Genomic DNA, 61961 nt, shown 5'->3' on the forward strand with positions numbered 1-61961 from the left:
GTACGGGTACGGGTATCTGTTTTGGGCCAAAAAAGCAGGCGGTACCCGGAAACGCGGCGGGTACCCGGGTACCAATTGCCATCTCTAAATTGAATTATGCTTTGATTGTAGCCATTGTGTCTTAGTGGTTTAAACCGTATTCCAGTTGTGTTCCAGTTGACTTCTGCATGACTTCTGGATGGTTTATGCATGAATCCAGGATCAGTTTCAGATCATTTGTGGATTAGTTCCAGAATTTTTCATTAATCCTTACACTAATTTCATCAAAGGCATCCAGCACAGTTACAGAAAAAGGGTACAGTATGGCACTCTCTGGAGAGTGCGTCAAAATCTCCCCTGGTGTAATTTTGTTTGAAGATATCAAAAAGTCAGGAAGCAAAATTTTCAACAAGCACCTCTTCAAACCTCACTTGGATCAAGATGAAGGAATTTTCAACTAAATTACCCCTCAAAAATCAGAACCTGAAGACAATGAAGAGGGTGCTATCAGTCAAGACAGTTCAAATAATACTACTATAGATCTCAAACCAAACAACTCACAAAATCCAAATCCAATTTGTCTGCCTGCTCAAGAAAAATATTCAACATCCCTCCAGCACCGGTTCCACCAGATATCAACTCACAACCAGCTTCTCCAGGTAACAAATTATCAAAACCCAAACAAGAATTGGAAGGATCAATCAACAATCTTTCTCCACCCAAATTAAAAATAAATAAATTTCATCTTCTATTTTACTTACTTATGAAGCTCCTTTTGCATCCACGCCTGAAGATTCTGCCTGACTGCTTAGGACAGCTATACACAAAACTCAACCGCCAAAGGATCCTAGTTGGAATTGGTTAAATCCCATTTGAAAAATTTCTTCTACCTCCTGAGAATGAGACTAAACTGTTTGCAAACAACATAAAGAAAAAGAAAAAAAGACTTTGTATCATTAGCTCATATCCAAACATTTTACAATTTAGTTGATTTTTTGAGGAACCTGGAAATCATTGCTTTACACTTTACCTCCTTCATTACCATGCTCTTCAATTCACTATCTGCAGATATTACCTTACGGAATGCCTCACTCAGATTAGAAAACTTCTTTTCTCCTCTGCCTGGTGTCATTTAATCTCAATTAGCTCATGATTTACAGACGGTTGAGGACAACCTGCTAAGTTAGGGGAGGGGGTTTATTAATATAACTTCACTTCATATTTTTACATTTCACATTTTTTTAGCATTTTTTCTACCTTGGATCCATATGAAACAACAGACATCAGTAGGGGGAGAAGGTTAACTATCTCAAACAGAATGGGTCAATCTTGATTTTTCTCCGCTGGGGTATCACTTGGACACTCGAATCAAAACAAACATAAACTTATCCAGAATTGCCTCAGCAAACTAAAATGGGCTACGCTTATCCCTTTCAAAGTCATACTGAAGATGACTGTTCAAGTTTATGAAACATCTAAAACAAATCAAACGATGGCACGGATTACATTGCAAGAACGATCAACTAGGAAATTATTTACAGTTGAGCTATCGAGGCGGTCTGGTTGGTTATGCAACAGACAGTAAGAAGGAAGAGCTCGATGGCAATGAATTATTGGACTCACCAATGGTAGGATGTGGAGGATCGAGACTGATGGGAGCTGGAGGGAAAGAAGTTCGAAGCGAGCGATTGACCGGCTTATATAGGCGAGACCCTACACCCCAAAATTAGAGGAGCCGGGTTACACCCAAAGTTTACAAGCACTGCCTGCAACACCAGCTCACCTCATATCTACGACGCCATTGGGTTCCCAGCTTTTTTCTTGGCTCAAGATCGACGATGTCACACCTAACAGCAATAAATGAGGGAAACAAACAGAATCAGTTGCTTAAATTAAAACCTTTTCTTCCTGATAAGTCTTTGCGGATCCATAGAACTTGACGGTCAAGACTCACCAGAGAAGGCTACACTTCAGTTTCCCTGGACTCGATGATCGCGGCGGTTGGAGGAAGGAGCAATAGACCTGAGAAAAAGAGAAACGAATAATAAGCTCAACGATACATATTAGAACAGTTCATGACCAAGGATATCGAGAAATCTGACGTGCTTACCTATACCGTAATTGGAGGAATACTTGGCGGAGTCGCGATGGACCGTTCGCATGTAGCCTGAAGTCCGGCCGAGTCGAATTCCGATTCGGAGTGGATGTCATGTCTGTGACAGAGCCAGGAAGTCGCGGCGAGTCGGGCGGGGATCGAACCACTGCGAGGGAGGGAGTTCGATGTAAGAATATCACGGTTAAGGTTTCCTCGTTTGGAGCATACCTCGACCCTTCCTTACTGCCCCGCTGCTTGTGCACTGACCAATCAAAACTGAGCTGAACCAACGAAGACCTCGAACAACTCAACCATCATGAACCTTGCCGGAACAGCATCAAGTACAATCATCAGCAGCGTCTGTGGCCGATTTGCGAAGAACTGCCTACCCTCCCTTCGCGCTGGTTCCCTCTCCAAATCAACCAATGTAGTACCGTCGGTTTACAATCGAAGGCCGTGGTCTAGTGCAGCCATCCAACGATCCGATAGGTATGTCTGTTTGTCATCTGTTCCTATTTTCCACACTTATCAAGCAGTAGAAAGACAAGAGTCTGACATTTCTGGCTTTTTTTGGTGTGGCTAGTCTGTTCGTCCATCGAGACACGTCGTACAACAATCCACAAATACCTTTCGAATTCACTCCAGAATACATGGAGAAAGCACAAAGATGCATCGAGTTGAGTGGAATAGAGAATTAATAAGAAATTGCGCGAAAACCACCCGTCATCTCTGACTTGCTACTTTTTATCGGTAGTAACTTTCCTCCGCAGTACAAAAAAGCGGCTGTTATTCCAGTCTTAGACTTGGCTCAACGACAGAATAACGGTTGGACTTCGATCAGCGTGATGAATTATGTAGCCAAGTTGTTGGAAATGCCTCCGATGAGAGTCTATGAAGTAGCCACGTTCTACACAATGTTTAACCGGTCAGTTCCGATATCTCACATTCGTCTTTTTCTGAATCGGAATATCCGCAACGCAATGGTGACGAACTGACTCGAGTACATGCAACAAAACGGCGGTTGATCGAAGTGAACCGGTCGGAGAACACTTTGTGCAGATCTGTACGACAACTCCATGCATGCTTGGTGGATGCGGGTCAGGCGTGATTGTAGACGCGATCAAAAACCATCTAGGGGTAGAACTAGGCCAGACTACGAAGGATAAGAAATTCACGGTCATCGAGGTGGAATGTCTTGGCGCTTGCAGTAATGCGCCGATGGTCCAGATCAACGACGATTTCTATGTGAGTTTGACCCAAATCGCTGAAGATCCAGGTTAACCTGACTTTGATTGGTTTGTCGCATTTTCGTTTTCTCAAGGAGGATCTTACTCCTGAATCTATAGTCAAGGTTTTGAACGAACTGGCCGCCGGACGCAAGCCTAAACCAGGGCCTCAATCATCACGACAAAGTAGCGAGCCAGTAGGCAAGCTCACATCACTCACTGAAAAAGTAAGCCATTTACATTCATCCCTAGTGACAAATCTTGATTCATTTTATGAACGGGCCTTTCTTTTTTTCCCTCCAAATAACGTAAAGCCTTATGGTCCTGGGGAACATTGCGTTGATGAATTCCGATAGGAGCGAAACATTGTGATTGCTGCTGATTTCCATTCAACATCCCTTTTGTAATGCATAATACTTAAAGAAATGGAGCAACTGAAAGTTATATTTCTCCATTAGATGCTAAGTACAATAAACGAGATAAAGAAAAATAATATAAATCTTTTCTTTATGTACCTGAAAGCAGGCTAAGAAATGCCTGTGGCTAAGATGGGTTTAGAGAGAATGAGTGAGAGGTGATAGTCATTGTAGATTGTTAACTGGTGGTGAATGGATCAGTGCACTGGGCCACGATCTCCTTGACATTATTACACCATGGAAGCTTTGAGGGCACTCCCCAGGGAGTGCCACAACTTAATTTGGTGTCAGATTTTGTCTGAACTGGGGCAGAAGTGCTTACAATATGATGTCAAATTGTTCAATTACTGGGCAAGAACTATAGACCAATCTAATTTGGAGTGATATTTAACTATTCAACATGAACTATCATTCAAATATGTTGCAGTCATCTTGAAGTCAATTTCATGTCAATCATAACCTAAGTTCTACATTTGAAAATCAGGTAGCTCTTGCATCTCCAATTTTTTTACATTGGGGAAAGCTGCCCTCATCAGGTATATATCATGCCTAAAAAACAACTGCCTAGATTTTGAGAAAGAAAATATCAGAAGTGCAGACATGTTTAGTACACCATGTGGCAGGTTTCTGGGAAACCACCCCATCAAATGGACACTAGGGGGCAAAAGCATCACTTGGATGGTTTCAAAAAGCATCCAAGTGCCGCTTTGCTGGCCAAAGCATCATTTGGATGCCCAAAAAATAGCATCAATCAGAAACTCTCCTCCAGGAGTGTCCGATGGACGCTTTTCACGCAAATGTGCGCTCCGACAATTGGACACTCCAGCCGGAGTGTCCAATGGACACCAAACAAGTTGCCCAGCGGACACTCTCGGTTGGGAGTGTCCAATGAACACAAGGAACACTGTGCATCAGACACCCTTGATTCATGAGGGTGTCCAATGGACACTGTTGAGTTTTTGCTGTGACAGCCTTGTGAAAGGGCTGAGTAGAATTTGAAATCACTACGCTCACTTGATCCCGCGGTCCAACCTCACTCCTCCTTCCCTTTCCTGATCTCTATCCATCACCTTCAACCTTTCCCTCCATCTCGACCTTGCTCAAGACATTCATCAATCGATCTTGACTTCACTCAAGATTTTAAACTCCTCAACTCCTTCGACTTCGCTCAAACACCAATACTCCTTCTTGACTTCGCTTGGGCTAATTTTCAATCCTCAGATTGGCTCCTCTCTCCAATTTGGTGAGAAAAGAAGGAGATTCTCTCGGTCCTCCTTCTCCCTCGACTAATCTCTTTCTTTGTTCTTTTCCTTTATGATCTATAGTGTCCTTGTTCCCCATTTGTCCTGTCCTGTCTTCTGTTCTCTGGTTGTTTCGGCATTGTATGAAACTTGTGGTGGTAATTTTTATTTCATATTTTTTCTTGTTCTCTGTTCTGTTTCTCCTCATCTTCTAATCTTGTTTCTTTCAGTCTGGTTCTTAATTTCACAGCAATACAGATCAAATCTTCACACAATTAACAGTCAAACAACGCCGACTCTTGCGCTCAGGATTGTATGTTGTTGAACTCCGAAGAATCTCAAAAGAAACCAGTTGTGAACCAGCCACCACGCCAGCAACCAACTACCTCTACATCAAAGATGACGGACTCCATTATCTCCGCTGAAAAACTGAAGGCGCTGGCCATCAAAACCGCCATCAAGTCTATTCCTGCACTGAATCAGGAGAACTTTTCAAGCTGGAAAGAACAAATGCTCAATCTGTTTGAAAATCTTAATGTCAGAGAGATCTTCACTCTCAATAAAGGTATCATTTCATCTGACAACAAACTATTCATTCGAACCATCATGACTTCCAAACTGGATGTGGAAATTCAATCTAACGTCGTGAACAAGGACAACCGTGGAGACGCTTTGAAAATCTGGAATGCGATCATTGACTACTTCGCATCCAAACACAGCGCAAACCAAGCCAGGGTCTGGAATCACTTCTCTTATCTGACATTCGATGAGACTGATATAAAGACCTTTATTACTAAAATTAAGAAACTCATTAACGAGATGCATGAAGTCGGTATTCAGATTGACTCCGATATCGTCGGGTACGAAATCTTGAAAAAACTGCCGAAAACGACCGAGATGGATAGCATGAAGACCACAATAACTCAAAATGGTCTCACTAAACCTGAGGAAATTCTTGATCACATGAGAATTCATGCTCACAATCTTGCTATAAATTGATCCTCTAAGACTTCTAATTCTCAAGTTTCTCTCTACACCGGTCCTCCCAAGGATGGATGCACCAAAGACTATCATAATCCATTGGCGACTCATCCAAAGGAAAGATTTTGGTCGCTCTATCCCAAGCTTTGACCACCTCCAAAGTCTGACGAGTCTAAGCCTCAAGCTAAGAACTCTCAATCGGAGAACAGTGTTAGCAGCTTTCTTTCCTCAATTTCCTCCCCATCCACAAATTTTATCCTTGATTCCGGTTCATCTGCTCACATGACTTCCGATTTGAACTTATTCATCTCCGTCTCCCTCAAAGAAGAAGGAATCGTGAAGACTAGCTCCGGTACCGAATCTCTGAAAATCAAGGGTGTTGGAACTATCAAGCTATTGAACGAGGATGGTGATCTCTTTTTACATAACGTTCTCTTTGTACCAGAAATAGTTGTCAATCTTCTGTCTGCTTGATGCCTCGCTCTCAAGGGCTATAAAATTCTCTTTGAAATGAACTCCTTTTCAATTCTGAGAAACAAATCGATCATTCTGAGAGGACTTTACAAGAACAATCTCCCAACTCTTCACTTCAAAAACTTGAGTCAACAGAGTCTCTTCTCTTCGAGCAAGCTGCTGCATAAATCACTCGGTCATGTGAGCTATCGAAGAATCCGCCAAAGACTAGGCCTACAGCTGAAGAATTATGGTGCCTGCGAAGCCTGTGCTGTTGCAAAAATCACCAAAGGCTCCTTTCACTCTCGACACTCTGTTGCCTCAAAACCTTTTGAAGAAATACATTTGGATGTTGTTGGACCAATTACTCCCTCCTCCTGTGAAGGACATCGCTATTTCCTTACAGTTGTCAATAGTTGCACTCGATTTTGTGCAGCCATTCCACTAAGAAATAAGAGCGACGTTGCAGAAGTGTTTGAGCAAGCCATTGATCTGGAAGCTCGACGTTTTGGATATTATCCTGCGGTTATTCACTCTGACAGAGGCACCGAATTTATTAATTGACATCTCCTTAATTTTTGCAATAAACATCTCATCAAAGCGCAATATTCGGATGCCTACACTCCTCAACAGAATGGCTTGGCGGAACGCTTTAATCGAACAATCTTAGAATCAACCCAAGCCATCTTTAAAGACTCTGGGCTAAACAAACGTCTTTGGAACGAGGTTTTCAAGGCCAGCACTCTTACTCTTAATCAAATACCATCTCATCGGAGCGGAAAATCTCCATTCAAACTCTTCAAGAATCAATCTCTTCCTCTAAGTTTCTTTAAACCTATTGGCAATCGAGTCTCCTACCTATTTTTACCCAAAAAATCTGGCTCTAAATTGGCTGAAAAAGGAGGTTTGGGAACATTAGTGGGATTCAATGAGGAACTTAGGTCCTACAAGGTTCTCACCGATGAAGGAAGATTGCTCAATACTAAACACTTGTCATTTCTCGACTTTCCTCGGAATGATTCCTCTATAGATGACTCAGAATTCACTGTTGAACTGTTCGACAATGAAGATAAACCTCCCAATGTCTCCCATCCCAATGAATCCGGCTGCTCAAACAAAGAAGACTCTCTAGCCAAAACTAATGAAGAGGAATCTGAAAATGATGAAGATGATGTGGCTGACAGCTTGATTCCTCACCAGAGATCTCTCCGCGATCAAACCAATAAAGTAAAACCAGCAAAATACTCCTACTTGACAGGCGACCCTGAAACATTTCAGCAAGCGATGAAGTCAACCAACCTTTCAGAGTGGATTGCGGCTACGGACGATGAGCTAGGTAATATCAAAGCTCATCAAGTGTGGGATGACGAGTGGGGCCATCCTGATTCTTTTCTGCACACATTATGGATCTTTAAGACTAAACCAGCAACTCTATCATCCGCTGAGAGAAAAAAGGCGCGACTGTGCATTCAAGGTTTCCAACAAGTCGAAGGGCGCGATTATGGGAACACATTTGCACCTACGGGAAAATTTACGACCTTGCTCATTGTACTTATGTTTGCATTGGACAGAAAACTTCCCATTCGGCAATTCGACGTCAAAAGCGCATTCTTGTTTGCGCCTCTCAAAGAAGAAATCTATATTAAAACTCCAGAAGGCTCTAAGAGAAAAGCACCTTTCCTTCGTTTAAACAAGTCTTTGTATGGACTGAAACAAGCACCCGCTAACTGTTACAATACTCTAACAGCATGGTTCAAGGAAATTCAATTTGAACAGTCAACCGTAGATCCTTGCCTGTTTCTTCATGAAGACCGTCACTCAGTCATATTTTTCCACGTAGACGACCTTGTTGTAGTTGGCAACGTGGAGGCCTTTGAATCTCTTTTCTTGCTTCGATTCCCTAATTCCTCCGCGCACAATCCTGATACACTTCTGGGAATGGATGTCTTGATCAATGACGGGACTATCAAACTGTCACAGCAAAAGTTAATCAAGAAAGGACTCAAGCTAGCCGGTCTAAAGGAATGTCAACCGGTAAAAACCCCTCTCTCAGTGGGAGTGCAACTCATGCCGGCTTCTGAAAATGAAAAAGCTGAATTTGAAAAGCTTAAAATCAATTATCGGACTCATACAGGTATTCTAAACTACTTGTCGTGCAGAACTAGACCGGACCTGGCTCCCGCTGTCTTGATTCTCTCTAGTTTCAATAATGATCCAGGCATTTTGCACTGGAGGCAGATAATACATTGTTGGAAATATGTTGCCGGCACCGCTGACCTGGCACTCACTCTCCGGCCCGACTCCAAAGACACATTGAATTCATTGCAACATTACACGGACGCCATGTGGGCTGATGACCTCGAAAATTGACTCTCTCGCAGCGGATCTATCTGTTTCTGGAAAGCTTGCCCAATCACTTGGAACAGCAAAAAGCAGCGCAATATAACCATGTCCTCCACAGAGGCTGAATTGAATGCTCTCTCGGACGGTGTGCAAGAAAACGAATGGATCAAATACGTGATTAAAGAATTGTGGAATGAAAAAATGAATCCGTCTCAATTTCATATTGATAATCAAGGGCTACTAGAAAAACTGAAAAACTTTGGATCGAATTCAAAAACTAAGCACCTCGACATCAAGATAAAACATCTCAGAAAAATGAAAGAAGATAATGAAATTCTAGTCAAATTGATTCCAACAGAAGAAATGATTGCCGACGCTCTAACAAAACCAAGCAATACGGAATCTCTGAACCGCCTTAAGGAAAGATGCTTCATGGTTGAAGTTCTTTTCTCATCAAATTGCGGGGGGTGTTGAGTTTTCGCCGTGACAGCCTTGTGAAAGGGCTGAGTAGAATTTGAAATCATTACGCTCACTCGATCCCGCGGTCCAACCTCACTCCTCCTTCCCTTTCCTGATCTCTATCCATCACCTTCGACCTTTCCCTCCGTCTTGACCTTGCTCAAGACATTCATCAATCAATCTCGACTTCACTCAAGATTTTAAACTCCTCAACTCCTTCGACTTCGCTTGAACACCGATACTCCTTCTTGACTTCGCTTGGGCTAATTGTCAATCCTCAGATTGGCTCCTCTCTCCAATTTGGTGAGAAAAGAAGGAGATTCTCTCGGTCCTCCTTCTCCCTCGACTAATCTCTTTCTTTGTTCTTTTCCTTTGTGATCTATAGTGTCCTTGTTCCCCATTTGTCCTGTCTTGTCTTCTGTTCTCTGGTTGTCTTGGCATTGTATGAAACTTGTGGTGGTAATTTTTATTTCATATTTTTTCTTGTTCTCTGTTCTGTTTCTCCTCATCTTCTAATCTTGTTTCTTTCAGTCTGGTTCTTAATTTCACAGCAATACAGATCAAATCTTCACAGACACCAAAAAAAACCCTTGGACACCCTTGATCAAGAGTGTCCAATAGACTGTTGGAAAGTGAAGGGGTGTTTTTGTGATGAATATGGAAATCCTTGCAGGTGTTGTCTACGTGACGCAGTTGGGAGAGTGAGGGTCCCTAGGCTGGTGTGCTGCAGGTTGCATATTTGACCCCTTCTACAGGCAATGACGTATGCAGGCTAGCTGGGATGAATCATTTTTTCAGTCCCGCTGAAGTGTGGAGCCATCCAGCGGATGGTCCTTCAATAATCTGCTAAACGTTCCCTGGTCCGTCAGTGGGATGGTCTGTTAAAACCATCTGACACAAGGGAAGACTAATGTTTGTCCAAAGGATGGACCCGCCCGCACCAGAGCCAGACAGCCAAGGGTGCAACCATTGGTCCAACCAATGGATTTCCTGGATTTCCTGTGGTGTATTTTCACAAGTGCAGGAGAACTTTATGCTGTCTGGGTACATGAGGGTGACACAGTTCATAAATCACTCAGCCTCAAATGCCCCTCTGGTCTGAAGAATGTGTGATTTTTCACCCTATTGTACGCGCATAGAGTGACAAATCACACACAAGTTACACACTTTCCAGACCAGAGAGTCATGTCCTGCTGAATTGTTTCCAAACTGTGACACCCTCATTTACTCGGGAAACATTCACCTCTGGTCTGAAAACTGTTTGATTTTTCACCCTATTTTATGCACGTACAATAGGGTGACAAATTAGACACCTTTCATCCCAGAGGGGAATTTCTGCTGAGTAAATGAGGTTAAAATTTAAGAAAGATTTATCTGTAACTACCCTGATGGACTATGATTTGTTGCCCTATTGTACACACATACAATAGGGTGACAAATCACACACCAATCACATTCTGTTGAGGCAACAGCAACAGGTACATGAGGGTGAGATTTTTCCAACACCATTCAGATTGATGTCATCATCTGGTACAAACAGTGTGTGAGTGGTGCTTTAAACTTTGCTTAAACTTTGGTTACAGACACTTTGTGTTCTGTGGTCCAGTTTAGTTACTACTGAGTTACAGATGAGTTCCAGCTGAGTTATGGATACTTCATATATAGTTGTATATCATTTCATGTTTGATTATACATAATACATATGATGTAGTAGACATTGTACCCAGTTATAAAAAAAAATCAAGGTAAGGCACTCCCTGGGGATTGCCCCCCAATCTTCCTCCTGTCAATTATCTATGGCTTCAGAGGTCTTGAATTAAAAGAGTGTGTTTGCTATTGCAGCAGCTTTTTCTTGTCTTGGAATAAGGTATCCACTATTACTTTGGCTGCACAGCAAACAAGGTTCAGATGTGAGTTGGCTAGGCTCTTTGTCTTTCTGTTTTCTTAGGTGGATCTACTCTAGTACTTATGGTTTGCTGTAGCAGCTTCAGTGATCCTATATGGCAGTTCTGTTTGGGTCTTATGTCTGAGGTGTTCCGCAAGAGTGCTGTAGCAGAACCGGAATTCTGTCAGCCTTAAGGTTAAGTCTACATTAGTCCAGTCTTTAGTACTCACAGAGTTCTTGATTCCGTCTGTCTCTTTGGGTTTATGTTGGCCAATAAGGTTGTGGCTGGGGATTTTTCCTCTGTGATCAACGTGGCAATACACATTAGCTGTTTTCCTGGGTTAGGTTTTTGGTCTTTGGGCTGAGAAAGGGGAGGCTTACCTTTCTGAGCAGCTGGGTCTGGGTTATTTTCTAACTGCGCAAGCTTCTGTGGAGGTTGCTGTGGGTCTGGGTCTGGTTCTGTATTCCTATAAATACCACATGTGAGGGCACGTGTGTATTTGAAGTCTCCAAGGGCAGTAACTTACTCAGTTCATAGCGCTCACTCACAGACAGATTTCAGTCAAACTCTCAAACAATTTCCACCACATTTTATTCAAGCATATCCACCAGTTGAAAGATATGAAACAACATGGCGATGAGTTCATATATGAGAAAAAATTTAGGTTTGGGTGACACTGTCAGAGAGGATTGGTCGCCTATTGAGATGGCACTTGGCACCTGCCGGCGGGTACCCGCCACACTTCAGCACATAATTCCATGCGCTTGCAGGTACCCATTGCGCGCGTGCAGCTCCCTGCATGTATTTTTACTAAAATGGAACCCTGGCACCCGCCATGGGCACCTGCAGGCGCATAGAATTATGTGCTGAAGTGTGACGGGTACCCACCGGCGGGTGCCAAGTGCCATCTCTAGACTCGCCTATGTTCATTGTGAATGTAATGCCTAAGATGAGGGATCCTCTGTATATTGATTGAGTTGGGATTGATGTCAATATTGGCTAGACCAATGCTGGTTAATCCCAAACTTAAGTTAGCAGCCGCGGTGTATACACGGCGGGGGTACTTCCTGCCCCGCCCGTTTGTGGAACCAACAAGAGGAGGGTAATCCGTGGAGCCGACGAGGATCGGCTCGGTAACCCCTTGGTAAGCTCGTCGGTTCCACAAAACGCTATTTTTCCATGTGGAACCGATGGGCTTCACACTTTTCCCCGTCGGTTCCACGATGTGCCTTCCTGGCACGCGTGGAGACCACGTCAGCTTGTTGCTCACGTCGGTTCCACGGCATTTTTTTTTTTTTTTTACTTCCAGCCAAGACCACCTCAGGCTGGTCCTGAGGTTTTGAAAGTCCGACAAAACTCAATTTTGAAGAGAGGAAAAAAAAACTTGAAAAAAAAACTTGAGAAAAAAACCTGTCGCAAACACGATCGCAAACCATTGCTTAGGGGGTTGATATTGTGTGAAAAAGCGGGATACAGGAATGTGAAATGCCTGCGTTGTGGAGCACTCCCTCTCACCCAGGCTCCCTGTGCTTGGTATGGGTTCGAGTCCTAATCATGACAATTTTTGTCGGGCTCCTCCCGCTATATTTTTCAGCCCCGCCTACGTGGCCACGTGGATTCCACGGGTACACATCTGTAAGTATCCGTGGAATCCTCGGGGCCATCACGAGGTGCCCCCGTGATCCACTTGGTGGAGGTCACGTGAACGTGTGGACCAGCAGCCGCTGGTCCGACCTCGCGCAGGGGCACTACGGGGAATCCACGAGGATTCCTCGAGATATCCTCGTGGAAGGACTCCCCGGGTTTACAGAAAGGCTCCTGGCGCGGTCCTTGCGGAGGGTTTCTGAGGATCGGGCAGGGGGCCGCGCGGCACACACTGCGGCTCCATATGTAGCCTGCGCGGGGCTCTGGTAAAGTCCAGGACTTGATACCCAGGAACATCTTCTCGAAACAATTCAACTGAAATACACGTTGCAAGTCTCAATTCCTTATCCTTCAACATGGGTCGGCATGGACAATTTGGTGGTTATTTCAAGGGGCTCGATGGGTTCTCAAAGGTACGGCATAAAGATCAAACTTTGCCCGGATGTTAGCTGATTTTTGCGTTTGCTTCTCTCATCACATCAACAGACAATGGAAGATGTCAAAGTGAAGACTGGTTTTGGTGGAATCTGTCAGTCAAAAAGCAATTATCCGTAGTGATCAGGGAAATTCCAAGCCGGTCTAATCGTTCATTCTTCAAATTTTCTACGGTGGCCAACCTCAATAACGCAATATATCACCACCAGTAACGATGGCTTCAGCGGCACTAATCTTCACCCTGATCCTAGTAGAATTTCGAGATTACCGTCAAATTCATGTCCAACCTTCAATTTTGGTCGACAAGAGCAGGGGCGAAAAACTCTTGGTGCACATGAACATCACCTTTCCACGTGTCCCCTGTTATTGTAAGTTTCTTTTTGAGTTGCCATGGTTTTCTCATCTGTATTGTGATCGCTCATTAAGACTCTGCTCTTTTTTATCATAGTGCTCAGTGTGGACGTGATGGATATTAGCGGGGAACATCAAAACGGTCAGGGAATATACCTTTCGATTCACACTACTCTCTTCTAATGCAGACCTTTCCTTGTTGGTCATTTTGTTGTAGATGTGGCGCATGATTTGGCCAAAACTCGACTAGATCTAGACGGTGTACCTCTTTCGGCCAACACCACGCAAAGTGAAGCCCCCATTTCATCGGACATGACTACGTCCATCTTGGTGGAAATTGAATAAAAAAAAGGACAATCCAACTAATCCATCTTCTATCTCTGGTCAGAATTGCAGGGTGAACTGGAATCAATCATCGCCAGTCGAGCGAAGGATTGTTAGTTGGTGATCACTTGAAAATTATCCGGATCACCCAGCCTCTATTTCAACACTAAGCCTGAATTTCAATTCCTTTTTTTCTCGGTGCGGCCAAACAGATTGTGGATCATGCTATGGTGGTGAACCTGGACCTTCGGGATGTTGTAATAGTTGTGAAGAGGTTCGAGAGAGTTACGTACGGAGGGGATGGAGCTTTAACAATCCTGATGGGATTGAACAGGTATGACTTGTCCCAATTCTTCGCCGATAACTGTATAAACGCACCCGCTTATTTAGATTACGCACCCCCTTTTTTTTCTTCTCAATAGTGTGTGCAAGAGCACTGGTCGGAAAGGATTAAAGAACAATCTAAGGAAGGTTGCAACATTAACGGTATACTCAAAGTAAACAAAGTGTGAGCTGCTTGGTTTATCTGGGAGTTATTTATACACAGTATTTTTCTAGAACGCTTCTCATCTTTCAAAGCCTCATTGATCGACTGGCAAGGCTGTTTATCATTTGTTCATCTGAAACTAATGCAATCAATGGTGGCAATGATCGATCAGAATAGGAAATTTCCACCTCTCTCCAGGTCGTTCATTTCAAACACATCAAGTACATGTCCACGATTTAGTACCGTATCTCCAGGACAGCAACCTCCATGATTTCGGACACGTGATCCACAATTTCGCATTCATGGATGCAAATCAGCCCACAGAAACCGCTTACACACTGCGTCTCAAGCGGACTCTAGGTATTGTGAATCCACTGGATGGTGTCAAGGCCCACACCGAAGCAAGTTGAGTTATCGCCTCTCCTTAGAGATTCTGCCTCCTGCTTTCTTAGATGATGTGCTTGTTTGTTGACTGGCTGGTTGGACATAGGCAATTACATGTTCCAGTACTTCCTGAAGGTCGTCGGAACTCAATTTCAACTCTTGGACGGCCAGGTCGCCAAGACCCACCAATACAGCGTCACCCAGTACGAACGTGATCTTGATAATAGTGACAAGAGTGATGCCGACGAGCTTGGACATCTCACAAGTCATGGTCACAGCGGTGTGCCTGGAGTATTCTTCAATTGTTGAGTAACGTTTCCAAAAAAAATGCTTGCATGTCAATCAACCATCAAAGTAGGGGGAAGACGTGCTTACGACCATTTTTGATTCATGCTCACGACCATTTCTGATTCGTGCTTACGACATTTCTGATTGCTTGCAATTCAGATGAGATTTCGCCAATGCAAGTCGTCCATCAAGAGTATCGGCAATCGTTTGCTCATTTTGCAACATCGACATGTGCGATCGTTGGCGGAGTTCTAACGGTTGCTGGATTGCTCGACAGCTTTGTGTACGGAGCTCAAAACCGGATGAAGGGAGGAAGTTCTGCCAATGGTGCCTCTCATTCGAGGACTGGGAAGGTCGGTAACCTCTTATTATTTTACTCTCGCTCCCATTGTTTCCAGCTATCCTGACTTGTAGTTTTATTTATGTTTTATAGTTCTTATGATAGACCCGTCACTCTCCGATCCCTCCCTCACCCCCTTCCTTCCTACCCTCTCACTCCGACTTATCTCCCCTTAATTTTCTCATCGTATATAGTACCATGCTTGTTCAGAAAATACATATCTAGAGATGCCACTTTTTCTCTCAACATCAGCTTGTCTTGCTTTCTTCTCTCCTGTGTCTCCCCTTTGCTTTCGTCTTTTTTCTTCTTTTTCACCTCTTTTGTTCTGTGATGAAAAACAAAACTGGCTCACCAAGAAATCAAAAAAATCTCTTATAGAAACACACTCCGCACCCGATCTGTGTCAAGTAGGATATTTTAGACTATGTTAACAGTTTCCGCCAACTTCCTTCCCGTCTTATCTTGTGTTTGCTGACTGACAAGGGGCTAGGTCTGCAGACCCTTCGCTCATGTACTTCAATTGTCTCCCGATGATGATATCTCCAATCGGGAGTTTCCACTTTTGCTTGTTCTGTTCTCCCTCTGTTTCTATGCACCTCATCAATTGGATTCAAGCCTTATGCCATGCACACATAGTCTACTACACCCGGGGAGTCCCTCCACGGGGACATCACTTGGAATCCACGAGGACTCCACGTCTAACTTAACACAAGTCCCCCCTGGTGGGAGGCTTGCTGTGGCTCGCCGCGAAGCGGCCCCTCCCGCAGGGAGGGACTTGCGCGTAATGTCAAAATTTTGGCTGGGAAAGAAATCACAAATGGCTGGAGGGAAAATATTAAGCCTCAGCCAGCCTCCCCCTCAGGTCCCCAGAGCCAAAAGATACTTAAGTTCTGGACCTCAGTTTTCATTTGGCACCAGTCTCATCTCCTCAATCCAAACCATTTGCACTGTACTAATGTTTTAAAAATAAAAAAACATGAAGAAATGTAAACTAAGGATGCGCAACCATCATGCCTGGTGGATCCTGGATCCGCAAACCCGCAGATCCTACACATGTAGTGTTGCATTTTGTTGCAGATAGGAAACACTGCCAGCATATTTGGCTGGGTTGAAGTCATCCCAGTTTAACTGGGATACACTCAACCAATTTAAACTTGGTTGATCTCAACCAATTTAATATACGGGTTTACTTCGCGCACGGAGGGAAACTCGTTGCGCACGGGAATTTCCGTTGACTCGACGTCACGCGACGTCGGGCCCCCCTCCGTGCGCGCCACCAGCTTCCCTCAAAAAACCATCCGCACACGGGGGTGCCGTGCGGTGACAGGTGGCCAGGGTGAAGCACTCCGGCCATCCGGAGGAAACAAAACCCTTGATGACCGGTACAGACCGGTCATCGAGAGACTACATTCCTCTCGATGACCGGAATAGACCGGTCATCAAGAGGGTATATCACATCTCTCTCGATGACCGGCATTCCGGTCATTGAGAGGACACATCCCCCTCGATGACCGGTACAGACCGGTCATCGGGAGGCTACAATCCTCTTGATGACCAGAATAGACCGGTCATCGGGAGGCTACATCCCTCTCAATGGATGAACGGAATAGACCGGTCATCGAGAGGACACATCCCTCTCGATGACCGGTACAGACCGGTCATTGGAAGGCTACATCCCTCTCGATGACCGGCATAGACCGGTCATCAAGAGGCTACATCCCTCTCGGTGACCGGAATAGACCGGTCACCAGGAGGTTACATCCCTCCCGATGACCGGAGTAGACCGGTCATCGGGAGGCTACAATCCTCTCGATGACCGGAATAGACCGGTCATCGGGAGGCTACATCCCTCTCGATGGATGAACGGAATAGACCGGTCATCGAGAGGACACATCCCCCTCGATGACCGGTCTGTACCGGTCATCGAGGGGACACATCCCTCTCGATGACCGGTCTATGCCAGTCATCGAGAGGGATGTGTTCTCTTGATGACCGGAATGCCGGTCATTGAGAGAGATGTATCCTCTCGGTGACCGGTCTGCTCCGGTCATCAGGAGGGATGTAACCTCCTGGTGACCGGTCTATTCCGGTCACCGAGAGGGATGTAGCCTCTCGATGACCGGTCTATGCCGGTCATCAAGAGGGATGTAGCCTCCCGATGACCGGTCTGTACCGGTCATCGAGAGGGATGTGTCCTCTTGATGACCGGTCTATTCCGTTCATCCATCGAGAGGGATGTAGCCTCCTGATGACCGGTCTATTCCGGTCATCGAGAGGATTGTAGCCTCCCGATGACCGGTCTATTCCAGTCATCGAGAGGATTGTAGCCTCCCGATGACCGGTCTGTACCGGTCATTGAGGGGGATGTGTCCTCTCGATGACCGGAATGCCGGTCATCGAGAGAGATGTGATATACCCTCTCGATGACCGGTCTATTCCGGTCATCGAGAGGAATGTAGTCTCTCGATGACCGGTCTGTGCCGGTCATCAAGGGTTTTGTTTCCTCCGGATGGCCGGAGTGCTTCACCCCGGCCACCTGTCACCGCACGGCACCCCCGTGTGCGGATGGTTTTTTGAGGGAAGCTGGTGGCGCGCACGGAGGGGGGCCCGACGTCACGTGACGTCGAGTCAACGGAAATTCCCGTGCGCAACGAGTTTCCCTCCGTGCGCGAAGTAAACCCGTTAATATAAAGCCTAGGGGGGGACCTTGAATTTATATTTCATCAGTTGAGATCACCCAAGTTTAAATTGGTTGAGTGCATCCCAGTTTAACTGGGATAACCTCAACCCAGCCAGTTATGCTGGCAGTGAAACTCAATTGTGCATATTATCAGAAAATCCAAAACTGGATCTTCAGAGCAATGTAATATCCTTCAGGATTCCTTTGACCTTCAAAATGGATTCCTTCAATCAGTTTTGGAGCTTTTTGCTCAACATTTTGGGCGAGGGTGTGCATCAGCATTACCAATGAAACTGTCTATTCTGTTTTTTTTGTACATATTTTACTGATTTTTAAATAATTATTTAGTGATTTTGCGGTTGAATATCCTTCCTTTCCCTGGCAGACTTCAGACATTAGGCGTAAGCAACAGTGGGTCAGCTACGCTAACATAACTGTTAGCGTAGCGTAGCGCAGCGCAAATGCGCAATTTTTTAGCGTAGCGTTAGCGAAATTGCGCGCATCTGCGCTAACGCTACGCGCAAAGGATGCAAAGCTATTCTAGCTTTTAGCGTAGCGTTAGCGAAGATGCGCGCAATTGCGCTAACTCTAAGCACGCAAGGCGCAAAAGAGCGCGCGCTATGCTGCGCTAAAGCGTTTTTTGCGGCAAAAAAGTGCCTTTTTTCCCCTAAAAGCGCCTTAGCGCAACGTAGCGTAGCGTAGCGGCTGTAGCGCAGCGCTAACACTAAACAAAAATTGGTATGCTGTTAGCGCCGCTGAAAATTAGCAAAGCGTAGCGGCGCTAACAGCGCGCTAACACCATTCAAAAAAGGTTGGCGCTTTTTGCCGCTACGCTAAACTTTAGGGCTAAAATAGCGTAGTTTAGAGTAGCGGCCCACTGTTGGCGTAAGCCTCTCCTGCGGAGAGCCCTCCAGGCCCCTCCGTTTGAGAGGCTTAGCTAAGCTAGACTCCACGTGGTACCCGTGCGCGAGGTCAGACTAGCGGCTGGAGGTCCAGGTAATCACGGGTTCACCACCGGGAGGATCACGCGGGCTCCCCATGATCATCCCGCGGATTCCACGGCAGCTTTTGGCTCCGCGTGGAATCCCTGTGGACTCCCAGTGATCCCAACGGGAAGTTCGAGCCAGGTCAAGCCCACGGGTGGATCACAACTCATTCAACCGTGGACTCCCTGAGGAATCGCCGTGATACCCACCTGCAGGTCGTGCCTCAGCTTTCCCCCGTGGTTTGATTAGCTAGCCCGGGCGGAGCGGATCATATCTGCGGTGTGAGACTCCAAAAGCGGTTTGCACCTCTTATGGCTGAATTTAGAGAAGTATGTGTGGGGAAACCCCTGCTTCTCTGAAAGACAAAGACTGACAACACCCCCAGCTAGGCTGGAAGCAAGAAGACAGTGGTCTAGTGTAGTTGAATACTTTTCTCACAAGTGGCTCACAATGGACTGTGTATTTCAAAATATAAAGCTAGTATTTTATTATGTGGCGGAGAGTGTGAGGGTGACAATTTATTTGAATCTCGGGGGGGGGGGGAATGATCTCCTTCCTTCGATGGATGGGGGGAAAAGGAAGAGAGAGCCCCTCCTTATATAGGAAAATTTGAGGCATTTATGCTGGTGGTCTATGTACATGAGGGGTTTTGGCTGGTGTGCCTTTACAAATGCTGCAAATACAGCTATGTACAGTGTGGCAGTGTATACATGAGCAAATTTAGCTGGTGATCTAGTTACAAGTGTGGCTTACACAGCCCTCTGGTTGCTATGGAGTCTTCTCAAGTGACCTGCACAGCTTTCTGTATTGCTGTGTAGTCTGCTTGATTGACTTGCACAGCCCCATGGTTAGTATGCCGCTTTATTAATGTGGCTTGTGTTTGCTGGGTTACTGTAATAAGTGGCTTGTGGTTGCTACACAGCTGCATATGAGACTGGCTGGTTGCTACGCAGCCACATATATATGTAAAAGGGTAGTATGTAAGCTATATACATGCAGTTTTGTAAAACTGTGTATGTAAACTGAAGGGAGTGTGTGTATCAAAAGATGGTGTAATGTAACACTACATATGTAAACTAGAAATTTTTGAATTTTTCCATCCAGAACTAAAGCGTCTACCACATTCTCCCCCAACTTATTGTCTGTCCCCAGACAATGTGCCAGAGTTGTGCGTGATGAATTGAAGAGCTGCTGATTTTCCCGCCTCTTCACTTGGTTGAAAATGTTGAAGTATATCCAAACAGAAATTTTTACTGATGATGCTTTTTCCAACTAGCCCAGTTTCTTCATAAATATATACTATCTGAAATGACTAGTTCACACATTCTTTTACCTTGTGAATATTCTTTATTGCTCTCTGGCTTTCAATAGCCAGGGCTAGATGATAAAAAGAATGTGCAACTCCTGCCATAAAAATTTTGCGCCCAAACGCCATAAAAAATAGGTTTTGTTACAGTGACCCCGCCATGTAAGCATAAGGATGGTGGACATGGATCCTATGCTTACATGGCGGTATGCTTCTTACCAAAGTAAGCATAAATCAGTGTATGCCTATATAGGACTGTCCTATATAAGCATTGGAAATACTCAGGGCAATTTATGCTTACAATGGCAACCACTGGGAGTGGGTTGCCGTGGCCGATGGGATAGATTCAATGTTGCTCCACCTTCATCAACCCACATACCAACACGCATCTTCAAAACGCACAATGCCCCCCACGGATTCCAACCTATTTGAAATCTACCTGGACTACAGGATTTGGGTGGACCCTGACTGCAACTGCATCCCCAGGGCTTCTTTTGATCACTCCGAGTACGACCTCGTCAGACCCCGCGGCACAATCCCTCCGTTGGAAGCTCGTCTCAAAACCATCTCTGCCTCCGAATTCCGAGAAGCCGCCAGAAACCACCTGATTGCTGCAGACCAGAATGCTGGGGTTTTAATTGCCGACGCCATTGATCTGACGTTATCTGGTGGAATTGCACCACTTCGATTCCGTACTTTCCTTGCCTCAGATTTTCTCTACAGTTTTTGGCTCCAAACAATGAATCCATATTTTTATTAACCACATACCACATGCCCTTGTCTTCATCACCCTCCGGAATGATTGGGGGGCAGCTGAACTTCTGAAAAATTAGATCATTGCGCGTGGCTTGAGGTATTTGGCAGGCAGGTAGATGATTGGGAAATCACAAGGATTTTGGCGAAAAGAGATTTTACCTGCTTGCTGGCCGACATTGTTGAGGTTGATGAGCTGTAGTTGGAAAGTTCTTATGGTATGAGCTGTAGTTGGCAAGTTCCTACGGTTGGACAGATGAAGAATAGCGTAGATATGTAGTACCTATGGCCCCTCGGCATCTTTTCCCAGTCCTATATAAGCATATTTTTATTTTTTTCCCAAAGTTTTTTATGCATTATGCATTATGCATAAAAAGCATCAAATTTGCGGTAACCAAAAATGGTGGACGGCAATCCTATGCTTACAGTGAATTATGCTTACAACGTGTATGCTTACATGGCGGGGTCACTGTATGGTAAGTAAACCTAAAAAAAACTTGGTTGATAAAATTCATATCAATAATGTTGGTGTTTATCTTGGACTTTTAAGCCTGATATTCCAGTCTGGAATCTTTGTTTTAGGGTTCCAGTCCTCACAACTCCTAATAAAATATAGCAATGTGAAGAATATCCTGTGGGATAAAAAAGTATGTGAGAAAGAAATCCAAACAAGATATATTTAATCCAAAAGTGGCTAGCTTTCCAAATTATCCTCAAAAGAATTGAGCTTTTATTTAATTCAAACACTTAATCCCTGTGAATTGGCTGAAACCAACCCCTGCCTTCTCATCATCATGTAGGCAGTGAGGTTCCAGTGTAAAGTTTTTTTTTTCATGTAAATGAAGCGGATGCTCTATGTGAAAGGTGGTCTTGAGGTTATTTACAGTGTCTCTGAGAGGTGCTCAGACAACACTGGGTCGCTACGCTAACCATAGCGGTTAGCGTAGCGTAGCGCAGCGCGAATGCGCTATTTTTTAGCGTAGCGTTAGCGCAATTGCACACATATGCGCTAACGCTATGCGCACGCGGTGCGCAGCTATTTTAGCTGATAGCGTAGCGTTAGCGCAGATGCGCGCAATTGCGCTAACGCTACGCATGCAGGGCGCAAAAGAGCGCGCGCTACGCTGCGCTACAGCACTTTAGCGGGAAAAAAGGGCTTTTTTTCCGCTAAAAGCGGTGTAGCGCAGCGCAGCGTAGCGTAGCGACTGTAGCGGCGCGCTAACGCTAACAAAGAATTGGCGCGCTGTTAGCGCCGCGTAGCGGCGCTAACAGCGCGCTAACGCTATGCAAAATAGATGGGCGGGTTTTTTTCCGCTACGCTAACGCGTAGCGCTGAAATAGCGTAGCGTAGCGTAGCGACCCAGTGTTGGCTCAGATGTGCTCATACATGTCTTGATGTTCTGTGTCTGTGAAATCTTGCTAAAATTGCCAAGGGCGCAGCGCGCAGCGCCATGGTGCTCCCACTCGGACTCGCGCGCTTTGGTTTGCTTGGTCAAGTCGCGCGGGGGGGGGGTCTAGTGCATTGAAAGTTGAGGGTTACATCATCACAAGTGCGGGCGCGGGCCTAGGAACAAGTTCGGGCTCGAGTCGTTCGGCCCTGGTGGGTCTCAGCCGGCACGAAGTACAGTGTGCTCGGCCTCCCTTCTGCCGAACAACGATACAGCCTCGAGTACACCTCCCCATCGATCACAATCAGCTTCGCGGTATACATCTGGTTTAGTTATTCGTAAGTGGCCACTTCCTTTAAGGCTTCATTAAGTAGTTTCCGTGCTTTGCTGCTCAACCAGACTGAATCAAATGCTCCTTTTCTCTTTTTCTACATGTATGTACTATGTTTAAACAGTGTATGGTTTTTGTAGGTGTACAGGTTGCTGAAGAAGCTTCGATTGTCAGGTAAGCAGACCGTACAACATGCTGGTACCGTTTGACTGTCATTGTGCCGATTGAAGGTCCTTCGGCATACTGTTTGCGCTGGTATCCTTAGAAAAAAAGGAACTCGATCTGCATGCTCGTGAGTCCAGTAAGCTTCAAGTTTGTTTACCAGCTAAAGAACAGAAGTAATTCATTTTATTTTATCACAACGCGTGTTTAGTAGGTCGGAACGCTGAAAAACTGGGATGTAGAGTCTCAATACTAAAGGATTGAGTCTGTGCGCATTGGTTACCAGTAAGCCTCCGATTCTTCCATAATCTTCTTAATTTGAAGATCCAGGCGGTACTCTGTTGCCTGTATAAAGCTAAGGTTTGATCTGTATTGACTGCCCAGGAAGCGCTGACCTCCGATCGGATCTCGATCTGCGCAGCTCGGTCTCGATCGCGGCGGCCGTGGCGAGGGTATTTAAGGACCAGGTCAGTCCCAACTCCCAGCTCATTCCCTCAGCCAACCACCTCGCTCTCCTCACTACAAGCTGAACAACATGGCTCATCAATCCGTTATTTCTATATCTTCTGACAGCGCTAGTTCAAACGACAGTGTAGAGATTCCTTCATCTCCCCTTTCGCCTCTCTCATCCTTGTCCGATTCTTCGCCATCTGAACCTGGTCCTTCGCCTCAGTATTCCCTCCCCGATCATGAAGAAGACGCACAAGACGCTAATGATAACAAATCACCCAGATCGGAATGCACTCTGGAGCGCCAGATCTTTGGGGGGAACTCTCCTGTCTACCTTCCAATGATGGCCACCAACGAAGGTTCTGTAGGAAGCGACGAGGGGATCCCACTCTCCCATATGCTCTACTTGTTGGGCAACGAGTCGGGTGTTGAAGATACCGATGAAGAGATGTTGGAAGATCGAGGGTCAATCCTGATGGATATCGATGCAAACCATCCCCCTCCTCCTGGTATGTACAGTTTTCATTTTACTAACATAATATATAGACAGTTTTATTGACTTGATTTCTAATTATTAACATTCTCTTTTTTTTTCAATTTGTGATTTCTAGTTGAAGACATTCCGGTCGCACCCGATGCACCAAGGATGCAATTTCGCCCTGAACCTCTGATGCCTATGCTCGACCCGATCTATGCGTTCGGGAATGCATTCAACCGTCTCTGTCAGGTTCTTACTTGATTTCTCGCGACATTCCCGGTCGGTCATCCAGACTTTGAGGCGATCAACAAAATCGATAACGCTCTTGCACTCGCAGGGGACTGGTTTTGGGTATTCTATGGACACCAGTAAGTTCATTTGGTTTTCTTTGGTGGCTCCCTTATCCAAGTTTATTAAAGCCTCTGAATCACAAAACAAAAATTCAAGGGTTTCCCCCACAAATATCCAAAAATTTTAAAAAAAAATCAAGGGTTTCCCCTCTACAACTTCCAGAAAAAAAACATAAAGGGTTTTCCCTCTACAAATGCCAAAACAACAAAAAAACATAATTTTACAACAAAAAAAATACAACTATAACCTGCAACCAGCCACCTAACATCAGCAAGCTGATGCACCGTGGCCCACTGTCCATCCCTGTCTAGCAGGGTTAAAAAACAGTGAGAGGATGACCCCCAGCGCGCCGCATTGAAGGCATTATGCAAAGGGGGGCTAACGAGTTTAGCCCCTCAAACTGCGCAAGTGCAACAGCGGAGGGGGTGAGGACAAACCGCACGCTGGAAGTACAGCGGCAGAGGATGCCCTGGGGATTATCCAAACTCAAGGGCACCTCTTTTATACACGTTCCAGTTCCCCCAGCAAACTCGCATTGGCTTCCTCGACTTGGCCCTGCATGCCAAGTGCATATCCTTGGCAACGATGCCACCGCCACACCGCTGATGCATCTTTGACCCGCGCGGCAGTAACTTCATATGGATGCAAACTACACACCCGGACGAATCGGGGAAAGCCGCGGCGCCATGCTCAGCTTGGCGTCACGGTGATAGGGGGCGGGGCGCCCAAGGCCAGGTGGCGTCAGGACCCACATCAGGTTGTTGTAAGCCACGCTGGGCGCCTTTGGGTCGCCCGTCCTGCAGGCCAACCCGTCGTGATGGTCGGGCAGGCGTCATTCCCTTGCGCTGCGGTGGCGCTGCCGACATGGGAGGTCCACATCAGGCACCCGCACACACCGGTCATCAAGTGGATACATAACCCACTCGATGACTGGCACACACCGGTCATTGAGTGGGTCTCAGCCCGCTCGATGACCGGCACACACCGGTCATTGAGCGGATACATAACCCACTCGATGACCGGCACACACCGGTCATCGAGCGGATACATAACCCACTCGGTGACTGGCACACACCGGTCATCGAGTGGATACATAACCCACTCGATGACCGGCACACGCCAGTCATTGAGTGGCTCTCAGCCCGCTCAATGACCGGCACACACCGGTCATCGAGTGGATACACAACCCACTCGATGACCGGCACACACCGGTCATTGAGTGGATATATCCCACTCTTACTGAGTCCCTATGCATTCTCAACCTATAGAGGATCATAATTTGAAAATGATTCTATATCTCAAAAATTATCTTATGAATCTAAAGCATTATCCACTTTTAGAAATCAATTTTGATAAAGATCACAGCTAAATAATTGAATCTTTCTGAATAAAATGTTGATTGTTCCCCTTTGGGTATATCCTTGTCTTGTCCTTTTTTGATTTTCTGTGATCTTTAGTGTTGATTAATTGACCATTTGATCAATTTTTGATCGTCCCTCTTTTTGGATGTACCTTTTGCTCATTCCAAATTACAAAAAAATTGATTTTTCCAGCCAAGTTTGGGAACTATTTGGTCAATTTTCTCCCTGCATGTTTCAAAGCTGCACTGCTTAAGTCCTGAGCCAAACCCATGAATCATCATGAGCAGATTTGAGCTCAAAACAACACTCTGTAGTGGGTGTGTGATCTTGCCAAGCAAGGCCATGACAGCCCTTGGCATGAGTTGATTATGTGCTACAACGGTGGGCTGTTAAATTTACACATGGCTGTAGCATATCATAAAATATCAAAAACAATAGTTAGCTAAACGTAGCCTTGAGGGATAAATGACTACCCCTGAAAACAGCAGTTACAGGCTGGCTTTTGCAAATGCAGCCTGAAACACATTGTTAAAGTATTGTAAATTATTGAAAAATTTATGATTTTTTATTTATTTTATAACAGGGAAATTAAAATGAGATATAAGGGGTAACCTGCAGGATTAGTAGTAAAATGACTGCTAACACATATAAATTTGTTGTTACACACCCACACAGACTCATAGTCCAAAACTTTCAGGAATTCTTCAATGTTGCATATTATTTGAGCTGATAAACTATTTGCAATGGTGTTTCACCAGAGAATGAAATATAAGGGGTGTGCAAAGGGCTTGGTAGGAAAATGGCCGCAAACTGTATCACTTTTTGCATAAGAAACCAAACAAGATGGGGAATTTTTTTTGATCAATTTTGGAGATTCCAGAAGTAATTCTTGGTTTTCCGGTGGTTTTTCCAATTGTATACCAGTGCAGCAAGACAACCATTTCTCTTGAGACCCTGCAGCGGCGCAGCCGCCTTGGCCTCTAGTGCTATGACTGAATGATGGTTTTGTCTTCTTTTTCTTTAGTCAATATGATCATCACTACGATACTATGTACTGAAACTGCTCCTAAAAATAGTTCTTGTTTTTCTCTTTTGTTACGACCTGCAAAACGAACGTGTAAAACAAAAAATTCTTTATTTATCTTCTTAACTAAATGAAAATCCAAAAAATTGTTTCTCTTGCTTTCATCTAAACACAAAGAAAAAAAACAAAAAAAAATTGTATTCCCTTCTTCTCTCCCCCAACTTATTGGTTGTCCCCAACCAATTTGTTAGCTCTAGTGAAAAAAAGGAGTTTTTTCTTTTTTGTTTAAGCAATTAAAATTTTTATTTTTCTCCCAATCCAACCAAATGAGAGATTCAAGTGAGATAAAAAAAACATATCTTCAAGTAAGTCTGTTTCAACATAAAAAATTCTGAACTTTGATGTGCCCACCCATACCCTCAGCATACAAAAGAAACTGCAGCCTACTCTGCATCAAAATTTTGTCTTTTTTTTTTTTTTTTTTAAAAGTGCATATGGAAGTCATAAAAATATCTTGACTCAAAACAGTGTTTCAGGAATAACTAGGAACCTCCCCCAACTTAAAAAAACTGTGATGGGGATCAATATGCATATAGAACATTTATAGTCTTGGCCAGGTATGTATAAATGAGAGACTAAGCTCAATGGAAACTGAGCAATGTACGCAATTGTAAGCAGTTTACCCTCCTACTCAGGAGCAAAGGTCTATTTATCATTATCAGAAATTTCTGCAGACTCTTCCTTGTCTACATCCATTGCGTCTTCCTCTAGCTCTTTTAGTGATCTGCCCCAAGGAAAATATCTTTTGATGTGGGATGCCGCATACTTCCTTTTTAACTCAGTACCATCTAATTCTTCTAAGACGTAAGCACCTTTTTCAACCTGTCTTTTGATTCTATAGGGTCCATTCCACCTGTGCAAAAATAATTTCCCCCACTGATCTTCCAGACTTCTGTTATAGGTAAGGACTAAAGTGCCTGGCTCCAAAGGGTCCCGTAATTTTGATGCTAGCCTTCTGTCCCAATATTGTACCAATTCTTCACGTGAATTTAATAACTTCTTGCGGGCTTCTTGAAGCATCTCGTCTTGCTGTTCCAGCTGCCTGGTCCTGGCCTCTAGTAATTTGGCTGTGGTGCTGACTTCTGACCAATCAACTGCTAGATATGTTTTGGCTTCTATGTCCACAGGTAAAACTGCCTTTTGGCCAAAGACTAGCTCGTAGGGTGAATATCCGGTTGAGCGCTTTGTTGAAATCCGATCCGCAAACAAAACTAATGGTAAAAGATCTTTCCATTTTGCGCCAGACTCGCCACACATTTTGACAAGGGCATCTTTGATAGGTCTGTGCCCTCTTTCAATCATCCCATTCCCTTCTGGGTAATATGGCGTAGTTGGTCGAAGGGTTGCCCCAATTTGTTTGACTGCTTCTACAAACTCATCCTTGAATTCTGGGCCATTGTCAGTGGTAACTGTTTTTATTGAACCAAATTTATAGACCCAATTTTCCAGGAGAAACTTGGAAACAGCTGCTGATGTAAGGTTTACCAGTGCTGCTGCTTCAACCCAACCAGAAAGATCATCACGGGCCACAATTAAGTATTTAAACCTTCCTGCTTTGATGTGACAGGCATCCAGGGTAACTCGTCCAAAAAGATAACTTTCACCAGTGGGATTTCTGATTTCACGAGGTATTGTGGGGTCCCGTTTCTGACAGGCTTCACAGCTATTGACCCATTTCTTAACTTGTTTCTTTAAGCTGGGCCACCAGAATCGGCATACTAGGCGCTGATATGTTTCTTCCACTCCTCTGTGACCTAAATCTTCATGGACCATGTTCAGGAGGCTTGATTGAAAATCAGAGTTGAAGATCACCATTTGAGCTGTGGGTGAATGTCTTTTCATGAGCTTTGAATCCTTTACAAAGTAATTGATTGACTTCCTCCGGAGTTTCAGAAACTGGTCCTTCTCCATAGATTCTGGTTTTCTAAGACTTTGTAAGTAATGCTTCATGTCTAACCAGTATCCTGGGCTTTCCCAATCTTTGATCTCTTCTGTAGCAAAATGTGCTGTCAAGGTTTGAAAGCAGGCCCTGATTACGGGTTTGTCCTCATCAAAGTCATATGTGTCCTTGTGGTATTCATCCTCATCCGGTCCTAAAGGTCGGCGAGAAAGTCCATCCGGCATTGTGAAGGTTTTCCCAGGCTTGTGTACCAGCTCAAAGGAAAATAATTGAATGAATTCTACCCATTGTGTCATTGGAGCATTGGGCAAAGATGGTGAGTTGATCATCTCAATTAAGGACTTAGCATCTACTTGCAGTTCAAAGTGTTGACCCCAGAGAACCGTTTGTAGCTTTTTGAGAATTCGAGCAACTCCACAGAGCTCTAACTTGGGCTGGGAGTATCTAGATTCTACAGGAGAAAATACAATAGATTCATATAATACTGGTCTGTTCAGACCTGTATCTAACTCTTGTTGGCTGAGTACTGCTCCTGCAGCAATGAAACTTGAGTCCACCGCCAAAATGATTATGCCTGCATCTTTTGAGTAGTCAAGCTTTTTGAGGACAATATCTTCTCCTACTTTCCATTTTAGCTTCTGGAAAGCCTCCTCACATCAGTCAGTCCATTCCCATTCTTGGCTCTTGTGTGTAAGCTTTTGGAGGGGTGCTGCTATTTCGGATAGGTTTTGAATGAACATTCTGACGTAGGTGACAATCCCCAGAAATCCTCTAAGATCAGTTACATTTGCTGGGGTTGGCCAGGTTAGTACCTTGTTTTTCTTTTTTGCAGATACTTTACGTCCTTCCTTGCAGACTACATGACCAACAATATCCAAAGCTGGTACGCAACAGGCAAATTTCTTTCCTGATATTGTGAGGCCAGCTTCTTCAATTCTGAACAATACACGTTCTAAAAGAATGGCATATTCCCAAATAAAGCGTCGTATTCCTGGATTTTCCTTAAGAACTTCACCGCCATAGTCTGTCCGTGGGCCTTTGATACCGCCATCATCAATGAAAACTCCAACACTCTCTGGGATTTCGTCTTGGAGGATCCACATCATCTGAGCTTGGTATACCGCAACTGAATTTGTAGCTCCTTGAGGTAGCCGTGTAAGTTGTAATCGTCCTAGCGGGGTGTCAAAAGTTGTGAGAGGTCGAGATTCTTCAGCTAATTCCCTCTCATCATAGCCACCCATAATGTTGCCCAAGCCGTAGCATGCACGTCCGGAGAAAGACTCTACAAATTCTTCAGTAGCTGGTGGGAGCCCTGCATCGCGTATTGTGACTCGGTTCATTTCTTGAAGGTCGTGGACAATCTGCAAGCGGCCATCATGTTTGGCAACACAAAATACAGGACTTGAATAACTGGAAGTGGATGTCAGAATAAGAGCCTGTCCGCTCACTGTCCTTTTCTTGTCCTGTCTGGCCATGTGGCCTTTATCCTGTCCTGTCTGGCCATGTGGCCTTTATCCTGTCCTGTCTGGCCATGTGGCCTTTATCCTGTCCTGTCTGGCCATGTGGCCTTTATCCTGTCCTGTCTGGCCATGTGGCCTTTATCCTGTCCTGTCTGGCCATGTGGCCTTTATCCTGTCCTGTCTGGCCATGTGGCCTTTTTCCTGTTCCGTCTGACCAAGTGGTCCTCCTGTTCTGTCTTGTTGTCATGTCTTTGTTTCTAGGCCCCCCTTTGGATCTTGCTGGGGGGCTCTCTAGTTGTGTGTTCTAAGTCCGCTCCTCGGACATGTAATCAAGTCATCGAGTCTGAGCCAAAAACACTCTAGTCCTTCCTGAGCCATCAACATTCAGCAAAGCTCCTTGGTCAAACCCTCCTCCTTGCCTCTCACCATCCCCGTTCAAAAGTGAAATCTTGACAGTGGACTGCTCATATAGACCAGTCTCAACTCTTTCACGAACTAATTCTGTGAACTCTTCTTTTATTGCTGCAGGGATGGGAATAGGTTTTTTCTGCCAAGGAATATGTTCTACTACTGGGATAACATAAGGCAGTCCATATGAGTGCTTTAGAAGACCGCGCTCAGCTTGATTGAATGCTAAAGCTTTTTCACGGATGACTATAACATTTTTAAAAAGCTTTAGCTCTTCTGGATACAGCCATCCTACTGGTCCAAAGTTCACAACTTTGAGTCTTTCTTCTGTTATCTTAGTGGTTTCCTGGAATTCTGGTGGAAATGGAGTAAGTGGTGTTTTGTACGGGTCTCTTGAGAGTGGTGGGCGTTTGAGGGGCGGGTTTATTGCTTGAGGCATTGGTTCATTTACGGGCTTGACTTTTTTTCCTACTGGTTTATTTAGTCATACACCATACTCGTCCGTCCTGCCAGTTTTTGCATATTTCCGCCTGTGCATTAGCTCCAAAACCCCTTCCAAGTAAGTTTCTGAAACTTTTGTCAGATCCAGAGCCTTGGAACTCTTCTTTTATTTCTTGTTTTAGTACATTTCCAAAGGAAAGGAGGCTGCTGAAACAACTGAATTGATTAGTAGTTTTATCTTCTGTTTTTGTTAATTTTTGCTTTGTAGAAATATATAGAGAAGCTAATTTGGATGAAATTTTGTGTTTCCAACCTTGGCAAGCAGGTACTCCAGAATTAATCTCAATGGTTGGTATTGAGCTTAATTCTTTAAGGGAGCACCTTTATTTATAAAAAAGGCTGACTCTTGAGTTTCTCAAGAGCGTCACAGGCTGTCTCACTAAATTTACTCAAAATTTCACCTTTAGTTTGAGGATTTTCCAATTTGAAAAGACAGCTGGCGGTCAGGGGTTCGTCAAGACACTGTTTCCTCTTTTCCCACCCATATCCTTCAAATGCCTTTGCCAAAGTGATTTGCACTCTTCTTTCCTTATGACCTTGGAAGATGAGTACCTCTCCTTGTGAATAATACTCCAGCTGACATTTATTGTCAAACAAAAAAGGTCTTCCAAGAATAGGCAAAGTTGCCTTAATTGCTGTCAAGAGGTGGATTGGGCCTGAAAAGCTCCCAATGTTTATTGGGCAGAATTCCACAACTCCAGTGATATTGCACTGTTCTCCTCCTACACCAGACAAAGGAATCTCTATGTGAGTAATTTCTAGACCTAAATGAAACGCCAAACCTTCTGGGATCATGTTGACCATAGAACCTGAATCGACCAAGAAATTTATATCCTGGTTGCCTAATTTGGTGTTGATGAAGCCCAGGGCGCAACTGTAAAAACTGGAACCATCAAGTCCCTGTTTATCCTCATTTAGCTTCATGGATGCGGACAAAAGGTTTTTTTCTGCTTCTGTTTGGGGTTCTGAAGATAGATAGGTTGTAGCACCAGCTTTTTGTGGTAGCCGTTCTGATAGTTGTTTGATCATTTCCTCTTTAAATCTAGGTGCCATATTACTGAGCTGGGAAAATGTGACTGAAAGCTGTGCATTGTCAAATTCATTAGCAATTGTATTTTCATTTTTGGGTGCCCCTGATTTTGCTTTGGGCTTTTTGGTTGCTATTTCAGGAGGTTCCATCCGGTCTATGTCCATTCGGTTATCTTCCTTAACCTTTGTCAAAATTTCAAAGGGTCCCACAGGTTTAGAAAGTGTGTCAGACTCGCGACGTCCAGAGAATCCTCCACCTCGGCTTTGTACCCCATTTGAACTTAAAGGAAGCTGGCTTATGAAGTTTTCAGCTCCGGTGGTAGGTGCTTTCCAGTCTTTCCAGTGAATCATCCCTACAGAGGACACAACGTCTCGAGAAGGTTGGGCTTCTTTTTCCTTCTTTAATATTGTTTTAGTTTTGGGTACCGGAATGTTATTTGGAAAAGTGACTGGTCCAAAGGAGGCTAACTGAGCAGATAATTGCTTCATTTTTGGGTCAACTGAAGCACCAGCAACTACCGTTTGGATGGGGCGAGCTGGGTCATATGGAATTTTGTCCCCGTTTGGTAAGTGGAAATCGCGTCCAATTTGCTGTACCAGCCCTTGTTTTTCATCCTCTGCTAATAAGAAATATTTGGGAAGTGTGTGCACTTCTTTGCTACAGTAATAGCAAATGGGAGACCTAGATTCATATAAGGCTTTTCCGGATGGTCCCGCATCTCGATTGAATTCTCTGCCGGCAGTTGTTGGAATTTTCTCCAGTTTCTGGGCTAGAGATAGGATACCCTTGGCAATATCTTCAACCTTTTCTTCCAGAGCACCAGCAGGGTTCTCTGAAATCATCTTCTGACAGAGCATTTTGCCTTGCTCGGATCCTTTCTTTGCATCTAGTGACTTTTGCATTACAAGATTGGCTTCCGTAAAGGCGCCTCCGTATCCAAAGGTGTCCTGGGACCCGGCCTTCATTTCCATTTCACTGAAGTTGATGAGATCCTTAAGCTCTGGTGGTTTGCAGTAACCGTCCTTCCCGTATGTGATTTTGTTTCCCTTGATTAATTCTCGCTTGATGTTTGTTTGTGATTCTGTGGAGAAGGCTGCCAGAAACAAATAGACTACATCCTTTTGTGAGGTAATATGTTCATTTGTCACAAGGTATTTCACAATCATCATGAATTTTGAAACAAATTCCCTGTATTCGTGTAAGTCTTTTAATCCTCCTTTCTTGGCAAGTTCTTCAGACAGGGTGCGGAGGTCATGTATGGTATACTTAATTTGGACGTAAAAGTCGCCCCAAACTTCCTTCATACTTTCCTTCAGCTGTTCCCAATCACGCTCAACGTAGCCGTCCAGGTTTTCCAGTTCTTCTTTGAGTTCCTCGCCGACCACAAACTTGTCAATTTGCATCACCATGTCCCAGTTGCTGGCACCACATGCTTCTGCTGTCCTCTCGTAACGTGATAGGAAAGTTTTTAACTTTTCTCCTTCAAATTTGAGGGTGTCATTCTCAATCTTGACGACTTTTGTCTTCTTTTCACGCGTAATGTTGGGTTGACTTATTTCCGGTGTTTTGAGTTCACTTTGTGTCTGGGGTTTTATGCGATATCTTGTGGGTGTGATTGTCTTGAATAATCTTTCTGCCATGTCTGCAGCCGAGGTTGAAGGTGCTCCGGATCCTGACGCAAAAGCTGTTCCTCTTGCCTTTCCAGGTACTGATGTACTTCTATGTTTGTTAGTATGCATAAAATGTGGCTGATCTATTTTCATACTAGTGTTTCCTTGGTCTGCCATACTTCCATCCAAATCTCCTGGTATAGTAGAAGACATTGTTCTTTAAAATAAGAGGTTCCTGTAAAAAATATAAAAAAAAGTATTTTTGGTTTATAATAGAAGTTGATGTAGACTGCTAGACAATATCAAAGATCCTAATGATCAAAAAAGATAATAAACTGATAGTCTCTGGTTCTCTTTAACCAGGGCAGATCTGATTTATCCTTAAATAATATAAAATCCAGCTTATTCCCCAGTACTCACTGCAAAGGAATAGCTAGCCTGAAACAAATGGTTTGTCTAGAGAGTACTACAAAAGCTTTTAGTATATCCAAATTTATCTAATTTTATATGTTTTTAGAGTTGCTCTTTTTTGTAATTCAATGATCTTTCAAAAAATACGAGGTTTTTTGTAATGGAAGTCTGGTTTTCAAAATAACAATAATATAACAACTGATAATACCACTTTATGCTTGAAGAAAATATTCAACTAACTATGCCACTGTTGGGACACCAGTTGTGAGACTCCAAAAGCGGTTTGCACCTCTTATGGCTGAATTTAGAGAAGTATGTGTGGGGAAACCCCTGCTTCTCTGAAAGACAAAGACTGACAACACCCCCAGCTAGGCTGGAAGCAAGAAGACAGTGGTCTAGTGTTGTTGAATACTTTTCTCACAAGTGGCTCACAATGGACTGTGTATTTCAAAATATAAAGCTAGTATTTTATTATGTGGCAGAGAGTGTGAGGGTGACAATTTATTTGAATCTTGGGGGGGGGAGAATGATCTCCTTCCTTCGATGGATGGGGGGAAAAGGAAGAGAGAGCCCCTCCTTATATAGGAAAATGTGAGGCATTTATGCTGGTGGTCTATGTACATGAGGGGTTTTGGCTGGTGTGCCTTTACAAATGCTGTGCAAATACAGCTATGTACAGTGTGGCAGTGTATACATGAGCAAATTTAGCTGGTGATCTAGTTACAAGTGTGGCTTACACAGCCCTCTGGTTGCTATGGAGTCTTCTCAAGTGACCTGCACAGCTTTCTGTATTGCTGTGTAGTCTGCTTGATTGACTTGCACAGCCCCATGGTTACTATGCCGCTTTATTAATGTGGCTTGTGGTTGCTGGGTTACTGTAATAAGTGGCTTGTGGTTGCTACACAGCTGCATATGAGGCTGGCTGGTTGCTACGCAGCCACATATATATGTAAAAGGGTAGTATGTAAGCTATATACATGCAGTTTTGTAAAACTGTGTATGTAAACTGAAGGGAGTGTGTGTATCAAAAGATGGTGTAATGTAACACTACATATGTAAACTAGAAATTTTTGAATTTTTCCATCCAGAACTAAAGCGTCTACCACAGCGGGTAATAATGTAAGCAGAATGTGGTACCGCCAGGGTACCACGCGCTGCATTGCAATTGCCTTTGTGAAAACATAAAAAAAAAGAGATAGATGAAAGAAATGACAAGATAAAAAAAACACAAATGAAATTGAGAGAAATGATATAGGGGATGTCCGATTGGACAAAACAACCACTGGAGAAATTAGAAGGTGTCTGCTTCCCCAAACAAACACTTGATTTGTTGCTGTAGTAGTAGGAGAGAGAGGTACGTATGGTGGTGCCGCCGTTGAGTATCTTCTGGCGCGAGACAACAAGCTTGGGGTTGAAGGTGATCTTGACGCCGGCCAGGGAGAGGAAGGAATTGGGGCGCAGGCTGGGCTTGAGGTAGCGCTTGCCCAGCAGCCCGTACTCCACCTGCACCTCGCACCACACTGGCTTGCCACGCCCCCAAACACAGCATCAGCGAGTTCCAAGATAGACAGAGGTGTGGAGGGTTGCATGAGGGGTGTGGAGACTGATGACAGGACACTAGGTCGGTGACTTTATCCCAAAGCAAAAGAGAAATTGTTCCCAGTCAGTTTCTCCAACAAGGGCTGCAATTGAGAGGACAAGGGAGGACAGACCTGAGAGGAAGGCTCTCTTGGTGGGGAAGCACTGGTACAGGCCGTTGTTGGTGTTGCTAGGGGCAAGTCTCTTGAGCTGCTGGTCAAGGAGGGTGTGGACGCGGAGGGATTGCGGCTGAGGCTTGGCCTGGGGGAGCTGGATGTTAAGATTTCAGCTCAAAAAGAAGAGGCACCAAAGGGGGATGGACTATCTGGGGTAACTGATAGGAATGAGGAGCAAGAAATGAGGTTGATTGGCTCAGACTCAATACTCTATTTCAAATGTGAGGAGAAAACTTAAGAAGAAAACTAGAGAGCCCCCTTAACAAAATCCAAAGGGGGCCTAGAAAAGTGACAGGACATGAAGGGACAGGTGACAGGACAGAACAGGGTACTGGACAGGTGACATAAAGGTGTAACCCGGGGTTCGGGACGGGTGGTCATACCCATCCCGACGCCCATATCCGAATTCACCCGGGTGGACACCAAACCACTCAGGTGTTTAGGTTTTTTTTTGTCAGTCGCAGCCAGCCGGTGCCTGGTGGCATCATCATTCATTTTCCGACCCCTCCAAACATAGCTAGAATGAAGAGAAAGCGGAACACAAGCAGAACTAGCCAGCCTAGCAAAGCTCCAGACAGAAGCAAGATTGATTTTTTTGATTCTGAGTTCTATGAACCTACCGGTCCAGATGACACAATTGATGCCGAGATCAAGCTTCTTGATTACTGGAGAATTCAACAGCAATCCTTCCCAATCTTGACCAGAATGACTTGATGTTACCTCGCTATCCCCGCTACAAGTGCGTCGTTGGAGAGGGTGTTTTCCAAAGGCCGGCGGGTCTGTTCTTGGTCGCGCTTGTCCCTTGCCCCTGGAACCGTTGAACAACTGCTTTGTATTAAATACTGGTACCAGTCTTTTGATGGGCTTATTTAATTTTTTTTATCATTTCTTCTCCTGCCTCACTCAATGGTTAAGCACCAGTAGTACCCCAGTACAATACAACTCAAGATGACAACTTGCAAATAGGTCACAATACAGAATATAACCTCCAAATTGTCACAAGCAAGCAGAGATGAGCTCTTTCGTGCCCTGTTCCTCCCCTAATATAAGATGCACAACCACTCGGGTGTTTGGGTGGTTCCAAAGGCTCATCCCGTGGACCAACACCCGGGTGGTACCACCCATGAAACACCTGGTGTGGAACTTCTACGCTGGGCGTGATCTGAGCTTGGAAGGGAATAATAGCAAAAACCAGGAAAGTTTAGGCTAAAGGTGCTTGAAGGGCCGCCTTCCTAAATAAGCTCTGGAAGAATGTACATCAGAATTTATAGTGTGGCGCAATCTGCTGAAGTATTCTAATATCTAGCTTTTTCAGAACCTAAGAACCAGGTTTTGTGCGCATAAAGAGATGTTATAAATGACGTGATTGGGTTTGTTATCAAGGGCAAGTTATAATTATCAATTTCTAGATTTATGATCTAACTCTTAACTATGATGATCTAACTATAATAAAGTGATGAATGCGGAAGTAATCTCTTAATATTACTATTTAGTGCAAGCATGGGGAAAAAGGAAACAGGAAGGGGCAAGGAAGGCCTCCTTTTATAGATGAAAACTTGTCTGAGAGTGGTTTTTGTGATGTGCAATAATGTATGTAGTGTGAAATAAGAAATCAGTGTGTGAAAAAGAAATTAATATAGTGTGAAAAGGAATTAATGTTTTGTGAAATAAAATGGCTACTTTGGGAAAGATGATCACGTCTAAGATGAGATTTACCAAAATGTGAATGCAAATCATTGAGGGGAAATATGTGTGAAAAAAAAACAGGCTGAAGTGGCTGTGCGCCTAGTATGAGTATGAATCTTAGTGTGAAACTGATGATTTACTGTGCTAATTTGTGGCGTGATTGATTCCTGCTGAGTGGACTATCACAGGTTTTCTGGGTGATAAAAAAGACGTGAAATCTGAGAGAAAAGATTTAATGTAAAGGATTTGTACTAAAGATATTTAATATGTAATTTGTAATGTACTATAATGTTTAAAACTATACTATTTTAACGCTGTTGATGGTTGATTGATCTCACCACACCAGGGCACGGGGTTTGGGTTACACCTTTAAGGTGACAGGGACAGGACAGGACAGGGAACAGGACAGATGGACCACTTGGTCAAACAGGATAGGACAGGATTTGACCACTTGGTCAGACAGGACAGGAAAAAGGCCACATGGCCAGACAGGACAGGAAGATAAAAGACCACTTGGTCAGACAGGAGAAAAAAAGACCACACGGCTAGACATGACAGGAAAAAGAAAGTGAGCGGACAGGCTCTTATTCTGACAGATGTGGAGATGGCAGGGCGCTCTTTTCTGCGGCTTGCTGGGGGCAGGCGTGAGTGTGTGGGGGGAGGAGGAGTGCTGAGTTTTGATGAGCTGGATGGCCATTGTCCCACCGGAATATCCCCAGCGCAACACAATCCGACATTTGTTAAATTCCACAAAGTCCATCTGGCCTTGCAAGGGCCACTCGCGTGGGACAGCGACTTGGTTGAATTCTGGAGGTGTGGAAACCTAACTGGGGGAACTGTGATGATACTGACAAATACAATCAACAGCTTGCAGCCTTGTCAGTCCCCCCATTGGAATGAAAAGGAATCCACAGGGTGGTGGACCATGGGCTCCTCATTGCAGCGGTGGGCAGATACGTTATCCAAAATTCCGCATTTTTGGTTTGTAAATTTGAGTTTTGCACACAAAGGTTCAAGTAAATTTGATTTTTGCACACAAAGGTTCAAGTTAACAGCAAGATTTAAAGATCAGGGCTTTGTAACACCATTATCTTCAATTTGCGCCAAAAATATCACATTTTTATAGAGTAATTTTCTTCTAATCATTGATTATGCAAAATGTTTTTAGTTATCTGTAACTTAGTTACAGATAACTGAAAATCTGTTGTGTAATCAATGATTAGAAGAAAATTACTCAAGAAACATGGGATTTTTTTTGTTGAGATTCAAGATAATAGTGTTACAAAGCCCTGATCTTTAAATCTTGCTGATAACTTGAACCTTTGTGTGCAAAAATCAAATTTACAAACCAAAAATGCGGAATTTTGGATAACATATCTTCCCACCGCTTCTCATTGTTCTCAATGACAAGGAATCCACAGGGTGGTGGACTGTGGTTTCCTTGTTGTTGAGAGCAACAAGGAACCCACAGGGAAATTTTCCAATGTTATCCCAGAGGCAGCTGTGGATTCCTTTTCAGTCCCCCCATCGAACTGACTAGGAAATCACAGGCGGGTGGAGACAATGGTGAAAGCGCTGTGCTACAGATAGTGCAGCTCAGCGTAAAGCGTAGCGCTTTTTGGCCCAGATGCGCTGCGCTAATTTATAGTGTTTTTGGGCTACGCTTGTGCTTTTTGGTGCAAGCTTGTAGCTTTTCTATTTTTGTAGCCGCTATTTATAGCCATAAAATAGTGCAAAAGCACTATGCTTCTGCTATAAATAGCGTGCTACACCATTGTATAGCTCTCTTGTAGCGCTTTCGAGGCACTTTCTTTTGGAGGGGGGGAAGTAGTGTTTTTTTTCAATGTTAGATTTTCTATTAGAGAGAAAAAGAATTGTGAGGGGCAACACCTAATATGTAAGATAAACTCTAGTGGCTAATCATATAAAGGAACTATTTTGATGTTCCAGGATTGTTCTTACTTGCGGCTGATTCAAATTTGGGGTTCTTAAGCGCCCCATCAATCAGTTGATGACAATCCTTAAATTTGCCTCCCATCCTGAAATTGTTGTGCAGGCACATCTGGCTGCTGATGCAGCACTCAATTGTTTGGACTGAAAGACTAGACAGACCTGATGAGCACACTGTTGCTGCCCCCAATAGGGTCATCATCTTCGCCGTAGCAAAATGATCAGAGGAGAAACAGATCATGCTGAAATAAAGAACAGATTGAGGGTGACAGACTGGGAAAAGGGTGAGGGATGGTCAGTGATCACACCACAGTGGGATGGATGCATTGGATGGGAGGAGCCAAGGGGTATATGTATACCCGCTTGGTAGCCTGTAGCGCCTTGAAGCACATCACAGCTTTGGCGCGCTTGTGTTATTGTAGCAAAATAGCGCATGTAGCGCACTAATAGCGGCAAAAAGAGTTTTCAAGCTGTGCTGCGCTATTTTAGCTCAAAAGCGCAGCGTTTTTGGATGCGCTTGCGCTATTACCCCTTGGGGAAAAGCGCATGTGCACTATATTTAGCTTTGGCGCAGCGGGTTACCCGCTGTGCTAAAGCTTTTTGGGTCAGTCATGTAGCGGGTGCCCGCTGCGCTGCGCTATAATGGGCGATTTTTGTAGCGCAGCGTAGCCTTTCACCGTTGTTGAAGACGACGGGCTTTCCCGTTGTCTCCACCCATTTTCCACAGGAGGGTGGAGAAGACTGGGGGAGTAGTGAATTCTATGTGGGTTTCACGTTACCCAAACTCTCCATTGGAGTGGATTTATCTTTTATTTAAATATATAATCTAAGAGCATCCGTATCCGTGGCTAGATTAGCTGGGACTAACTGGCTTGGATTACAATTGGAATAGGCTAACCCAATCAGCCATCCGCAAGAGTGGGGATTAGTGGGTCCAAGGCTTTCAGAGGTTATGCGTTTAGGTGCCTATATGTTATGTGTTTGGCACCTAAACACATAAAGTCCATGCTCACAAGCATGATGAATATTCATTTTGGGATGATTGGGGTTGTCATTTAGACCCCACTAGCTCCAAACGGAGCTCTGGGTTAAGTTGATCCAACCCAATGCGGGTGCGGGTCAAACTAAGCGCCCTGATCCGGGCTAACTTAGCACCCGGTGCGGATGGTCTAACAGCAGTTCCAAGTGTCAAAATGAATCCTGTGAACTCTTCACTTCAATGAAATTCAATTGTTTCATGTTGCGCATGCAAAAGGAAAACAGATGTACTTTGTGCACTGCAAAAAACTTGTTGCACACTGTGGGGGTCGTCCACTCAACGTCTCGGCCACAGTGCGTGGTAGCTCAAAACTCTTTGTGCACTGCACAAACCCCCAAAAGAAGGAATAGCTTTTTTCAACTTTTCTCTTGACCAATGAAGAGTCTGGGTTCCAAGAGGCCCGTTGAAAAATTCTTGATGAAATCTCATGGCCCCTTCACCCCCCAAAGAATTAAGCAACATTAAGTCCAAAAAACCGCTGCACCCACCCAAGAAGCATTTTCCCAAGGCCTGAGGGCTTCAATTTTTTGAAAGCATAAAGCAGCATGTTCAAAAAGCACTATCAGGTGTTTTCCTGAGTTGTATGCACACAGGAGGCTATGTATTTGTCCAATTTCATTATGCTTAGTAGCTTTCATACAACCAAATGAAATTGGGTGTTTACTTTCTGTTAGGGACCTTAAAAAACCTAGACAATTTGATTGATGTTATTTCATGCCATCTTTGGCATCTACAATGTGTTTAAAATGTAAGAAATGGTCACACCGGGACATTTTTGCATCAAAAACAAGAAATCATCACATGAAGGCAATTTTGCGTCTTAAGTAAGCAAAAGAAGATGACCAAATGAAAGAAAACCCATAACACTACAAACATTTATTATTTTTCCTAAAAAAAGAGTCAACATGAAAAAAATGAAACCAAAATTTCACTCAGGGGAACAAACTGAGCATGCTGAGCCAAAAAAATAAAATGTCCCAAACTGAGCAAAAATTGTCAGACAATGTTTTGGGATGGTTTTTTTTTCACTGGCCTGGCGGGCCCGGAGCAAGCTTGAGCAGGCCTGAGACAGGCCTGCCCCAAAAGCACATTGGGTCAGTATTAAAGGAGTTTTGCCTTGCCCTGGGAGCTTCTGGGGCTTTTGATGGGCCCAAAATCTCAACATGGGCTTTTGATGGTCTGAGGTACCAAACCGGGCCACTGAATAGCCCATGGGCCTTTGAATTCCTAGGGATCTTCATGGGCCACCAAGAGCCCATTAGCTATGTCGGGCCTCATGGTGGGCTTTCTGTGAATTCAAAGGCCCATGGGCTATTCAGTGGCCCGGGTTGATACTTCTAGACCAGCAAAAGCCAATGTTGAGATTTTGGGCCCATCAAAAGCCCCAGAAGCTCCCAGGGCAAGGCAAAACTCCTTTAATACTGACCCAATGTGCTTTTGGGGCAGGCCCGTCTCAGGCCCACTCAAGGCCTGCTCAAGCCTGCTCCGGGCCCGCCAGGCCCGTGAAAAAAAACCATCCCAAAAAATTGTCTGACAGTTTTTTCTCAGTTTGGGACATTTTATTTTTTTGGCTCAGCATGCTCAGCTTGTTCCCCTGAGTGAAATTTTGGTTTTATTTTTTTCATGTTGACTTTTATTTTTTTTTGGGGCAAAATAATAAATTTTTGTAGTGTAAGTAACAAATTATTATTCATAAATTTACTAATGCAAATGCCTGATTCTAATCTATATCCAACACAACAGGGGTTACATTAGGATCTTATGGAAATCTTTGGTCCCATTCATCTTGATTCAATTGAATGAAGCTCTCCCATGCTGAGGCAGCTGCGCTTCTCCATTTAAACCAGTGATGAGATATACTAGGGGCGGGAAATATACCGCCTTCAAATCAAAACGTGTTGTAGTGATACTGACCTTCCAAATAAACAACAAATATTGGGGGGTTGGTCATTGGCCCATGAATTAAAGGAAGGTAAGTCTCAGTGATCAAATTGGAGATGTGAATAACCAGTTGTTGAAACGTGTCTGCCAGAAGATTGCCGTGTCAAGGAAATTTAATCCAATGGGTCTGCTTTGCAAACGGCCTGAATGAATTTAGGTTTGATTGGAATCAATTGAAAGGAATCAAATCGGACACAGTTAATAAGTACTTCTTGTCTTTGTATACCTTGATTGTGTCCATTGCTTCAACCATTTCCTTTTGTACATCTTCCCAGGAATTGTTATTGGTTAGGCCCATGCTCACAGCAGCCAAGCTGAACCCGCAATGTCCATTGCCTGAAAAGTTGTGGATCATTGAGATTGCATGTCTTAATCTGGTTGGCACCAAGTTGTACTGACAATGAGCCTAGAATGAATGACAATGACATAAGATCAGGTCTAAAATCTGAATTATTTTCAACTTTATCAACATCCATGTGATTTGCTTGATCTACATCCATGCAATTTGCTTAATCTACATCCATGCGGTCGGATTGACTTTTGTTTGACTTTTTAAAGCTAAATTATACATTTGCTTCCACCCCTCAATCATTTTTCCTTTGAACAACACGCCCAGACCTCTGTGATATCATGTGATTGAGTAATTAGTTTTTGTTAGAGTAGTCACATGGGCAACAAGATACACTGAAACTTACAGTCACTATTGGCACAGGATCACAAGGAAGAGAGGTCTCTGATTCATCCAAAACTTTGTCCGATTCATCTGAAATATTGCCTTCAGTGTCAGAGGATACCTTTGCTTTCTTTTTACGATGTGGAAGATTAGATTTAGCTGTGTTGCAAGGTTGTCCCCGCTTTTGTTTAGGGGCCGCTTCTTTGCTCTCTGAAACCTTTTTAGGCCGACCAACTTTCTTCTTGGGTTCTTGATAATCCCAGCTAGAAGGATCTCTCTTGGTTGAGCTTTCCAAGGTTGGTTTGGATTTGTTTAGCGCCCCCTTTGGTCATCCTTTGTGCGGATGTTTGACAAGATCATTGAGTGGAGTCAGAGAATGTGTTTGGTCCAGTAAGAAAGCAAAATCTGCAATGCAGTTTGGCTTCTTGGATGTTGTTAGTTTCTGGAATCACTTGTAGATTTTGCGCAGAAAAAGTTGATCAAGATCTTCATTGCTAGGCAAACTCGATTGAGACGGAAGAGGTACAACAACCTTTTGCGGGTCAAAAAGAGCCTTTCTCAGTTAAAATAAAAAAACACCAGATATTTGAATGCAAAGATAGAAAAGAAAAATGTACTGAAACATCAGGCAAGTGCCATTGTGAATGGAAATTGCTTGGATCAAGAGCTTTGCCTTTGATTTCAAGCTGCCTCATCTTGTGCAAGCATGGGATACCCATGTGCAATTTGTAGTTGCAATCTTCTCCGCAATCAAGCAACAGGCATTTTGCTGTCCAAATTGTATGGTGAGATATCTTCCCCAACGTTTGATTGAGGACTTCCAGAAGATTAAACAAGTGAACCTGTTTTTGGACTTCACAATCTATCATCAACTTATGCAGCTGGTGTTTCACTTCATCTTGCATGTTGGATATTGTTTTGTGCATTGAAGAATTTGCACCTTTGAGGAATTGCTTGACCAAAGTGTGAAGAATTTTGACTTGGGACGTGTTGACGTTACCAAAATGTGAAACATTGCTGATGAGGTACTTGACAAAGCAATTGCAAAGGGGGATCAAATTTTTTGCCAGGTATTCCATAACCTTGGGCGTGCAGTTTGTTATCATTTTGGTGAAGTTCTTCTGACAGACCGCTGCGTAGCTCAAAGCAACCAAGAAGTTCCAAGATTTGCAAAAAAGAGAGTAATAATCTTCCCCAAGAATGAGAAGGCAATGGGCATAAAGGTTTTTACCCATATGCCACTGGCAAAAGAGGTTCTGGGCTTAGGGGAATATTGTTTCAATTGAATTCATCAATGCTTTCTCTTTGTTGGTCAGGATAACAGATGGAGTGTGCGGTTGGAGCGCTGATTGAAGCTGTTCCAAAGCCCAAGTAAAGCCTTCTTCTTGCTCCTTTGCCATGAAACAGAAAGCACCAGGGGAGATATGTTCCCACTCCCCAGGGAGTGCCAGAGCTGAATTTGATGTGAGTTTTGGTCGGATGTGAGCCTGATGTGCATCAGTAACTCATCCCTAAATGAATTGAAGTGGATGCAGAAGTGAGTCAAAAGTCAGTCAGAATTGATTTGGGAGTCAACACAATGTTGTGTAGAATTCTTTTGTTTTCTAGGTACAACTAGAGGAAAAAATATGATGAAATGATATTTCACCCAAGTCCAACTCATCAATTGCTCCTGTTTGATGATGTAAAAGGATAGGAAAGCAAAATTGCCATTCTTGAATGTAATTCCTGTAAAAAAAATGAGTTTCTTGTAATTCACATTACATGCCCTCATATAAAAAATTAAAGTAAAAGTCAACTTGGTATTATTGGGTTTAGAATTTTGGAATGTGGTTATGTTGCAGTAAAATTAGTGAAACTCATTTTCTTGGAAATGCTGTAATTAATTTGAATTTTGTGAAAAAAAATGGTGATAAACTATTGTAATTGGGGTGAAAGTCTGAGGTAAGTCAAGGTTGGATTGCAGTGCCACCCCAGTTTGGTCACATATCCTGGCCTCTTCAAAAAAATGATTGTTTTGTTTTTTGTTTTTTTTTGCTTTTCAAAATCCACATGTGCACATGCAAGTGAATGTTTTTGCACTTTGCTAATAGTCACCCTAATGTACACGCGTACATTGAGGTGGAAATATCACAGGATAGGCCTTTCACAGCCACATGAAAAGTAAAAACTTTGTGTTGGGACACCAATTGTCCCCCTGATGTACGCGAGTACATGAGGGGGACAATATGACATACTGCGCCTTTCACATCACCATGAAAAAGACACACTGGTCATGGAGCCAAGAAAGGCATATATTTTGGATGAGTTCTGGATGAATTCCAGATGAGTTCTGGATTATTCCTTGGCAAGTTATGGTTTATTTCAGGATGATTTCCAACTGATTTCAAGCTGACTTCCAGTCTTGTTCATACCTATTCAATATTTCTTTACCAAAGGCCTCCAGCACAGTTATGGAAAAAAATTACGGTAAGGCACTCCCTGGGGAGTGGGAACATATCTCCCCTGGTGAAGTAAGTGTAAAGGATTGGTTGCACAAGTTGATTCCAGTAACGTGTAGGAGGGGCATCTTGTAGTGGTTAGTCTTGTAAGTCACATCAATTAGAATGCATGTTGAATGAATTTTTGCCATTTCCATAGATTCTGGAAGCGTAAAGAAAAGGGCATTGAGGTGTGTGGCAGAAGTTTGGACGTTGGTTGAGGATTTTACTCTGTAATTGAAATCTTTTGATTTTAAGCAGTCAATTATCATTTTCATAGAATTTTGTGCTTGAATTTTTCTGTTTTTCTGGTAGTTGCAGTTGTGAATTGCGCTCAAAGGTGCTAGGAGGATTTTCAATGTGTCTTGCATCAAAACATTCTTTGCTTTCAAAGGCATCACACCGGCAGAAGCAAGTTTCTCCAGGTCAAGACATTGCTTGGTTGTTAACCTTTGGTGAATGATGTGTGCCACTGGAGAATCAAAAGGAGGATGGTTATGATCCGGGTTTTTCACTATTAATTCCCACCTGTAGAGACTGTAAAATGAAGATGTGTCTGGTGAGAGTCAAACTCACGACCTCAGCTATGCTGAGACACATACTAGAGTGCTGCCTTTACCAACTAGGCTACAGACGCTTGTGGCTGCCAGCTGGGTGGTTGGTTGGTAGTGCTCATGGGTCGATCCAACAGCCCTCTATACTGTGGTGATACATCATGGTAGCAGACTAACAGACAACTCAACACCCCCCCTTGCTACATGATGGGAAGTGGGGATTGACCCCAAGAGAGAGTGGGAATGAGACCCAGGAAAGATGATCAGCGTAGGGATTGAACCCGTGATCTAGATGTAGGCTTATAGGGGTTTGCGTGGTCTTACAAGTAAGCATTCACAAATTCATCAAGTCTCTATTGTAAGCGAGTAGCGCTCAGGTAGCTCTGGGCTCATAACCTGTAAAAACCCCGGGGAAGGAAGAAAAGGTACCACCCGACTACACAATTGTAGCGGGCATCAACTCTCCCCCGGAGAGGTATACACCAGGCCATAACACTCCCCCACAAGCCAATATCACTGATAACAGAGGTGATATTGGATTGGACACCAAATGGACTGGTGTGAAACTACATACAAATCTAAGTGTTACTCCCCGACAGACTTGTTAACTGTCAACTTTCACGCATACTGGCTACTATACTAATGCTATTTTTTTAAAGACTATACTATGATTTATCTTAAAATGGGACTTTTGGCACCCATGAACCGTGGAACTATTTTAAGGCAACCACACTCCTAAACCAATAATCAATAATATGCTTATATGTAAGACTAGGAGTAGCTAACACAGTTATGTCATGTTATGTGAGGGTTACAAGCTGGGGAGATGTGACATGTGCGAGATGCAGGCAATGGGAATTGAACACGCAACAGAGGTAACGCTGGGCTCATAACCTGTAGAGACTGTAAAATGAAGATGTGTCTGGTGAGAGTCGAACTCACGACCTCAGCTATGCTGAGACACATACTAGAGTGCTGCCTTTACCAACTAGGCTACAGACGCTTGTGGCTGCCAGCTGGGTGGTTGGTTGGTAGTGCTCATGGGTCGATCCAACAGCCCTCTATACTGTGGTGATACATCATGGTAGCAGACTAACAGACAACTCAACACCACCTTCCAGAAGCTGCATTGTGCGTGACAGTCAATCACAAAGGGTTGATAGTTCCCCTTTCTTTATTCATTTTTTTGGGCTTTGAAGTTGATTTGGGTTTCTGAGAGCTGTCATGCAGGTTTGAAATTTGATCTTCCTTGTGATCCCCTTTGGGCGCCCAATGTGGTTGGTAAGGGCCAGACTTGTCGCACTGATAAACCACACAATTTTGTCCCTTGACAGTGTACAAATGTGCTGTTGCAATGGCAAATCCATGGTTGAAAGCCCACTTTTGGATTGTCTCAAGGCATTTGTCCCTTGAGCCAAAGTCGCGCTCTGGGGGCGCAGGAATCAAGTTATTAGCTGCCATAATTGTTTCTGGTTTGATTGGTTCTTTGGCATCTTTGGCAGACAGTTCTTTGGAGGCAGAAGGTTCTTTGGGGGCAGATGGTCCTTTGGCAGCAGACGGTTCTTTGGCGGCAGATGGTTCTTTGGCAGTAGACAGTTCTTTGGTGGACAGAATTTCAGATCCAGGTACCTGGATGTGAGGAGAGAATTGTCTTGAATCCATCAATGGCTTGGAGAGCTTTGCAATGTCAGAGCAATGTTGGATGTTAATCTGCAAGTTGCTATGTACTACTGAAGCAAAATATATAGTGTCTCGGGGGTGGAGAGAGTTGTGCGCGGGGGTAGGGGGATTGGGTATCCACGGGTTTGGGGGTGCTTGATTGCTATTTTTTGTGGTATTTGTAGAACCTTTTTTCATGTCTTGTTCACTGGTCTGATTTGCACATAAATATTCCTGGGGGTTAATGAAGGCCCTTTCTAACATCTGGCACCAGGAAATCTATTTTTGGACAGTGCTTGAGCTGCAGTGCGCAAAGAGTTTTGAGCTACTGCGCACTGTGGCCAAGACGTTGAGTGGACGACACCCACAGTGCGCGACGAGTTTTTTGCAGTACGCAAAGTACATCCAAAGGAAAAAGACAAAACACTACCAAACCTTTATTTAGGGTGTTCAAAGTTGACTTGCATAAAATCATAAAATTCTAAGCTGAAAAAAATATGTTGCACCCAAGCACTCAAATTAGAGCAACATTTCTAGAATGGTACATATGAAATTATCACTTGAAAGTTTTATAATTTTATGATTTTATGCATTGAAAATTTTATGATTTCAACTTTGAACACCCTTATTACAGAATGTTATGGTAAAAAGTACATACTTTTTGCCAGCCTGCTAAATTTTCCAACCAAAGTTTAACAGGAAGTTGGACAAGGGGATCATAGATAGTCCCAGTAGACTGCTTTGAGCCAAGCCTACCAAGACGTTTCGATTGTGATTGTCTTTAAATTTGATTAGGATTAGGAGTCTGTTTATGAGATTGTACATGGTGTCCCAGGTTCCAACCCTGGTCAACGCGAGCGACACACCAGCTGAGATCAGGTAAACCTCCAGCGACCTTTTGCCGAGGATTTCGAGCGCTGAACTTATTTGCTGGGTAAATCGATTTGGAAGAGATACTAGAAGCTTTGAGAGTGACCAGTATAACAAGCTTGTGGCAGCAGTTTGTCCGACGTAAGTCGGCGTCCAAAGGATCTTGGTGGCAGGCGAAGGCAGCAAGCCGGTCAACAAGCTCGCAAGGATCCCCAGCCCCGCAAGCTGAGCGTTCTCGATCTTGGTCATGTTCTGATAGGGACGGGCTAGATAGCTTCCCAGAAATCCGGAAAGTGGTACGGTCAAGAGGGCGGGTAGGAGTCCTTCGGGATCGAACCCGGATGTCGGTTGGTGTAGATGAGAAGGGCCGAAAACTCTTTGGTCGAACCAGGCCTGAGAGCTTAAATGAAGCGGGTCGAATGGACGGAGACGAGAGACCATGTACCACGATAGACCGAGTGCAGCCGGAAAAATCGGAGCCTTGATCATAAAGTAGGATTCCACGGCGCAAATAATCGAAGAGATCCCAATCGTTCCAAGCACCGAGGGAATCCGATAGGTCCGAAAATTCATTAGGCCATCTTTGTGGAGCCCGATCAATCGAGGGAGGAGATTGTTATGTGCTATTCCGAGCAGATTCAACTTGATGGCCCGGATCAACGCTCTTTTGAGTGGTGAAGCTCGACCATCCTGTCCAATCTTCTTAGATTGGGCGGAAGCCAGGCCAGAAGTGAAGACGAAGCATGGGAAAATTGTCTAGAATGGGCAACATCCACGATCAGTTGAGTTCAACGAAGCATACTACAATTAAACAGACACTGTTGTGCAAAAAGACGGACATCAGCAAAAGTAATGGATTGATGGATCGAGCTTGGATGCGACAACCAGCCGGGACGAACTGGTCCAGCGGTGTTGACGAGCACCATTGCGAAACAAGTTAATCCGCGAAGGACATCGATCGATCGATCCCGCTTCGCAGCATCCAGAACATCCAACTCGGTCACCTTCACTGGGTCGCCATCCCCATCAGGTTGCTTGGTTCTATCCGCCATCGGGACCGCGTATTCGAACGCGTCGAGGATTGAGGGGGTGATCGGACCAACCTGTTGACTGCAAAGGTCGCCAGGTTTCCACAAAAAAATCAAGGTGCAAGACTCGCGAGGAAAACTCAGAGCCTTCGAACCGACTTCTTGGCCAAAAAATCTTTGTAACTTTTTCAGTCCCGCCTAATCCAGCTGAGAGCATTTCCACCCCGGGGGGTAATTTCGGGGCGCTAAGAGCATCCACCAGTCTCTGTAAACCCGCTCGGTAAGGCATATTGGAGGACTTCCCGTCGGTTCTGCGGGCCTCGCAGAAAATAATTTACAAAGAAAAAATCTAAAAGTCTAAATTGTGGCTTCCGTCGCACGAAGTTCCTAAATTTACAACCTGCCAGGATCTTTGCCTCACAACACCATCCTCACTCGAACATAAGCCCATACCTCACTCGAACACTCGACCATCCATTTCCCACATAACCAATCCATATCTCACTCACCCACCACAATGATCAACTCACAGCAATTCCTTCAAATCTTGGAGCATCAACAGCAATTACAGATCACCTGCGAACAACAGCAAATGGATCGAAACGCCGTGAGACGTACAATCAAAGGTTTTTCTTCTCAGAACACCTCCGACAAACAACAGATGGATGAAGCCGGTGCATTGTTCATGGCTCTTTCTTTCTTTGGGACCCCTGGAAAGTTCCGACAATTACGAACATACTTAACCCGAGCGGATCTGCCAACGCTTCCCATGGTTAACAGTCCCTGGGCCTACTTGTGGGCATCTCGAAACAACCAATCTTTTATTACTACGATGGGTCTTGACGTTAGGACATTTGATGACCTCCTTGAACGCTTTTCGGCCAGGTGGAACTTCAGTACAATCGACCAAGCTGATGTGAACCCGATCGGAGAGCCCCAAATTGGCCGTCAATCTCTTGACGCAGCAGGCACCCTTGGATTAGTGCTGCATTGGCTATGCTCGACGATGTCTGCTTACACCATGCAGCAGCTCTTTGGAATCACACCGGCTGTCTGTTTGCGATACCTGGCCTCTGGGATGCAACACCTTCTTGCTGTTCTACAGGATCACCCTCAAGCTCGATTTTTATGGCCAACCACCGAACAAAGGGCCCGAAGCTACAGTTCCTCCATTGAGAAAAAGTTCCCACTATTGACAAAGTGTTTTGGATTCTTGGATGGACTCAACCTTCCAGTATTGGTCTCTGATGATGAAGAGTGAGTCAATACACACTTATATCTGATATTCTCCGCAGAATCTAACTGACTTTGCTTATACATAGTATTCAAAATGCGTACTACAATGGCTGGACATGCTCCCACTATTGTAGCTGCATCCTCGCATTTGCACCAGATGGAACAATCATGTATGCGATACTCAATGCGCCAGGCTCTTGGCACGATTCCACCATAGCCGAGCCACTCTACGACCAGCTTCTTGAACGAACACCTCCGGGCTATCGGATCATCAGTGATACGGCTTTCCCGCGCAAGTCGGAAAGGCTGCAAAGTCGGATCCTTGCCCCAGCCAAGCGTGGTGATCGTCTACCAACCGATTCGCTAGAATTCGCCCGACTCAAGCTACTTAATGAGCAACTTGTATCTGCACGCCAGGCAGCTGAATGGGGTATGTGATCCATTCAAGGTTCGTTTGCTCGATTGAAAATGCCTCTACCTGCGAGCGATCATCAATATCGAGCAGACCTTCTGCAAGTTGTTTGCCGGCTCCACCAGCTCCGATGCCGATCAGTTGGAATAAACCAAACAGCCACCGTCTATCAGTCGGTATGGGACGACAACCAAATCTTATGTCGTGAATTTCACAAGATGTTGTTTTCTGAAATTGAAGGGCGATGTCACATCTCTCAATATTACGATGGATGGCTATAAGACCGTCATCAACCTCATTTCCATCATCTACTTGTCACTTATCTTATCATTGCACCTTGCTTTCTTTTCTTTATTGATTGCTTGTCTTTTGTGTGCACGTGCTTTTCCTTTTTTGCTCGCTTGTCTCCTCAATTTTTATGTTTATGGCTAAGAAGAGATTGATTCCGATGTTCAAATACAAAAAAAAACATTCACTTTTCTATGTGATATAAAAAAAGGAATAAAAAAAATATTTGAATGGAAGATCAATCCTTTATAGCCATAGCAAACAGAAAATCAGGAGCAATAGATAAAAATAGCAGACTGAGGAACAAAAGTAGACCAAGATAACAATTGGAGGCCAAAAAAATAGGAGACCGATAATACAGATAACAATAGCAGGCCAAAAAAAAACAGCAGACCAATAATATAACAAATAAATAGATTCATTGAGTGTGAGGGCTTCGACCAGAAGGAATCTCCCAAGATGTTGATGTTTGACCAGATGTTGATGTTCGACTGAGAGGACTGTCCCACAAGGTTGATGATTGTGGGTACAAGTGAGCATGATGAGCCATCCCACCTCGCATCATACTGGGTGGCTGCATGTACCCGCCGGGTTGTTGGAACTCCATTTGCATTTGCATCAGCTCCATCCGATGACGCAAGTCTTGATTATCGGCGGTCTTCTCAGCAAGCTCCTTTCGAACCTGTTGCAGTTCGTCCTGTAAGCGAAGAACCTGAATGTTGACCCCTTCGCGGAGGCGGTTTGCCTCGGCCTGCAAGCGGCTGATTGTCGAATTGGCGTCTTATAGCTGTAGAGCATAGAATTGAGACATGCTGGTCTCACGCTGACGTGTCTCACGGGCTTCGGGATCGAAAAACGAAGTTAAAGCCACTTGAAGGCCGGCTTGAGGCTGAGGGCCTCTGGCGCGACGGGCGGGGCCGCTTGGTGGTGCTGTGTTGGTCGAATGGGAAGCTGGAGTTGCAGATTGGGCGCGAGATTGTTGAGCCAAAGGTTGATTTTGTGTAACCGTATGACCAGGTCGGATGGGAGTTGCCAAAGTACTAGCTGCTGGATTGGCTTGAGTGGAGATCTGTGCTGATGATTGCAAAACGTTACTGATCTCTTGGAGGGCTTCATCGCTGTCTCCATCATTATCGGTCGGGTTGGCTGGCAGCTGGGACTGAGATGCACTCCAGCCGGAAAGAAGAGTTCCCTGTGATTCGTTCGCGCGATCTGTGTTTGAACCAAGGCGAGTGTCACCTGGAGAGAGGGGAACAGGGTTCCCAATACCGTTCCTGAAAGAGGTAATCGAGTTAGTTGTTGCACATGAAAAAAGAGGGGAATGGGCCACTTACCTTGCATCTCCACCTTCAACCTCGCTGTCGTTATCATCGTCGACAAAGGCCAAGCTATGGGCCCGTTCCTTGATCATAACATTGGCCTGTTTTGCCTCTCTGATCCACACAGGGCAATCAGGATCTCCCGTCGGCTTTTTTGATCCAACCAAAGCCTTGAATTTCGTTTTTAGCGGATCGGGGTCGCGGGAGACTCGTCCGTTCTCGATTGCATATTGCTCGTATAATTCGTGGACTCTGTCCCAGTCATTGCTCCCCAAGGGCAGGACGCGCTTGACAGAATCGACCAAAGCAGTGCAATCGTCACCATTGTAGCCCTGGGAGCCTCTTTGGCGACCGGTACGGCGGGCAGTGGTCGTATTGGTAGCTTGGGTGGTGGCAGGGACTTGATTTGGTTCGGTGGCTTCTTGGGTTTGCCGAGTCGTTTGGGTGGCCTGTTGGGTCTGCTGAGAACTACGGATTTGAGTCATATTGGATGTTTTTTTGATAAAAATATGTCGTTTGTGGATGCTGGTGCTTGGAAATCAGACAATCAAGGAGGTGATTATAAGTCAGAGGAACGAGCTGGTCAAATGTTTGTAGCCGAATGATCATTAGGACGGAGTGGTTGATTGATGATGTGTTGATCGGGTTTGTGTTTGTTCAGAGATCTGTTGGTGTTGGTTTGATCATTGGGTGGTGTGCTTGCTGATCTGGTGGAGCAGCAGGAAGGGATGAGGATTTAGACAATCAATGGAACCCCTCGTGTAAATTAAGATCCCAAAAATTTAGTGTTTTCCGGTCTAAATTGACATCTGCGGGGCTCGCAGAACCGACGGGAAGTCCTCCATTTACCGAGTATGTAAGCAATTTTCTACATACCCCCGTGCCCTCTTTAGTGCTCTTTAGCTAAATAGTCATTTGGCAAATCTTTAAGAGCATCCGCATTTGGCACTAAGTTAGCCCGGATTAGGGCACTTAGTCCACCCCCGCATCCGCATTGGCTTGGATCAACTTGACCGGGAGCTCCGTTTGGAGCTAGTGGGGTCTAGATGTACACGGCGGGGGTACTTCCTGCCCCGCCCGTTTGTGGAACCGACAAGAGGAGGGTAATCCGTGGAACCAATGAGGATCGGCTCGGTAACCCCTTGGTAAGCTTGTTGGTTCCACAAAACAGGTTTTTTTCCACGTGAAACCAATGGGCTTCACACTTTTCCCCGTCGGTTCCACGATGTGCCTTCCTGGCATGCGTGGAGACCACGTCAGCTCGTTGCTCACGTCGGTTCCACAGCATTTTCTTTTTTTTTCCATCCAGCCAAGACCACCTCAGGCTGGTCCTGAGGTTTTGAAAGACCAACAAAACTTGATTTTGAAGACAGGAAAAAAAAATTGAAAAAAAAAACTTAACAAAAAAACCTATTGCAAACCATTGTTTGGGGGGTTGATCACGTGTGAAGAAGTGGGGTGCAACAATGTGAAATGGCCATGTTGTGTGGCACTCCCTCTCATCCATGGTCCCTGCCTTGATCCTGAGTTTGACTCCCACTGGTGACATTTTTTATCAAGCTGCTCCCGCTAACTTTTTAAGGCCCGCCTACGTGGCCACGTGGATTCCACGGGTACACATCTGTAAGTATCCGTGGGATCCTTGGGGCCATCACGAGGTGCCCCCGTGATCCACTTGGTGGAGACCCCGTGAACGTGTGGACCAACAGCCACTGGTCCGACCTCGCGCACGGCCACCACGTGGAGTCCTCGTGGAATCCACGTGATTTCCCCGTGGATGGACTCCCCGGGTGTAGACCCCACTAATCCTTGGACTAAACACAACATGCATATGCATCATGCTCGAAAGCATGAACTCTATGTGTTTAGGTGCCAAACACATAACATACAGGCACCTAAACACATAACCTGCAACAGCCTTGGACCCACTAATCCCCACCCATGCGGTTGGCTGATTGGATTAGCTTATTCCAAGGATAATCTGAGCTAGTTAGTCCATACTAACTTAGCCACCAATGCTGATGCTCTAAGGCTTGCTAGATTTACCAACAGCTACAGAGCCTCTGTAAGGAAAAAATTGATGAGCCTCCCAACCCCTCGCCAAACACAAGTACATACCATACTTGTTGGCATTTTGAAAAAACTTGCTCAGAAGCGGCACTGGTAGCTGGAAACACAAGGTATCGGCGAGCCGTTTTGGACAGCATACTATTGGATAGGTTTTTTTATGATTGACCCAATATTTTAGGGGGGTGGTCCCTTCCGGCTTGCTATCCTCCTTTAAGGAGCGTTTTATTTCAGCTATGATGCCCTTGACAGGTTCGCTCAACAATAAAATGCGGCAGCTTGATCTTTGAGGCTTGATTGAAGTACAGCTATATCAGAAAAGCTTGCTGCTTCCCCCGTTTTTTTTCATCTTTTTCGCCTTCCCCCCTCCCCAAAAATCTTTCTCACCCACTGAAGATCAGTGGGGGACGGCCGGTCACCCTGCCTGCTATATCCGATTGGCCCAGCCAGTTATGAGCATCAACCCATCCCTTGTCAATTGCCGTCTTTCATGGAATACTGGCCAAAACATGGCCAAAATTTTGTCTATTTCCTCTTCTTACCACCTTTTCTTTGCGGCTTTGATGCACTCCCACTGCTGATATTATGATCTTTTGGTTGGTTGCTAGACTACTTCACCCAGCTGGGCGATACACATGACTGGATTGAGGAAGCATTTGACAATATGCAAACCCACTCCGAATTCGTCAAAGACAGCTCTCAAAATGGGTTGGAATACGACGAAGAAACCCCTGTTTGACAGCGCTCATTTCTCACCTCAACTGCTCATGTCACCCCACTTGCCACCCCGGTTCCATCTAAAAAAAATAGGGTCAGCCTAAATGCACTCCATAAATTTACTTCATGCACTCCAAAAGTGAGTTCATGGAGCATGCACTCCAAGAAAGTTGGAGTGTGGGCCCCAGCAAGCCAAAGAAATTGGAGTAAGCCACCATGCACTCCATTTGCCACCAAATTTAATGAGTGTCCCAATATTTCACTCCATACAATTGGAGTGCATGGACCCAGCACTCCCTTTCTGATGTTTTACTCCCTGAAAAAGGAGTGCCCCCTGCACACTCCAGCATCCAGTGGAGTACACTAGATGCCAGCCATCAAGTGTGTAGGTACACACCCCAATCAATGACCAACCATCTATTGGAGCACACCCCTCCGCTTGACCAGTCATCTCATCATGTGAGGTACACACCCCACTCTATGGTTAGTCGTGGAGTGGGATATGCACTCCTAGAGTGAGCATACTGCTCAATGGCTGGCCATCGACAGACACATTCCACTCGATGGCCGGTCATCGGGCAGAGCACACGCTTGATGACCAGTCATTGAGTGGGATGTGTACCCCAATGACCGGTCATCAAGCGGAGTACACACCTTGTTTGCTGACCGGCCATTGAGTCTGATGTTCACACTCGATGGCCGGTCATCGAGCGAGATGTGTATTCCGCCCAATCGCCGGTCATTGAGCCAAGAACACAACTCACTCTCACCTACCTCACTTGATGATCGCCAATCAAGTGCACATCACACTCGCCGGTCAACCAGCGGGGTGTGCTCCGCTCGATGACCGGTCAACCAGCGGGATGTGTACCCCACTCGATGGCCGGTCATTGAGCGGAGCACACACCCCGCTGGTTGACCGGTCATCGACTGGGATGGTTTGACCGGTCATTGAGTGGGATGTGCACTCGATGGCCGGCCATTGAGAGGAGTACACGCCTCGCTCAATGACCGGCCATCGAGTGGGGTACACATCCCGCTGGTTGACCGGTCATCGGATTCGAGTGGGATGTGAACTCGATGGCCGGTCATCAAGCGAGGCGTGCACTCCGCTCGATGGCCGGTCATTGAGTGGGTTAAACATCCCGCTGGTTGACCGTTCATTGAGTGGGGTGTGCACTCGATGGCCGGTCATCAAGCGAGGCGTGCACTCCGCTCGATGGCCGGTCATCGAGTGGGTTAAACATCCCGCTGGTTGACCGTTCATCGAGTGGGATGTGCACTCGATGGCCGGTCATCAAGCGAGGCGTGCACTCCGCTCGATGGCCGGTCATCGAGTGGTTAAACATCCCGCTGGTTGACCGTTCATCGAGTGGGATGTGCACTTGATGGCCGGTCATCAAGCGGAGCACACACCCCACTGGTTGACCGGTCATCAAGTGGGATGTGCACTTGATGGCCGGTCATCAAGGGATGTGTACCCCACCCGATGACCGGTCAACCGGCAGGATGTGTCCTCCGCTTGCTGACCTTTCATCTTGATGACTGGTCATCAAGTGGGGTCTGTACTCCTCTTGATGGCCGGTCTGGGGCCGGGTGGGCACTCCACAAAAGAGTGGAATGGAGTGTACTCCAATGCACTCCAGTTGAAATTGTGCCAACTGGAGTGCATAGCCAAAACCTTTCGCTCAAAAAGTGAGTGCTTGGGTGTATACTCCAATATTTTTGGAGTACCCATTTCCCAAAGCCAAAAATGTGGAGTGCATGAAGTAAATTTTTGGAGTGCATTTAGGCTGACCCAAAAAATACACTTCCTTCTCTGCCTGGCAGCCCCTCTGATGACGGATCAACCAGCAGCTCTATCCATATTGTTGCCCCTGCTTCAACTCCGGTCCAACGCAAGCAATCCCAGAAAAAGCCTAAGAAAAACAAAGTGTGAATTCTCAATGATGCTGGCAAAACCAAAATCTTGTTGAACTACGCCTTGTACATACCTGCGGATGAAGAGAAAACCTCAACCCGTGGGTCGCACAAAAGAAAGATCTCTCCCAGTGCTTGGAATGCCAAGTATGACCACATTAAGTCTACTCCAGGCAAGATCTTTTTCTTCTGGGATCTCAACGACAATAACCTAACAAGCTTCAAACAAGCAGCTTTTGGGGCGATTTGTCAGCTCGATGCGCCTGTGTTTTCCAAACGCGCTGAGATGCAAGATGCTGCAAGACGGCTGAGTTGGAATGCAAATGTTCCATACTCGACTTCTTTCCAGACGACCAACCGCGCCAAAATCAACACAGAAGATCTATTCACTCAGTTTCTTAAAGAATCCGCTGATCCCAAGGCCTACAAATTTAACATATGCATCAACAAGGTCAACCCAAAAACGGTTGCTCAGGTTAGTAATGGAGTCCCATTTTATGTGAATGATGATACTCACTGGGACTGTTATTTCTAATGTTTGTTTGGAATGCTTCAACAGAAGGAGGCCGCTAAAGAGAAGTTAGAGGCCACTCAGGGAAATAAGAAGATACAAGCAGGCGCAGACGCAGATGATTGGGAGCCCTTGGCTGGAGCTTCCCATTTGTCCAACATGTTCGATACAATCGCTATGATCAAGTCAAAACACCCGCCAAAAGGACATCTGACGGGTTTCCATGAGGTCTCCCTTTATGTCAATCCGAAAAACTCAAAAGAGTTAATGATACTTGATCTGAATCGAGTGACCGTCTGGGCGAAAGCTATTGTGGGGACTTTGCGCTTGTTTTCCTTGCAAACACAGTACTGATGATTCCACGCTTGACTATGACAGATGAAAAAAGGCTTGGTCAATCTCTACCATCCTCCAAATGTCCCTGGTTTTGATTGGGATAATTCAGCACCTGCTCAATTGTCCGCCGCCACTGCAACCGTGGCCCCAGAACCTACACCTATTCCAACTGCTGGTCTTCCGTCAACTCCGGCCGCAATGCCAATTCAAAACAAAGATCAATTACATGTGGCCTGGGACCCTTTGCTTGGGAAGATGATGGCCTACAAATTCCATCATGCAGCAAACCAAACTGGACCGGCAATGGTACATCCAGTTGGCAAAGTTCAAATGACTCATCAAGACGGCCCGGCTGGGAATCAACAAAGGGCCGGTCCTCCAAACGATTTGTCTCAAGCAATACCTAGACCACACGGTGGTGGGCCACCCAACCCTCCGGCCCCTCAACCCCCTTCGTCACCAGCTCCATTCAATGATGATGCCAGTCTCAATGAGTACCTCCGCTTTGTACATGTAGATCCGAGCTGTCCAAAAATCCGGGAGAATCTCGATGGGCTCGGGATCAACCACTACAGCAAATTATCCCTCATGAAACCCAAAGAGCTTGAAAAAGGGGGTCTTAAAGTTGCAGATGCCCAAGCGCTCATCTCTAACCTTAAGAGGTATGAACACCACTTGAAGAAACAACGTGGTTGTTCCGAGTGACTGTATATAGCCTTATCTATCCCTTCTCGCACATGCTTGTCAAGTTGTATTCTTTTCTCATCTTGCCACTTGCTATGTCCTCCACTACCACCTGTATTTATTCTTGTCTCAATATCTTCTACTCCCACCTGTATTCATTTCTCATCTCGCCACTTGCTATGTCTTCTACTCTCACCTCTCCCCTTCTCTACTTCTACAAGCGTACAAAGAAGACTTCATTCTGTGTGGTATTATCTTGTCTTATCCAAATATGTGTACAAAGTTTATATAAGGGCTTGCCCTAAAGTTAACATCAAGGGCAACAAAAAGCCACTTGGATAGTATAGGTTTGAAGAGCGCTGAGGTCTCCAAAACAGGACAATGCTATCAGACAAAGAGCAAAATAAATCGGCAATGATTGCCTGGCACCCTTGGTGACATTTTATGATGATACAAACAAGGAAATACAGCAACATTGAGAAAACAAAAAATGCGGATAAGTTCAGTTGACAACAGCGTAGCCAGATGCTCGGAAGAGTTTCTGGGTGAGTGTCAGCCTACGTGATGCCAAGGACAAACCCTTCTAGCTACAAGTGGTGCAAGAATAAGATAAAAGAGTATAAAACTCTGGGACAAAAGTCCAAGGGATAATTCCAATAATATATTGGTAATTATGGTGTAAAATATATGAAAAAATAGTGTAATTATATTAATAAAATTAATATAATTAAATAAAGAGGGGCCTGATAAAATCAGGGGTGTTTAATCCCTCAAAAGCAAACACTGGGGCCTGTAAACAGGTGTGGTTTAAATCCCAGCAAGGAATGGCGAAGAATCTCAAGAGAAAGGGGTTTGAACTTACTAGTAAAAAGCCCTTAAAGTCTTGAGGTTCTTCAGGGTAGAAACTGGGCAGTTGAAAGCGCTTGAAGAGGTTGATTCTGAAGGCTTGGTGGACACTGGGCAGTTTCTGGCGACAAAATGAGGCTAAAAACAACTACTAAGGGACTTACCAGGCTAGAAACAGGCTATTGAGCACGTGTTGAAGGTGGGTAAATTCAAGTAGGTATGTAAAAGCGTGAGGAAAGGGCTTTTTGGGCGGACAGAGGGCTCTTTAAATACCTTTTGCAGCCCTCTGGGGCGCCCAGGGGAGCCTCAGGGGCACTGGCCAACTTGTGGGCGCCTGCAAACAGGTTTTTTGCCGTGTTGATGGCGCCATAGAGGCTTGAAACCCTTTGGGAGTGTGCCAAGGGAGACTAAATCAGTAGTGGGATTCAAAGTAGACTTGCACGCGCATGCAAGTCAAATTGCATATTGACTTGCCGCCCGCCAAACTTCAAACTTACTTTGAGCCCCCCCATTTGGACATTCCCTCCGGTACCCGCTCAAATCAGATCGTCGCATACACCCACCCCAGTTCACTGCCCCGCCCCACCACACCACACCACACATCAACCTCTTCCCAACCATGCCGCGGCACACAGAACAAGCTTCCACAATAAATCGAATGACCCAGCTCATCCGAGGTCAAGTCCGGGGAGCCCTCATCAAATCTGCCTTGAATGACAGTTCCGACTCTGACGAGGACAGCGACTTGGAGGACGCCATTGTCACACTCCTTCTGATCAAGAAACATCGCTACCTGGCTCCTCAAATTCGACTCGGCCGCGCTCCCGACAATACAGAATATTTGTTCAGCCTCGATGAAAGCCGCTTCAAGCAGGAATTCAGAATGTCGCAACCATCATTTTTTCGTCTCCTCTCCGAAATCGAAGGTCACCCAATATTTCAAAACAACTCAAACATCCCTCAACGACCTGTCCGTGAACAGCTGATGGTCACATTGAAGAGGATGGGACTGTATGGTAATGGTGCCTCTGTTGGTATGTTGGCTCGGTTTTTCCGAATATCCGAGGGTGCAGTAATACTATACTGCTCAAGAACCATTGAGGCAATCTTATCTCTAGAAAAGTAAGTGCTTCCTCTGTCTGTGATTTCTAGCTAGGCTCCCGACTGATTCTGGTTGGCTTGATTTAATTTTTGCAGGAAGTATGTCCAATGGCCAGACGCCCGAGGCCGCCAAGAACTTGCATCACGAATCTCTAGCTTCTTGGGATTCCAGAATTGTGTCGGCTTCATTGATGGCACTCTTTTCCCGCTATACGACAAACCCACAATCGACCCTCAGGACTACTACTCTCGTAAAGGGTATTACGGACTGGCAGCCTTGATAGTTTGCGATGAAGACAAACGAATCACGTACTACATGACAGGTTGGCCTGGTGAGCATGTTCCTTCACTTATCCCATTTTTCAACCTTTCTGATGGCCTGTCTACCTGCTTAGGTTGTTGCCATGATACTCGACTCTGGGAGAACACTGAGCTCAAGCTCAAGGAGAGTGAGTTGTTCACCCCAGGGCAGTATCTGGTGGCAGATTTGGGTTTTCCAGCTGAGTCAAATGTAGTACCGGCATTCAAACGCCCACCCCATGCGGCTTTGTCTCGACTCCGAAAACGTTTCAACCGGCATCTCAGCTCCGTTCGTGTTCGCAATGAACACTGTATTGGAATCCTGAAAGGCCGCTTCCAGAGCTTGCAAGGACTTCGGAAGGACCTCAGCTCGGCTGGAACCATGGAGCAGATCACACATTGGATATCAGCTTGTGTGGTCCTGCACAACTTCCTACTGGACGACCAATCCCCGGATTTCTACGAGGCTGACGTGGACGATGTCGATTCCAACGATGTTCCAGCCCGACAGGATCGTAGTGCCATTGGCACCCAAATGCGAGATCGTGTGTTTGCCAAGGTTATTGAGTACCTAGATTCTTGATACCTTGCCCTGTTTGTTCCTTTTG

The 61961-nt window shown here is 45.0% G+C and overlaps 3 protein-coding genes across 3 annotated transcripts; 2 read left to right on the forward strand and 1 right to left on the reverse strand.

The window, feature by feature from the left end:
- Positions 1-2390: 2390 nt before the first annotated feature.
- Positions 2391-3656, forward strand: PtA15_9A434 (uncharacterized protein; the record flags this gene model as incomplete). Its single annotated transcript, XM_053172642.1, has 6 exons — positions 2391-2563; positions 2658-2750; positions 2829-2999; positions 3106-3319; positions 3396-3527; positions 3615-3656. 6 exons carry the CDS (start codon positions 2391-2393, stop codon positions 3654-3656), a joined length of 825 nt encoding a protein of 274 aa, XP_053023862.1.
- A 9423-nt stretch (positions 3657-13079) lies between these two features.
- On the forward strand, positions 13080-15434 carry PtA15_9A435 (uncharacterized protein; the record flags this gene model as incomplete). Its single annotated transcript, XM_053172643.1, has 12 exons — positions 13080-13136; positions 13210-13252; positions 13368-13526; positions 13607-13651; positions 13727-13798; positions 13898-13945; positions 14046-14167; positions 14256-14341; positions 14493-14725; positions 14811-15008; positions 15152-15345; positions 15426-15434. 12 exons carry the CDS (start codon positions 13080-13082, stop codon positions 15432-15434), a joined length of 1266 nt encoding a protein of 421 aa, XP_053023863.1.
- Positions 15435-48390: 32956 nt separating this feature from the next.
- On the reverse strand, positions 48391-53356 carry PtA15_9A436 (uncharacterized protein; the record flags this gene model as incomplete). Its single annotated transcript, XM_053172644.1, has 5 exons — positions 48391-49344; positions 49428-49698; positions 52137-52332; positions 52381-52826; positions 52887-53356. 5 exons carry the CDS (start codon positions 53354-53356, stop codon positions 48391-48393), a joined length of 2337 nt encoding a protein of 778 aa, XP_053023864.1.
- Positions 53357-61961: the final 8605 nt, after the last annotated feature.

Source organism: Puccinia triticina, chromosome 9A (genome assembly GCF_026914185.1).
Source record: "Puccinia triticina chromosome 9A, complete sequence".
In the NCBI taxonomy this organism is placed as follows: domain Eukaryota; kingdom Fungi; phylum Basidiomycota; class Pucciniomycetes; order Pucciniales; family Pucciniaceae; genus Puccinia; species Puccinia triticina.